The 72,089-nt window shown below is 44.5% G+C and overlaps 2 long non-coding RNA genes and 1 pseudogene across 5 annotated transcripts in view; 1 reads left to right on the top strand and 2 right to left on the bottom strand.

Annotated features, from left to right (window-relative positions):
• The window catches only part of LOC129047912 (uncharacterized), an 8,035-nt gene extending 674 nt beyond the window's left edge, over positions 1-7,361 (bottom strand). Inside the window, exons 1-5 of one of the 3 annotated variants that reach the window (XR_008509792.2) lie at positions 6,538-7,350; positions 2,594-3,350; positions 2,164-2,452; positions 1,275-1,426; positions 1-718 (exon numbers count right to left, since the gene is read on the bottom strand). The exon at positions 1-718 is cut by the window's left edge and continues 674 nt beyond it. This is a non-coding gene — a long non-coding RNA (uncharacterized LOC129047912). Of the gene's footprint in view, positions 719-1,274; positions 1,427-2,021; positions 2,453-2,593; positions 3,351-6,537 lie in introns of those variants that run through there. The other 2 variants (XR_008509791.2, XR_008509790.2) reach the window with 2 other exon arrangements.
• Positions 7,362-31,491: 24,130 nt separating this feature from the next.
• LOC134759757 (histone-lysine N-methyltransferase SETMAR-like) lies at positions 31,492-40,610 on the bottom strand (annotated as a pseudogene).
• A 31,390-nt stretch (positions 40,611-72,000) lies between these two features.
• LOC129047737 (uncharacterized) overlaps positions 72,001-72,089 on the top strand; it is a 5,068-nt gene continuing 4,979 nt past the window's right edge. For both annotated transcript variants that reach the window (XR_008509501.2, XR_008509500.2), the window contains exon 1: positions 72,001-72,089. This exon is cut by the window's right edge and continues 208 nt beyond it. This is a non-coding gene — a long non-coding RNA (uncharacterized LOC129047737).

Here is a 72,089-nt window from a genome sequence, read left to right as displayed (position 1 = left end):
CTTCAGGTCTTTGATCTCTCTGATCTCATAAACTCTGCTCTCCTTGTCCTTTTGAATACCTTCTAGAAGAATCTCTGGATCCTCCTCTTCAAAAGTCCACATGCTCTTGGGGGTTCCCATTGTTCTGGATAATCCGGAGTCTTCATGTTGAAAACAACCACCACCACAACAACATGTTTTTCTGTTGTCCTCTTGAGAGCTTCAGAGCCCTGACACCGTAGGGAAAGCACTTAGGGATCCCATCACAGTTCGAGAGCTAGGGCCGGTGGCCTCTGCCAAGTGCCAGGCCCTCCTATCTCTGAGTGAAGTACTCACATTCCCTAGGAAGGGGCATAGGGGTCAGAGCACAGGGCAGTGAGGGAAGTCCTGTGGGCCAAGGGCGGTGGTGTCTGAAGACCGCTCTGCCTTTACAAGGCCCACTGGAGCTTTATGTCTGCATGCCCCACAGCAGAACTGTCCTTGCTCTTTTTCACATTTAAATTTATGGTGAGATAGGAAGATTGCTTGAGCCCAGGAGGTCAAGGCTGCAGTGAGATATGATCATGCCACTATACTCCAGCCTGGGCAACAAAACAAGAGCCCACCTCAAAAAGAATTTAAAGGCCGGGTGCAGTGGCTCATGCCAATAATCCTAGCACTTTGGGAGGCCGTGGTGGGTGGATCATTGAAGTCAGGTGTTTGAGACCAGCCTGGCCAACACAGTGAAACTCCATCTCTACTAAAAAAAAAAATACAAAAATTAGTCAGGGGTGGTGGCATGTGCCTGTAATCCCAGCTACTCAGGAGGCTGAGGCAGGAGAATTGCTTGAGCCTGGGAGACAGAGGTTGCAGTGAGCCGAGATAGTGCCACTGCACTCCAGCCTGGGTGACAGAGCAAGACTCCGTCAAAAAAAAAAAAAAAAAAAAATTAAGGTATATAGACACACATTTAAGGTATATAAACACACATACACACACATAAATGCAGCACCTTTCCTAAGTGTACAGTTTATTGAATTTTCACAAACTGAGCGTGTCCATGTATCCAGCCTCTGAAGAAGAACAGTGGGTCACCTGCACTACACATAGAAGCACACCACATACCCCTTCCCGGTCACAACTGGGCCCAGGATTATCCTGAGTTCTGACAGTATAGCCTAGTTCTACTGGATTTTATACCTTGTATAAATGGAATAGTACAGTTTTACAATTCTGTCCTGCTTCTTCGGCTCAATTTACTTTGCGAGATTCTCACACACATTATCTCAGATCATTGTAGATCATCAGCTTCTTACCACCATCTTGTAGTCATTCCTTGGTGGGAACAGACCATGACTCAGTTATACATTCCACTGCTGAGGGGCAGTCACATGGTTTCCTGTACTTATTCCTACTAGCTGGTGTGAGGCACGATGCTTCCGAGGGTATTTTCAGGCCAAAGAAGCTGCTATTGTCCACATAATTTAAGGAACAAATGAGGAAGACAAGATGGAGAAAAGGAGATGTTGGTCAGAGAGTGCAAAGTTTCAGTTAGGAGGAATCGTTTTCGTGATCTATTGGACAGCATGGTGATTCTGGTTATAATAATGTATTATATATTTCAAAATTGCTTTTAAAGAGTAGATATTGAATGTTCTCACCAAGGAAAAATGACAAGTATGTGAGATGATGGATATCCTAATGTGCTTGATCTAATCATTCTACAATGCGCACATGTACTAAACCATCAGGGTGGGTGTGCTGGCTCATGCTTATAATCCCAGCACTTTGGGAAACCAAGGAAGGTGGATAGCTTGAGCCCAGGAGTTCAAGAGCAACCTGGGCAACAAGGTGAAACCCCATTTCTGTGAAAAATATGAAAATTAGCTATACATGATGGCATGCACCTATAGTCCCAGCTATTCAGGAGGCTGAGGTGGGAGGATGACCTGAGCCTGGGAAGTAGCGGCTGCAGTGAACCATGATCGTGCCACTGCACTCCAGCCTAGGCAACAGAGTGAGACCCCTTCTCAAAAAAAAAAAAATTACATTGTACCCCATAAGTATATACAGTTATTATGTGTCAATAATAAAAAAGTATAAAAGTAAGTCAGAACAAAAACCACACCAAACTTCTTCAACAAAAAAAAAGAAAGAAATGAAGCAAACCTATCCTCAGAAAATGTGCTGTTTGATCAGTTTTACCCAGATAGCACAGGAGCAGAGGAAAAGATTGTTTCTAGATTCCTTGGGTACTGCCCAGCTTCTCTTCCTTTCAGGGCAGGCAGTGTGGATGGAGACCTTAAAATACAGAGAGCTGGTGATGCTTGGGAAGTTACTCGCCAAGTCCTAGCCTTGATTTGCTGAAAGATCTCATCGGAAGAGGAAAGACTGGGTAGGCAGGATTGGGATGGTGGAGGCAGTCAAATGCCTTCATTCACGGGAGCAATTTCAGAAACACCTGGATGCTGGACTCCACAGGCATTTCTCCCATCTAGAAGACAGTGAAAAACACATTAGACTAACTTGTCCCACTACCAGGAAGATGCAACTAGGTTCCCCCATCCTCTCCTCCAAAACAGTCCCCTTGGATTCAAGGTGGTAGCTGTCGGCCCTAGGAACTGACGCCACAAACCTCAGAAAGACGTCAAACCATTCAAGGAAGTTCAGGAATGTGCTGCACAGAAACTTCTGACAGGAAATCCAATTTCCCTATCTAGATTGAACCCTAAAAGACAGTAAATCACAGAGGTCTTGGAGGTTGGAGAATTGAAAAGTCTGGATGTTTGTATTCTTTGGTTGGTGCTAATGTAACCCTGACATTACTGCTTCTGTTGAATGCATATTAACTACGTGGTATTAGCTGGTATTTGCAAGCTCCAGGGAATGCTTCCCTCAAGACAGCAGCATTTTGTAAATTAATTCAATAAATACAAAAGCAAATGCATCTGTTTAATGGGGGAGGCAATTAATGTTTCCAGATTCCCCTGGCCTCCAGTTGGAAATCCGGTCGAATTTTGAAATGTGATTCAGTCCATCCCTCAATGGGCAATGACTTGAAGTCTCAGGTTCTGGAGGTATTGATTCATTGGGTTCAGGCACTGCAGTCCTCGCTGCCAGGTCCCATCTGTGTTCAGGGGGATGCTGATGCTATCTCCCAGGAATACTCCATTCTCATGCAGGAGGCTGGGTCTCCTCTTGAGGGGTGTTAGGTGGTACCAACTCACCCCTGGGCCAACAGTGACATCGATGACAACTCAAGCTGTGGTTTCCTCTGAGTCAGGAACTTGGGCAGCCTCACCCCTGAGGCTGGGCTTCATCTGGGGCAGCAGGTCCAGGCCTCGCAGGAACAAGACAAAGATGCTCACTTTCACTACGTCATTCAGGAAGTGCTAACCAATGCGATAAAACAGGATCATAGCATAAGAAACATAGGTTTTGGAAAAGAGAAGGCTCACTGTTATTCATTGTGGGCAATATACTTAGAGCCAAAAGAAAACCCTGAAAAACAATTAGAAACACTAAGAGATAATAATAATAAAAGGCGGCTCTTACAAAATTAATATAAAATAAATAGTTTTTTGATATACAAATAACAACTCTTTAGAAAATATAATGGAAGAAAAATGTCACTCTAAACATTTTTCTTACACTAAAAAACCAAAGTCCTAGGAATAAATTTAAGAAATATGAACATGTGATGAGAAGGAAATGTTAAGTCACCAGTGTGAACATAAAAGAAGATTATTTCAATATATAAAAATCTCTTTTTCTTGAATAAAAGGCATAATATTATAAAGTTGTCCATTCTTCCTATGTACTCTAAATCCTAAACACTAATAGAAGCTATTAATATGCCCCTGTAATGGAGCTGGAGAAAGTCTAAATAAGAAAAGAGATGAGAGGGCTCTTACCAAGTAGATACAAGTATTTGTTATAATGCAGGAGTTGGCCAAGCCAGCTCATGAGCTGTTTCTGTATGTCCCGTGAGCAAAGAATGTTTTTTGCAGTTTTAAAGCTTTTTTTTTTTTTTTTTTGAGACGGAGTCTTGCTCTGTCACCCAGGCTGGAGTGCAGTGGCACGACCTGGGCTCACTGCAAGCTTTGCCTCCCGGGTTCACGCCATTCTCCTGCCTCAGCCTCCCGAGTAGCTGGGACTACAGGCAACCACCATCGTGCCTGGCTAATTTCTTGTATTTTTAGTAGAGACAGCGTTTCACCATGTTAGCCAGGATGGTCTCAATCTCCTGACCTCGTGATTCGCCCGCCTCGGCCTCCCAAAGTGCTGGGATTACAGGAGTGAGCCACCGCGCCCGGCCCTAAAGCATTTTTTTAAAAAACTTGTGTGTGACCCTATGAGGCCCATAAAGTCTGATAGATTCACCATTTGGTCTTTTCCAGCAAGAGTTTGCCAATGTCTGTTCTAGAGCATCATTAGTTATAACAGTCTGATAATGGAACAGAACTAGACCACACATCAAGGAAATAATACGCAGTACAGAAATAAACAGAAACCAATGACAACTAAGTGTATAGACTAAGCTGCCATTTAAAAATCACCAGCCTGGCCAACATGGTGAAACCCCATCTCTACTAAAAAAATGAAAATTAGCCAGGTGTGGTGGTGCACACCTGTAGTCCCAGCTACTCGGGAGACTGAGGCAGGGAGAATTGCTTGAACCCAGGAGACGGAGATTGCAGTGAGCTGAGATAGCGCCACTGCACTGCAGCCTGGCCGACAGAGCAAGACTCTGTCTCAAAAAAGAAAACAAAAAACAAATCACTTAGAAAAGATGGCTTACCAGTGTCTCATCTTGGCTCACCTAGATAGCCATTTGGAAGAAAAAACAAAACTGGTTCCCTGTTCTACTACTAACTTTGGAGAAGTGGAGCCTTTTCTTAGTTCCACACAAAATCCAAAAACATTAAAAGAAAGCATTAACAACTCTGACTACATAAAAACCAGTACCTTTTGAGAAAAAAAAAATGCCTTAAGCAAATGTAAAAGTCAAATAACCAATTGGTATTTGAACTGAAAGATATATAGAAGAAATAGGACAAATGATTTCTTTAATATAAATAAGTCCCTGTGAATAAATAAAAAGGAACAACTCCATAAAAATGATCTAAAAGTACAAACGAGCTGTTTATGAGGAAACAAAAATGGGCAAGAAACATGTTCAACTCAAACACAAATAAATGTAGATAAAATTATTGTATGTAGTTTTTCTTTTATCAAAATGACAGAAAAATTTTGGTAATGCCAGTATATGCCATGAAAGGCATTCTGAAGAAACAGTGTTCAGGCTGGGATCTGAAGGGCGTGTGGGAGTTATTTGGGTAGAGGGCGGAAGCATCCCAGACCAAGAGAACACTGTGTCCAAAGGCCTGTGCTGTGGTGGCGTGGAGCCTTCTTGTTCAAAGAACTGAGGGGCCATGTGCCCATATTGGATGAGACAAGCTGGACATATGGCAAAAACCTGGCACAGAGGCAGGAATTTTTTCTTTGTGCTAAGAGCCATAAGAAGTACTTGAAAGGAGCCAACAACATACCCAGAGGCATCTTTGACTCAGTCTCTCTTTCACTATATAAAAATCTCTATCTTTTTCTTGAATAAAAGGCATAATATGATAAAATTGTCCATTCTTCCTATGCACTCTATATCCTAAGCACTAATAGAATCTATTAATATGTCCCTGTAATGGAGCTGGAGAAAGTTTAAACAAGAAAAGAGATGAGAGGGCACTTACCAAGTAGATATGAGTATTTATTATAAAGCAGGAGTTGGCTTTATAACAGGGAGTTAGAGTGTGAGGAAGAGGGGCCAGGTGGGTTTACATGCATAACCTCCTCCAAGAGCAGGATTGATTTAGAAAGTGCCGACTTCCTATCTGCTGTGTAGATCAAAGGTATCAATCCACTTAAAGGGCTTAATTTAACACACAGCACATGAGAAATGCTCAATATATCCTTGCTATTCTGATGGCTTTCCATCATCTGTCCTGCTAAACAAAGAAGTCCAAGATGTACTAAAAGTTACAGAAGTGCTAAAAGTTACAGAATAGTAAGCTTTCTAAAGTCCCACTTGTGTAAAGATAAAGTAAAACAAAAGAATATGCCTGTGTATAATTGTATATGCAAAAATATTTCCTTCTTGGGAAGCAGGCGGTGAATAGAGATTATGTTAAACTTTTACACTTAAAACCTAAAAATAGCACGTTTATTGTAGCAACCTTGGAGAACAAAGAAAATCACTTGTTGTTTAAAGTAGATAGGCTGAATGTCAAACTTGTTTAGGACTTAAAGTAAATCCCTTTAATGAAAGGAAACATGGTTCCAAGTAATTAAATCCATGGGCTGCCTTTGTGCTGTAGTTAGAAAATAATCTAATATGGAGGAGGGAAAGGAGAAAGAAAGGCTGAATTTCAGAGACAGGATAGCAAATCTGATTCCACCTAATACTCACCTTCCAGGAGTTTTTTTTAAAGGCCAATGAAGAAATTCCTATCATTAATAATAAAGAACATCCCAACACTAGCATTTCCAATTTATTGTGACCTGTTGTGCATAGAGACTTACCGACTCATGAGAAATGCACCTCTTTTGAAGAGTCTTCCAGATGGATGCCTCATTTATGCACTCAAGATTGTGTTCCATTGTGCAAAGAGCTACTCTAGGCAGCCTAGTGGACATGTCGGACGACACCACCCATGGTGCTTCCAGCAAGAAGTTAGACAATGGAGTGGGGAGAAAGAATGCTGGGCTTCCTCTGGCTCTCAGATCACCCACCTTTATTATGATTAGGAAATTGGAAAACCAGCCACAACCAAATGCTTCAGGAATACCTCGCCTTAGAAGCTAGGGACCAAAAAGAGGCCCAGAACTATGAGTGTCTGCTACTAGCTCATGAGCAAAATGGCTGCTCCAAGCCCTGCTCTTGACACTCACAGAGTCACTGCCCAGAAATCAGGACCTCTTGCTGAAACTGCTGCAGAAAACCAGGATCTCTCCACTGTGCTTCACGATGGAAACTGCAGACACGGCAAAGCGCAGCCCCCACTCCCTTCTGTCCTGTAAATGGCAAGCAAGTGCACCTAGTCAAAATGAAGAAAAATCAGGCCCAGAATCTAGCTGCAAGGGAGTTTGGAGAATGTCATTTTTAGTATTACAACTTCCGCACACAGGCTGGAGAGTAGAAAGCGTGCAGAGCTCTGGTCCGCCAGGATCCAATGCAACTCAGAGTGCAGATGCATTGATTTCCAAACCAGAATTGGTGTTGATTGACTGCGGGGTAGACCATAAGCATTCCAGATCTCATGGGACTGCACTTGTCTCTCTTCTTTGCCTGCAAGATCCCCCCCAGGCTCCTGTACTCAGCAGTAGTTGCCCCAGCAGTAGGTACTGTGAAGGAGGATGCTGAGGTCAAGGAAGAATCTTCAGCCTCAGAAATGTCTTTGTGAAGTCACAGAAGCTGCCTGGGTGGCAGACTGCTTGTGCACTCCTGTGCAGATCAGGGGCTGGAACCCAATTCTTGCCCCACAGCAGGTCAGTGAGAAGGCAGACCTACAAATCAGCATGTGCTTGCTTCATATGATTTGTCTCATTTAACTGGCCAGACAGCTGAGGCTTAAGTGGTGTTATCAAAATACCAAGGCTGAAATAAATCAACATAACAGAGTTTTAGAACAAATAATCAATATAAAGATAATTAAAAGTAAATACGTAATCTGAAATCATTTGGGGGAAATAATTCAGGAAGAGAATGAAGAGGGAAGCCCTCAAGTTCTCCTCGAAATATTGTAAGTGAGTCAGAAAACAGGACCAGTAATGGCAGAGGCAGAAGAGCGGCAAGAGAGGGCGGTTACCCCACAGCAGGACGCTGATCTGTGAGAATCCCCCAGCGGGTGCCCCATTCCAGCTGTGGTTCCCCTACAGGCAGTCAGCCTCCCTGAGCCTCTGCAGAGGGCAGGGATAGTAAATCTGCCCTTTGAGACCCATGCAGAGGTGCTGAAATGACAGTATTGGTACTCTGGATACAATGGAAAGTTCATTAGGGCTGATATTAATGGTAGTCATTGTCATATTTTCAGTTGCTTTCAGCAGTATTTGGGCCCCAGGATACTGATGTTTGCTCAATACATGAGCCTGCAGAAGTAACTGGAAGCAAACACCTGATATCAATTTAAGCATATGGTGCCAAGAACAATATGTTACAGAATACTGCAGACCCACTTAAATCATTCTTTTGTCTAAGAATGTGGGGTGTTCAGTGGATGAGTGAGAGTCCAGGGATTTTGCTCTATGGCTGATGAAAGGAACATGATGTGTGACATTTAGCACCAGTGTCAGGAATGGCTCTCCTGTTGGCAAACTTACATCGCACGTGCCTATTCATCATCTATCCTGGGCACCTCACTCAGGTCCTCATGAGCCCCCTGTCCTCTCAGCAAGCATTACCTCTCTACTCAGACCAAGGCCTTGTGAGGGATGGAGGGTCACTAAGATGCACTTCCTGTCCTGAAGACATTGTCAGTCTCCTGGGGAAGACGGACTTCAAGAGAACAAAGATGAACACTGGATCCCTACTGGATTCAGAGGTCTACAGAGAGGGCTGCATTTTGTCCAGAACTTGGAAGGTAAAAATGGCCAGAAAAATGCAGGGAGGGAGGTTCTAACCCAAAGGAGCTTTATCAATCAGATGTTCAGTATGGTGCTGCTGTAACCAACAGTTTGCTTGGAATTGACACATGTCATATGTGTCCCCAGCTTATCAGACACAGGGGCCAGGAACAGAAGCCTCCCGCAAGCCCAGAAGGACATACTTAATGCACAGCACTGATTGCTACAGGGACCAAGATGGGGACCTACAGGTGCATTTGGGGAAGAGGGCACTGGCCAGAAAGCCAAATCCACGCAAGGTGTGGGTTTGGGGAGGAGGGATGTGTCATAACAGAGTTCCCAGGAACAGCCCTGACTTGTGCATAGGCAGTAGACTGGGGGTGCCCCCAGGGTCAGTGCCCATAGGGAGTAAGGGGGCAGGACTGGGCAGCAGGAGAATTTGAGCTGTGGAGGCCCAAGGAAAGGCTCAGCTGGGGGCACTTCAGGCTTGTCCTAATGCACCAGGCTAGACCTTCGTGCACCTCCTAAACAGCCATTGGATGGGGGCAGCTCAAAGATGGGGTAGAACCTGGCTGAGGGCATGCCCTGGGGAGGGCTCAGATAGAGACTTCGGCAGCATTGCTCCAGCAGGAGGGGGATGTGGGTGCCAGCCACAAAGGAGTGTCCTGTGGAGCACTATTGTCTCCAGCACAGAGAAAAGCCAGGGGCCTGGAGATGCCAGGCTAGAGATTCTCAAGCAGTCATTCTTGTATTGCTAGAACCACAGGGGCAGAAGATTTCAGAAGTGTCAATGGGTAATGCCTTTCCTATGGGCTTGACTGGGATGTGCACTTTCCATAAAGTATATATTGTGAGGGTTTAACAACACACAAAGGACACCTGCACCTTGGCAAGAGAAAACATAACAGTATGTGTAATATACCATCTGCTTTTCAGGTGTAGGACAACTGTATGCAAAAACAAAACCCAAAAAGGGCCTGAATTTCTGCCCCAGTTATAGTGTGATGTAGCAGACAGACCTGGCATAGTTGACACCCTGAGCAGATCACTGCCAACACTCCTCTCTTCCATAAGGCAAAATTATTGTCAGTAATAATCACGACATGAAATAAATATGCATGAGCTAAAATCTGAACTTACCTAATAATAATGGTGCACCTCACAGTTCTAACCCTATGTCGCTGTCTGGAATTTTAAACACAAATGCAGATTCCAAGTGGTCACACTGAAGGAACTCCGATGTGTTTCTTCATCTTTACCTTCACTGTGCAGTGGCTGCGTAGGTCATATCTGCTGCCTCCATGCAGGAACAGGAATGTGTAGCTCCGTAGGGCTGAGGATCCCAGCAGTGCCTGAAGCAAGCTTGAATGGTCCAGGGCCCTGACAAACGTCTCTCACAATGCGCCTGTGGAAGCTCGGTCCGTGTGTGTCAGAGGTGACCGCATTGCTGGGAGTTCTCTGAACTGACACGGTGTTTATTAAGTTATCAGTAATGACTACATGCTCACCTGAAGCTCATGTACCTATCACTAAAGCTTTGGTAACTGCAGCAATTGTTCAGAACTCTCACAGAAAAGATTTTGTGGGAAAAGAGCATGTCATGATTGACATTATGGGGAATTCCTAGTGTTCAGTGACAATAAAGAGCAGGCTCATTGGTGCTTGGTTTTATTATTGTTTTAAAATCTCCCACAGATGATGAACCCCCTTCTAGCCTGCACCAGGGCAGACCCCTTGCTCACCCTGTTCTTGGTGCTCTGCTGGGATGGCACTTCTCACTGCCCTTACGTTATTTTCTTGCCCCCAAGTTCCACTGAATTCTGGTATAACATCTCCAAAATCGAGCAGCATGTCTCAAGAATGAAAGCTGGAATAATTCAGAACATAACCGTTGTGAGCCAAAGTCTCTCTTCTTGGTTTCTAAAAGGATGAGAGAGAAAGTGAGGATGTGTATGTGTGTGCAAATGCGACTGTGTGTTAGACAGCAATGGGAACTAAAGGCTGTGGGGACAGAACCAGGAGAAAGAGGTTTTGTTGGAAACTTGAATTCAGTAAGCAATGTATTTGGCTTCCCTATGCCTTGCTTTCCTCTTCTACTAAATGCCAGGGAGGCATTGTGAGAATTAAGAGATAATCTTCATGAAGGCCTTCAGCACTTTAGCTGCCTGAGAAGCAAGTACTCAATAAAAGCTAGCTCTGCAATAACAAGGCTATAAGCATCTCTATGTACCTCTCCTGGGAACAAAACCACAGAAAGACATCGTGGCCACTAACTGGGGAGCCCACCATGCTGACCGTGAGTCTGGCATTGTTCCACCTTGAAGGCTTTTCCACTGAGCATGACCGAGATGTGCTGTTCTCATGGTGCCACAACATTAACCTCATCCCACACAAGCCGTGGGGCAGTGACTCATAGCGACAGGTGGCCAGGTGGTTTACACAAGGAGGGTGAGGTCTCTCAGATCTTGGAGAATTGAGCATTAGACAGGTACAAACACAGTTTAAGTATAAAATCCATCCAGGAATCAGGTCCTTACATTTATTTGGAATTTTCTACAACTGGGTTATGAAACTAACCATGTTATGATATAAGGCATTTCCAGAATGCAGTGATGGTAATAATTGCTAACACTTATTGGACCCTGACTACATGTCTTCTCCAGAGCCCCAGACCAAGCTTTCATCTTTGTTTAGGTGTCCCCCAAAGCAGATGCTGCAACAAGGACTCAAGAGCAGGTGGTTTACTTGAGCGGTGATCTGGGAAGCCCAAGCAGGGAGAGGAAATGCAAGACAGGGATGGAAAGGATGCCACAAAGGGTGCACTCAGGAACAGGTCGCTGCTGGGGCAACTGGGCTCAGTCCCCAGGGGACCTTCCAAGTTGTGACCTGGACTTTGCCTTAAATCATCCTACCATAAGATGGGATTCTGGGATTATCTACTCCCTCTTGTCACTCCTTGGCTGAGGATGCCTTTGGTGAGTTACACAACTGGTACTTCTGGGTCACCTGCACACATGCACAAGCTCCCGAGGCACCCAGGAAAAACCTCGGGCAATGATGCAGAGCAGGCTTTAGGTACCAGCCTGGGGGACTAGGAGTCACGGCCTGGTTTGCAGGGAATCAGTAGAGGGTTTTGGTTATCCTCAGGTTCCTCCCACTTGGATCAAACCCTGCTGCAATGTGGATGGGAAAGACTAAGACACCACCCACCCCCAGGGGAAGTGGGAAGCTCAAAGACGTCAGCATTTGTGTTGCTCCGTGGTTCTCGGCATGTGGTCCTGATGCCAAGAACCACAGAGCAACACAGACTGAGCTGCCTGTGCCGTCCTCTGATAAATAACTTCCCCCAACATGCTGGACTGGACGTTCAGCCCCTACTGGGGATGGCTTGGACAGAACTGTCTGGCTTACAATGTTCTCTCTTCTAGAGTCAGGGTCATCCATGGGAAGGATGGAAGAATCTCAGGCAAGTGACTGGGACACTTCTGTGAGCGGAGCCATCACTTAGCAGGGTCTCTAAGGGGAGCCTAGGGAAGTAGTGATGGGAAGGGCTGCCTAGGGGACTCTGCCCTCTCACTGCAGTTGGTGAGGAAGGCCTGGGCCAATTCTGGAAAAGGGAAGCCTGTGACACTGGTGAGTAAGGGGTCAGTAGTGTCACAGTGGGGAGTGGAGCCCCATGTCACTGATGCCACTGGTGGGGAAGGTGGACCTGGTGTCACTGGTGGGGAAGGTGGACCTAGTGTCACTGGTGGGAAAGGTGGACCTGGTGTCACTGGAGGGGAAGGTGAGCCTGCTGTCACTGGTGGGGAAGTTGAGCCTGGTGTCTCCAGTGGGGAAGGTAAGCCTAGAGTCACCAGTGGGGAAGTTGAACCTGGAGTAAGGTGAACCTGGTGTCCCAGGTGAGGAAGGTAAACCTGGATGGGGAAGGTGAGCCTGGAGTCACCAGTGGGGAAGGTGGACCTGGTGTCTCCAGTTGGGGAGGTAGACCTGGTGTCTCCAGTGGGGGAGGTGGACCTGGTGTCTCCAGTGGGGGAGGTAGACCTGGTGTCTCTGGTAGGGGAGGTAGACCTGGTGTCTCCAGTTGGGGAGGTGGACCTGGTGTCTCCAGTGGGGAAGGTGGACCTGGATGGGGAAGGTGAGCCTGGAGTCACTGGTGGGGAAGGTGGACCTGGTGTCACCAGTCAGGAAGATGAGCCTGGTTTCTCTGGTGGGGAAGATGAACCTGGTGCCTCTGGTGCGGAATGTGAACCTGGAGTCACCAGTGGGGGAGGTGAACGTGGAGTCACTGGGTTGTCTCCTTGCCTTGGTGATAAGGGTCCACGGATAACAGAGCACCTTGTTTTACAGATTTACAATGTTCTAGTCAGATTACACAGAAAGGGCACTAATCATTTCTCTTCCTAACTCACCCTTCAATTCTAGAAAACAGTAGACAATTTTTAATACTGTTGTCTCTCTGCTATCCACATTTGCGTGAAAAAAAAACTGCATATTAGTGGACCCTCAAAGTTCAAACCCATGTTGTTAAAGGGTCAGCTGTAATTCCATTAGTAATATTAGCTGCACCTGGAGATAAACACTCGGGGACCCTTGAGTTCAGCGGTGGGGGAGATTTTCCCAAACTCTTACCTTCAAGCAAATGTGGAGCAGAGCAGACCTCTGAGGGAAAGTCCTGGGTGGGGTTTGCTCCATGTTCCTTCCACTGTCAGGGTGTGGAGCCCCCACAATCTCCCAAACCTGGAGAGAGTAAACTGAAGCTTACCGTCCGCCAAGACTGAAGGATATTCCACCTTGTAAGTAACTGACAGTCCGATGACTCTGTAGTTGTCATGGCAGGTGCTGAAGGGCCAGTGCTAAACTCCGCTCGGTGCCTAGCATCTACTAGAACTCCCTCATGTTGTCCCCCTTTCCTAACAATTGTTACAAAGCGTTCAGCTATAAAGTCAGTGCCTGAGGAGGAGAAAGCCACTTGCTTTCCCTTGTTTAAGACCCTCTTGCCCCTGGCTACTTCTGCTGGGGTGTTGCCTGGTTCTTTGGCGTGCATTACCTCAGTATTGCTCAGGGTAGTGGCCCCACATCACAGCATCTGAGAACTCACTAGAAATGCATATTTTAGAATCCTTCCCTAGAGCTTCTGAAGCAGCAACCATAGGGGTGGCCCAGGAGTCTGTGCTTTCACATGTTTCCCAATTATTTGTATGAATGCCGAGGTTGGACACACATAGACTTTAGCGCAGGTGCAGCCTGCCTATTCAGGTATCCCTTTCTCTGGGATCTTGCCAGAATTCATCTCTTTCTAACCCCGGGACAAGCCAATTACAGGACCCATCAGAGACCAAATCATATGGAGGCAATAGCCTTACTACGTGTTTAAATAATAGATTCTAAAAGTTTTTCTGCATGGTTGAAACATAGTGCTGGGACGGATTAAGCAGAGTGCTATGGGCTGAACTGTGTTCCCCTGAGAGTTCAAACATTGAAGTCCTAACTCCCAGAACCTCAAAATGTGACAGTATTTGGAGACAGGGCCTTTAAAGAGTGGGGTACGTTAAAATGAAGTCCGTAGGATGGCCTTGTGTCCTTATAAGAAGAGGAGATTAGGACACACACAGAGAGGAAAGGCAATATAAGGAGACATGGAGACAAGACACCATCTGTAAACCAAGGAGAGAGGCCTGAGGAGAACCAGCCCTGCCAACATCTTGATCTCAGACTTCCAGCCTCTGGAACTGTAGGAAATCATTCCTGTTGTTTAAGCCCCCGGCGTGTGGTACTTTGTTATGGCAGCAGAGCCAACTACAACACAGCAATTCAATTAACTTCAAGTATTCTACTGAGAGGTAGCTTTTGAGTTAAATATTTAAGGAAAAGAGGGAGCATGACACTGACCATTTCATAAGATGAAGACACCTGCCTGTTGTAACCAGACTCTGTAGACTCCAAACTTGCAGCACAGAACCACTTATTACCCAACTCACGAGTGATGTGAATCACTCCATGGCAGCCTTCACATCACTGCACCCATGTCTGACAATGAGTTCAACCATATAATTAAGTAAATTAAGATGGCCAAGGCCACTGGATCAGATAGCTTATCTTTAGATCCATGAGTATATTTGGCAGGAACATCAAGGCTTCATACAGATGGCTTCAGAATGTTTAATCTGAATTTTTATTGGCAGCCGTATCTAGCACAACCAATTCACTGTGAAAACCAAAGTGCCAATTAGATCTTTTTTGTCCCCCGTTGCAGCTTTATGAGGCTGTTGAAATGAGAGTAGCCAGGGCCCAAGGGTAGGGCGGCGGACAGAGTGTGGCTGACTTTTATTTAAGCTTAGTTGGCCACCCAGGAGTTGCATTTCATTGAAATGGACCCATTCTGGCATTGTAGACTGGGGGGATATAATGTTATTCCCCATCTCACCCACACAAGCCAAACCAAGTTGTCTAAAAACATCCTCTCATGTGGAGGAGATACTAATGACATTGCTCTAAAGAAACTTACCTAATGCCCACCTGAGACAAAGAGGTTTTGAATCACTGTTTACCCTGACCTACAAACTAATTTGTAGAACACGTTAAGACCAACAGCATCGGTGGCTTCCAGCTTCTACAGCATAAAGCTGATTGAAAATAATTTAAACCAAATTGTATAACTGACATCTAATCTGTACACATATCTGAAAGTTGGCAAAAATCAGAGCTAGCCTGTATTGAATCTGCAGCCACGCACGTGCCCACGTGTGCCTATGTGTAGATCTGAGCGATGTTCTCTCCAGTGCCTATCATTCCAGAGGTGTCAGGCAAAGCCAAGAAAAGAATCCACCCATTCAATCTCCACATAGACAAGGTGCAAAGGTTACTAAACGGTCTATAGTAATCAAAGTACTCATTTCAAAGACTTGTGCTCAAGTCTGTGCTGCACAGCAAACAGTAGTTGGCTAAGAGGAGGAAGTGAAGAACACTTATCAGGCACCGGCTTGTGTCAGCAATTGACCCAAATCTCACATCACACCACAAGGCAGGAGTCAGAGCCCATTTCACAGACTAGGACGCTGAGAGGCTAAATGCCTCTCCCAAGTGGGAAGAGCTAGCACTGGACACAGGTGGTCTGACTCAAATCCAGCCCTGTGGGTGACCAGGGGATAAATCACACCACAGACAAGTCACTTGAGTGCCCTTCCAGCCAGTAGTGACAATGTTATTTGCCTTTTAGGCAAATCAGAGTATGCTGTGGTCACTTTGCCTCTTGGTATTTGCTCCTGCACTGAATTGAGGCTGGCCTACTGTGACAAATCACATGTGGCAGGATCATGTTGTGTGACCTCTAAGGCTGGGTCATAAAAGGTCTTGTAGCCCCCACCTTGGTCTCTTGGATCACTTACTCTGGGGAGGCTAGCCGCCATATCATAAGGACATTCAAGTAGCTCTGTGGAGAGGTTCACAAGGAGAGGAGGGGGCCCTCATGCAGCAGCCAGCATCAACGTGCCAGCCACGTGAGCAAGTCACATTGGAAGTGGATCCTCAGCCCCAGATGAGTCTTCAGATGAGCCACATCCCCAACTGACATCCAACTGCAATTGCATGAGCCAGATCCTGAGACAGAAGCACCCAGCCAAGCTGATCCCAAATTCCTAACCCATAGACACTGTTTACAGGTGACTTTTTGCATGGCAATAGATCATCAACGCCCATATAAATCTCTTCACCCAATTTCCATGTATTAAAGGCAGTGATGTTAGTAGGACGTGGTACCATCTCTGGCAGTAAAAAATAAGTAAGTAAGTAACACTACCTGCTCCACCAGTCGATGACAGAGTAGCAGGACCCCAAGGAGCTCAGCAGCTCCCAACTTTTGGTGTTACCATCCTCCAGGTGTTAAAGAGCCCATGGTTAGGAACCACAAAAGCCCTGTGTATTCTGATAGCCTTATGTATACATCACGAAAAGAGGTACCATCCTCAATTCCTCTCTTCCTCTTATATCCCAAAATACACCTCAACAGAACCTGCTGCAGCCACCTTCAAACCTATCCCAAATTGACCTGCTTTTCTCCATCTTAAAACCACACCTATATATCTCCCATGGACAACCGCAGCAGCCTCCTAAAGGGCACCCAGGCTTCCTCTCTGGCTCCATACCACAGCCAGAAGGGCCTAACATAAATTCCATCCTAGCACTCCTCCCTCAGGCGCTCCTGTGGGCTCCTGTTACCTGGAGAATAAAATCCACTGCTTTCCCTGGCCCTCAGAGTGCACCCCAGCTGGACCTGCCACCAGGCCTTTGCCCTGGCAGTCCTTCTTTCCGGAGCATTCTTCCTGTGGATTTTATTTGGCTTCTTTCCTTCATTTCTCCTCACCTCATGGTCACCTGACCACCTTTCCTAAAGAAGCTACCCGATGACTCCTTTGCCTCTCCCTGTACTGATTGTCTCAGTCGGCTCAGGCTGCCACAACAAAACCCTGGAGGCCGGAAGTCCAAGACCAAGGTTCTGGCAGGGTTGGTTCTGGTGAGGGCTCTCTTCCTGGCTTGCAGATGGCTGCCTTCTTACTGTGTACTCACACAGGGGAAAGGGAGAAAGGGGGTGAGTGCAGGTGTCTCTTCCTCTTTCTATAAGGGCACCAGTCCTGTGGGATCAGGTCCCACCCTTACAACCTCATTCCACCACTGTCACCTCCTCACAAGTCGTGTCTCCAAATGCAATCACACTGGGGATTACGGCTTTGACATATGAGTGAGGGGGGTAGCAAGCATTCTGCCCATAGCACTTGTCTTCTGCATCGCCTTTTACATCACTACTTTTCACTGTTTTAGTCATTTATGGATTTGCCTCTCTACCCCACCTACCTTAACATCCCCAGTGTCAAAAGCTGTTCCTGGCATGCTGTAGGTGGCCAGTAAACATGGGGTGGGTGCACGAGTGATGAGTATGTGAAGCTGGAGAGAATCGCACATGGCTGAGATATCAGGAAGACAGAAGCGAGTTCCTGAATGTATTGAGCCGCAGGGTGAAGGGACTGTTTATATTGATTTGCATCCTCCTCTTGGTCTCAATACTGATAGAAATTTATGCAATCGATGGGCAGCTTATATTTGTGTACTGCTTAGGATTCACAAAGCTTCTAACACACATGGCCTCGTTCGCTCCCCGCAACATTCTGAGATACAGTGAGAGTCAGCACCCCTGTATCAGCTATTGTTGCAAAGAAGACCATCCCCAAATTTGCTAGCTTCAAACAACCACTTATTTAGCTCATGATTCAGCTGATCAGCAATTTCGACTGAAAGCAGCCAGGTGGTTACTGTGGTTTGGGTTGTGCTCCCTCATGTCGCACCTGTCTGGGAAGCTGGGGGTCAGCAAGAGGGTGTGCTTTGGTGACGTGGCTCACAGTCAGCTGGGACGCCTCTGCTCTTCTCCACATACCGTCTCCTCTCCCAGCAGGCCAGCCCAGACTTGTTCGCAGGCAGAGACCAAGGAGTGAGAGCCGGCAAAGGGCACCAGGTTCAGGAGGCCCAGCTCAGAACTATGCATCCTGTTAGACAAAGTGAGCCACGAAGCATCCCATCTCAAAGGGTGGGAAGTTAGACTCTGCCTCTTAACAGGAGGAGCTGAAGAGTCACACGGGAAAGGACACAAGGAAGGGATGGAAAGTGGGGACATTTTTGTAATCAATCCATCATATTCACATTTTACAAAAAGAGAGACTCAGAGAAAATGTAATGACTTGCCCAAGGTCACAGTGCTCGAAGACCTGAACTTGGGTTGCCTGCCCCTGAACTCACTGCTCAGTTCTCAGTGAGCAGTTCTGAGGGTGCAGCAAGCTCTCTCTAATGTTAGTTGCTGACTTTCTTCACCAACCTGCTGATGTTAAGAACCTTCCCCCATACCACTTCATTCAAGGTTTATGGCAATGATTTTGTACCCCCATGCAAATGCTGTACACTGTACACTGTACACTGCACTGACCACATCCCAACAATAGAGGCTGTCTCTTCTTTCTCTGAAAACGCTCAGCTTAGATTTAAGTATCGATGCCAAATGAGGAGTGTCATGCTTTGGGCTTAAACACAACTGTCCTCATGAAGGTTCAGGCAGGCTTTTTGCTCTTCTTTGGTGACATTTGATTGGCACCCTGAGCATACCTTCGAACTGTGTAGGTGGCAACGGTGAAAAGTGCAGGGCTGGTGGATATAGAGTGGGTGACAAGCCCGAAAGTCCACACTCTCTTAGAGTGCAAACAAAAATAGAAAGAATGATTAGAGGCTGACTCACCCACTGCGTGGCTCCATTAGAAATTTCCAGTGCAGTTACTTAGGCAGCAAATCAGACTCAAAAGACTAGATGCTGAAAGGATAGATTTTTTAACATTCTCTCCAGAAAAAAATATATATATAAAAGTTGGTGAGATGATGGATATGTTAATCAGCTTGATTTGACCTTTCTACAGTGTATACATGGATGAAAACATTACATTGTGCCACATAAATATGCACAATTATTATTTGTGAATTAAAAATGTATTGATTTTTAAAAACCCAAATGCCTTACCTGGTAGGAAGGATTTGAGACTGCCTTTTCCTGTTTTTAGCCAATTAGAAAAAGATTAAAATGTAATGCATTACATTTACTAAAAATGGCAGTTAAAAACCATCATTAGCAAGTGTTTAAATCAAATAGTGCATGATGATGAAAGAACAATTAGTGCACAGTTCTGTCAAGTTCTTTCTCTCATAGAAAATAGGATTGCTGAGTAATTTAGATCAGGGGTTGGCAAACCGTATCTTGGGGCCAAATCCAACCTGCTGCCTATTTTTGTAAATAAAGTTTTATGTGAACACAGCCTCACTCATTCATTCATGATTTGTCTATTTCTGCCTTCATTCTACACCAACAGAATTGGGTAGTTGGAATGCAGGCCCTATGGCCTTCAAAGCCTAAATTATTTACTCTCTCGCCCTGTACAGACAAAGTTTGCTGGGAACTGTTCTACTTCCTGGAATACTAAGTTCTGTAAAGGTCCTGGGATGTGGAGAATGGGGAGAGGGTGGCCAGTCCATCGGTCTGCATGGTACATGAGGCAAGTGTGACATGCTATCCTCCAGGTGCATGGAGCAGTGTGTGCTCCCAGGGAGAGTTTGCTGAATTGAACAGCATAGAATCAAGATCCAGCTGATCCCCAGGTTGGGGAACACGCAGAATGTGCCTCTTCTCAATCTAATTAGCTAGAATCTCAGAGAACCAGTTCAACTCAAGCCCCGACGGTCTGCCTCCAAGCCCAAATTAAAGCAATGGTGCAGTTTGATGCTCCTGTTTTTGCTAGGGCACCTCTGAACCAGAATTACTCCTTGAGTCACGAACTGCCCCAGATGAGACTCTGTTATGCTCGGGGAGGACCTGAACTGCTAGAAGGTGAAAGAACCAGGCAGGTTGACCCTTTGGAAACTCAGTTTGCCCCCAAGGCTACACCCAAAATGGTCGCAACCTAAGTTCAGGCACAAAAGGTTCCTTGGTTCCAGACATGCCCATGCTGTTGGGGTTGCTGCTGTCCCTGATGTATGGTTGTGTCTGAAAAGGCCAGAGAGGAACCACGGGCCCTTCTCAGGCTTGATTTATACAAGGGCTCACATCAATCTGGATGATCTTGGTGAGACAGGAGAATAGGGAATTAGGGCAACCAAGTGTTAAGTCATAAGCAAAGGAAAGGCGGGTGCAGCCAGTTCTGGGCAGGATTGGGCAGTGTGTGGGCCACATCTTCACTCCTGTATTGAAAGAACTTTCCACTTCAGCCTCTGACCATGGGCAGAGTCTCCACTTCAGCCTCTGATTGGTCGCAGGCGAATCCTTCATGGGGTGCAACCAATTGGAGGCGTTAAAGGGCACCTAGGGATGTTGCCAGATTTTTTTGGCTTAATAAAAACCCTAATTGGGGGATACTCTTGAGCTGCTTGCTGGAGCCTGCTCCCAGTCTGTGAACTGTACTTTCACTGCACTAAATCTGTGCTTTTGTCACTTCTTTCTTTTGTTGTTTTGTTTTTCATTGCTTCGTTCTTTTGTTGCTCTGCTTGTGCATTTTGCTGAATTCTTTGTTCAACACGCCAAGAACCTGGACAACTCACAGTCAAGACCTTCCCATCCAGTAACACTAGGGCTGTCACTATGGCCAGTGCAGCTTAAGAGTCACCCCCTGCTTTTGTTCAACATGAGCTAATCTGATCACCTCCCAAGCCTCTGGGTCTGCAAGCTGGGAGTAGAACTGGATTGCCTGCACAAAAGTGTTAGAAGCTCAGGGCCAGAACGCTTTAGACTGTCCCCATGGAGCTGCCCAGGTGATGAAAACAGAACTGGGAGGTAAGGCTAAGAATACTTTACCTAGAAGTGAAGCAACTCTGCAGTCAGGTCTCTCTACATCTTGCTTGGTGGCCGTCAGGCTGTTTTCCCTTCTGTTATCCTCCTTCCATCCCTCCACCCAATCTCCCTTTCTCTCCACAATCTCAGGGCCCTCACTTCTGGCCTGGACTGTATTAACAAGGCTTTGTGTGTCCAGGAGCCTCTCATTCCTCTCCTTGCCTATCCATGCATTCTTCAAACATAAGGACCGTCCCGCCACCACCTAAAGAAGCTCATAGCAGCTCTTTGGGAGACATTGGTGGGCACATCCCAGTCTCAAAGGATGAATAATAGGAGTTGGAGTCAAGCATGGGACCTCTTCCCTTTGCCAGTGATTGAATTAGGTGTGACAGGAAAGATAATTCTGATCCAGGAGACATGAGGGAACATCTGCAGAAAGGACCTCTGAGGAAGGTTGTCCTTCCCATTGAGAAGAGGACAGGGGAAGGGACGGCGCTGGCCACTTCACTTTCCACCACTGTGGCTGGACATGGTGCCTGGACAGTGGCAGTTGGTGTGTAGGAAGGCAGCCCATCACAGACCAACACCAGCATGAGAGAGAGAACTGGATTCTTGATGATATTGGCAGGCTGATGAATTAATTGACTTTGGAATCACACCAACTCCAGAATTTGCAATATGTGGGAAAATGTACTTTTTTGTTCATTTAAGCTATTTTAAATTAATCTGCATGTTATTTTCTTAAACAAGCTTTGAAGTACCTGCCACCATTGAAACACCCTCCCTGGACCCAGGGGCCTTCTTTCTGCTAGGCACAGCTGCTCTGACTCTTAGAGGTTCCCTCTCAGTCTTAAACATCCTGGATTCCTTCCCATATTCATGCTAACCTAGGCTTAATTTCAAAGTCTTCCCATTGGCCTGTATTGTCTCACAATCTCTCCTATCATGTCCAAAGATATTGAAAATTTTATTTAAAACTGAATCACTGTTGCTGGAGGCCAGGAGTTCAAGACCAGCCTGGAAAACATAGCGATACCCTATCTCCACAAAAAAAAATTAAAAAATTATCCAGGCATGGTGGGATGCACCTGTATTTCCAGCTACTCAGGAGGCTGAAATGGGAGGATCCCAGGAGTTCCAGGCTGCAGTGAGCTATGATCACACCACTGCATTCCAGTCTGGGTGACAGAGACCTTGTTTCTAAAAAAAAATAAAAATAAAAAATAAAAACTGACTCACCATACTTCTGCTTCTGGTAATGATGATTTAGGTCATTTGAAGCAAAATTCTTGCTGAGGACACTATGAAAGCAGAATAAAATATCAAATCATCAGTCTAAGGGCATCAGAAAACTAAAAATAGAGAATAAAGTAGAGCCAGGATTGTGTGAAGATGGAGATCCCAACAGGTGAGCTCAGCATTGGGGCTGCTTTTCCCTGGGGGCATTTTACAGTTTGAAGAGGGCATTTAAGAAGCAGGGCAACAGGTTCAACAGGCTCAGAGAACAGTCTCCAAAGTCAAGGAGGGAACAGAGCATGAAGCCAAGGAGAAGTGTGGTAGAGAGGGATGCTTTATGTCCAAGGCAGATGGCCATGCAGTCATGAAAGAAAAGTCTTCTCAATAAGTGGTAGTGGCTTTGCTTCAGATCCATATGGAAATAAGAGAAAATTACTACTTTATACTACACACACACATTTGCAGGTCTAAATGTGAAAGTCAGAACACATCTTTTGAATAAAAATGTAAAAGAATGTGTTATTGAACATTGGCTAGAGAAAGACAAATTAAACAAGCAGTAAAATGCATGACCCATACAAGGAAAAACTTCATAAATTGTTTTGCAATAATTATAAGACCCCCTAGTCATTGAAGACACCAGGAAGAAAGGACAAGGTAAGCAGCAAAGCGGGAGGAGATATTTGTAGTGTGTTTAACTTGAAGAAGATTTCTGCAAATTATTAAGATAATGACAACCATGTAGAAAAAGAAACAAGAGACTTCAAATGACCAATAAAGATATGACTAGATAATCAAGGAAAATTAAATGAAAATCACCATGCCCCATGCATCAGAATGGCCAACACAAAAAAAGCCTGGCAGCACCCCGGCTTTGGTTGAGGTGTAAAGTGATAGAGCCCTACCACCCTGGAAAGGGTTTAAGTCAGTACAACCGCTTGGGAAGACTGCTTCGTGTAAATTATTAAAGCCAAAGTCATGAAGAATGGAGGACCCAGCACATTTACCTCTAGGTATGTCGGTTCCCAACAGCATTGCATGGACAAGTACACCAAGAGGTAAATACAATTCTCGTGGCAGCAGCATTTTTTACAGCCCCTAACTGAAAATGACCCAAATGTAAATCAATAATAGAGATGTATTCCTAGGTATGGAACTACACAAGAATGATCTACAGCTAAACATTATAGCAAGCCAGATACACCAGAACGCTTGCTGCACAATTTCATTAAGATAAAGATCAAAACCTAGCAAAACTAAGTCAACTATTCAGTTGCTAAAGGACAGCAAGGAAATGATTTCTATAAAAGTTGGGATAATTGTTACCTTTCGGGGCAGGTCCTCCGGGAGTGGCAATGTTATCCTTTTGATCTGAGTACTGGTTATGCAGGTTTACTTTGTGGATAAATTATCTTGGTTCTGTGTACTTTTCTGGTTGTATTTTATATTTCACCATAAATAGAAGATAAAAGGAAAATTGACACTCAACCCTCATTCAGTGAAGCCTTTGGGAATAGGCTCTGCCTGGTTTTTTACACTCCATGCCAACATCGACACGAGTATCTACATATAGAAGCATAGTCCAAGAAGCTGCTGCATTTCCTTCTAGGTGCTGGATCTCATGGCTGATCATGTCTCTGGGTTTGATTTCGGCACACAAAGCTAAGCACCACCTGGATGCAACTGCAACCATTCAGGATACAACTGCAACCATTCAGGATGCAACTGCAAGCTCTTCTGTGAGACAAACTTACTTTGGGCTTTATTATTTCTTCTACTCCTCATTTTTCTATAAAACTTCCTCAATGATTCATTTGATTCTTTCTTGTTATATATATGTATACTGTGATAAGTAATGTTGCTGCGGTTTGTATAAGTAGCACTGTCTTTGCTATCTATTGTTATTGCAAACAACGGCCCTACAATTTAATGAATTGAAACAATGACAACTGATTATTCCCCATGACTTGGCAATCTGGGCTGAGCTCAGCTGGGCTGGGTAATAGTGTCTGATGTGGTTGGAACATCCAGGATGGCTTCTTCACTTGTCTGGGAGCTGCCTAGACATCCTTTCTCTCCATGTGGCCATTTTCCCAGATGGGTAACTGAATTTCCTTACCTGAGGCTCAGCACTGTAAGAGAGGGTGTCCCAGGAATATAAGCCCAACCTGCATGCTCTTATCAAGCCTGGGTCATGCTTTCTGACATCCACTGGCCAAATCAAGTCAAAAGCCAAGGTCACTGGGAGGGACAGCACAAGGCGGTGAATATCAGGGCTCATCGGGGCCACGAAAATAAGCCCATCACGGATACATGGGAATAATCAAATGCATATATTCAGGAATGCATATAGCAATAAAAAAACTTGGAAAATATTTCTGTATCTCTGTAAAGGTTTCCCTTCTTTGTCAATTTGGCCAACAGCTTACTAGTGATCAAACCTCTACCAGTTTTAGCACATATTCTCCATTTGTAGCATGACTGCTTAGAAAGTTTTCCCTAAGATTAGGCATTTTTATGAACACTGTGATGCTCATAAACCTTAGAGGTGGGAGATCCAAAATAAGTCTCAGGTCCCAGGGACCTAACATTAAAGGACACAGCTCCTCCAAAAAATGTGCAATGGGCAGAGAATTGAGGTGCCATGGGCTTGCCCAGGGTCTGGGCACTCCAGTCACCTTCCCGGAAGGCTAACTCTGACCTCAACACCTTTCCTGAACTTCTCAGAGCAACCTCCTTTCCGCGTCCTCCCCTCAGCCTGCCCCACTACTAGAAATCCCTGTCTTGGTATTTTGATATTTTCAGATGAAAACCACAGAAGACAGTAGGAACTGCTGGGAAATTCACCTGAACAAACAGGACGTGAGAAAGCCCAGAAATAAAGCATCATCCTTAGACGAGGGCACCATGCAGTCTGGGGAGGAAAGTGTCTGGACCATTCAAAATCTGGATTGCAAATCTTCCATCACCCCGCAGCTATTTCCTTTGTAACCCTCTGGAGCATGCTTCCTTCTCCATTTTCCCTCATAAGCATTTCTACATTCAGTGCCTGTAGATGGGGTGGCTGGCCAGGGTTCCAGACTGTTTGCTACTGCTGCTTCCAAACAGCTACAAGCTGCTGAGTTATTCCTCTTGTTGGTTGTTCATGGAGCCACCATGAGATACCCACCACAGTCTCTGATCCCTGCCTGCCTGGTTGAGCTGTTATGCCGCATCATTTCCCTGAGTTGGTCTCCGTGCAGGGAAAATCATGGCGTCTTATTTATCCTGTGCCTCAGGACTGATGCTGGCAGAACTGTTTAAACAACAAATAAATGTGCTTAAAAAGTCCTTTCATTTTGTCAAAAGAAGGGAACTAACACTTTATGAGAGCTTACTCTATGACAGATGCTTTATTTATTCCCTGACTTAGTTCTCACAAAAAGCACTTGAAAAACATATCATTATACCTATTTTCACAGTCCTGCAAACTGAAGTGCAGAAAGGCCAAGTCTGTGGTATGCAAAGGCTCCACAGTCCTGATAGCGCCATAAGAACACACTTGAAAATGTGTTTCTGACAAATGTTCTGATCTGCCTAAAATACTTGAGTTTTTTTGAAAGAAAGAAACCATTGTTGACCTGATATCTAAGGAAGAAAGTGTTCTGTTTTGTTTTTAAATACTGGGAGCTGATTTTAGGTAAGAGAGTCCATGTGATATTTGCTAAGGATTACTAATCCTTAGAAAGAGACACAATTGGTGTCAATAAATAAGGCCAATAAGAATAACAAAAATAAATGTTGATGCCTATTAGGAAAAAATAGTCTCGTGACAATGGTTAGGATGAAGCATCCTGCTGTGTTTACTTAAGGGAATTTCTTCAATTATCTGTGAGGCAAGAAGGCAGAAAACATTGAGTGAAAACACGAAGCCACTGTTAGTCAAGAATTCTACAGTCTCTCAACAATCAGAAACAAAATTCCCTGGGGAAGCCCTTCCCCATATTAATTAGAAAAGTCAGGGAGATGAACTTGAGGCTAGAATAAGCATGAAGGCATAGGTGGCCCCAGTGTCTTTACAAACACTCCAGAAAATTGTACCCTATGGAACTGTGCAGAGGTAGGTTTGCAAATCAAACACATGAAATGATGAAATGCTACTAGATATAAGTCAGATTATATGTATTCTTATATTTATGCCCTTAATAAGCATTTATTGAGCACCTATTATGTGCCAGGTTCTATGTACTTTGAATACAATGATGCTATGCTCTAAGAATGTAAAATAAACTTATAAGTGCTGCAATCGTAATTATTTAAAATATTGACATATATTGAATGTCTATTTAATTATATTTCAGGTTATAATTATAACCATTCTTTTTTTTTATTTTTTTTTTAGACAGAGTCTCCCTCTGTCAGCCAGGCTGGAGTGGAGTGGCGTGATCTTGGCTAATTGCAAGGTCCACCTTCTGGGTTCACACTGTTCTCCTCCCTCAGCCTCCGGAGTAGCTGGAACTACAGGTGCCTGCCACCACGCCCAGCTAATTTTTTGTATTTTTAGTAGAGACGGGGTTTCTCCACATTAGCCAGGATGGTCTCGATCTCCTGAACTCGTGATCCGCCCACCTCTGCCTCCCAAAGTGCTGGGATTACAGGCGTGAGGCACCACACCCGGCGAATTATAACCATTCTTATACTTTTTAATTATAAATGGGAGTTTCATAGAAAAAGTGCCATTTGGCCTTATTCACCTCAATTCATCACTTCTTGATTAAATTTATCCATCGGGTTTATGTAGCCTTAGCAAGTACAATAATTCTCCTAATGGGAACTGCTTCAAGTGAAGAAGGAGGAAGCGCTATGTAGGAGGAAGCACTCAGTCTCTGTGATGTATTTGCAAATCCATTCCTACTAACAAATAGTGGCTGTAAGAAAGACATCAATGAATACATCTAATCTGTCTTCAGGTTGTTTGTGAAGGACTAGGATAGACATGGGGGTCCAATAAAGTAGAGGGGATCAACTGTACACTAAAACAAGTTATTCCAAATGTAGTCTAAACTTCACAATACCTGGTTTTAACATGATAGCACAAAATCTTTGTTTTCTTCCTTTCCTTAATTTCTTGGCTATTTTGCCCAATGATATTTCTTTCTGACAAATCACCCAATGGCAACAAGGAATATAGGGAACAGAAATGAAAACTGCATCTCTGATGAGCCTAAAGATGGTTAAACCCGCAAACTCTGACATAAGAGGGAGAATGGCCAAAAGCAAGGTCAAAAGGGATGTCAGAAGACATAGGGAGGGAAGGCATCAGAAACCTGGGAGAAGGCCTCTCAGGTGAAGTGGTGTGTCTGAGCTTCCAGCCCACCCATCCCTATGCAACTGGGCAGGAAACAGAATGTGAGATGTGCTTTACTATATAACACAGTTTGCTCAGGTACTTAAAAAACCGGTGTGATTTTGGCATCAGAAAAACAAGCCATATTGGAAAACTGCCAAAGCAAACACACAAACAAGCAAACAATCCCTATGATCTGGACATTCTTTTTTTTTTTTTTCTTGAGACAGAGTCTCACTCTGTGGCCCAGGCTGGAGTGCAGTGGTGCAATCTCGGCTCACTACAAGCTCCGCCTCCCAGGTTCACGCCATTCTCCTGCCTCAGCCTCCCAAGTAGCTGGGACTACAGGCACCCGCCACCATGCTCGGCCAATATTTTGTATTTTCAGTAGAGACGGGGTTTCACCGTGTTAGCCAGGATGGTCTCGATCTCCCAACCTCGTGATCAGCCCGCCTCAGCCTCCCAAAGTGCTGGGATTACAGGCGTGAGCCACCGTGCCTGGCCGATCTGGACTTTCTTAACCCGTCTCTTAATCAACTCCTAACTCAAAAAGAAAACTAAAACCAAATAGCAGAATGTAGACTATGACCATGATAAAAGCTTGACAAACCAGAACCTATGGGTTATCCCTAAAGAAGTGCTCAGAAGAAATTTTAGGGCCTTGAATAACATGCTATATTCATGCATTTGATCAATGAACAAATACATTGCATATCTATTCTATGTCAGGCATTATTCTAGCAGTACATAAAACAGGTTGAAACGCCTGTCTCTGTAGAGTGTGCATCCTAATGAAGGAAATAAATAAGTACTGTATTTACGTAGTAGGTCATTCAATGTTAGTGTTACAGGAGAAAATAAATTAGGAAAGGAACTAAAATGTGCATAGTGGGTTTGAATAAGGTGGTTAGGAAGGCCTAATTGAGAAGAATACATCTGAGTAAAGATGTAAATGGGCGAAAAGTGTGTCTCTCTGGGGGAGAAAATGCTCCCTGCCGAGGAAAGAAAACTTGCAAAGGCCCAGAGGCTTGCAAAGGTCTGAGGATCCGCAACTACTTGCTTCTAAAAAAACACTCCATGTTCCTCTTCCTTCCATGTACCTTGAGAGTGCCTCTAACTGGTGGCATCTAAACCAGAGCTGTCTGGCAGAGATTTGGGGAAAAGTAGCTCCTAGGCATCCATGTCCTGGAATACAGGGGAAAACATAGAAAATACACACCCAGCATGGGCTGTAGCTGGAGATGGCTGTGAAGTCAAAAATTTGCTGTTGCTGTTGTTGTTTTTATTTTAAATGATAAACATTATAGTGCACTGTTATGCTGATGTTAATGTCTCCCTGCTGTGGGAAATTTTTATTATGCAGGAGAAGGGAGAATTTTCTAGAGCAAAATGCTAGAAAGCATAGGATCTAGCAAACAAGAGGAAAGGTTTTTCTAGATAAGAATGGACAGGGAGCATGTTGATTTCTGTGGTGGAAGTTTGCTGTGATTACTCCTTTTGTTTCTTTCCCCCAGTGAAATAGGAAGCAAGGTGATTGGCTCAGAGAGAAGACAGAGAGGAATTTTTGGAGGTGTGAAGACAGGAGTCATGAAATGATCATGTGGGACGTGAGATTAATTTGGCCAGGAAACGTGATGTGATGGCAGGAAACAGTGAGAACCCATTTGATACTATGAAATTAAAGTGAGGCCAGTAGCATACTGGAGGGTATTTTTCCTGCCACCAGCAGGTGCATGAATGCAGTGCAGAGTGGTGGAAAGTTCCCTGGTGAACTTCAGAGCATCCAGCAACGCTGGCTGTGACAGCACAGGCATTGGCCAGCCAGGACGGACTGTGGCTGCACTACCAAGAACCAGCCAAAATGCCAGTCCTGGGAAAACGGGGTTCATCCAGCTCAGGGCTCTTTCCAGAGACAGGCATGCAACAAAACAGGTGAGTTGTGTGAGTTAACGATGCATGTAAAGGTGTGATCATAATGGGTTATTCAACTGAGGCAAGAAGGAGGCAGTGAATAGGAGAGTCCATTGAGGCTGGAGAATCATAACAGCAGGCACACAGGTGCAAGTGAGCTGGGAAGATGAGAGGGGGGCGCTAGGAGAGCAGGGTGCTGGAAATGGCAACTGTGGCAGGATTTCTGGACAATTCCTAGTAACAACATGAGTAATCATGATCATGGTATTACCCTGGCAGAGAGTGCTGAGGTGGAGTGGAGAATAGGAACATTGAAAGGAAGGAGGCCCAGAACTGGTGGGGAGGAAGCCGTGTAATCTGAAAGCTCTGCTCTATGGCACTGAAATCAGCAAACATTAAGAGAGTAGTGGTGTTGTAAAGAATGACAGTGGGCCAGGAGATGCATCTTTACAGATTGATGAGACTATTCTGAAGGGGAAGGGGAGAGGAGTCTTCAGAAAGAAGAGGTGTTGTGTGGTGGGACCTGATCTCAAGAGATTCTAATCTGCTGGGAGGTGTTCAGAAAACATCCCATAAGCGAAAGTGCAGAGCACAACCTTGGATCCTATCGCCATACTGACCAGATCTCCACAGAATCACTTCGATACGTGATTGTCCTTAATTCTCAGCAGATATACAATAATTTCTGTTACGTCAAGCCTGGGATTAATGGGGTATTAAAATGGAACTGTCTTGGCGAAATCTGTCTTCATTCCAAACATACACAGTGATGGCAGATCCAGCTGCCCCATCAGGGTGGGGATTGCCTACAGGTCAAGCCTGTAGAATATCACTCTCAGGGCAGCTCCTCTTACAGAGTAATGAATTGTACTTAAAGGTCGATTCTACAGTTCCAGAGGTTTTTTCTTACTCTTGATCGTGGGCTTTTTTTTTTTTTTTTTTTTTTTTTTTTTTTTTTTTTTTTTTTTAAACCAAGGGCAGATACTGCGGACAGTATGAACAACGAAATCTGAAATGTCTCATTTTTGACATTTCATAGACTTTGATTAATCAACAGAATTGACTACAGTGTCCTTATTGGTACTAGAATGTGCCATTCATTCATACAAAATATATTTATCAATTCATTTATTTGTTCATTCAAAATATACTTACAGAGTCCCTACTCTGCTAGCCATACTTTCAGGGGCTAGAGTTACAGAAGTAAACAAGATGATATGCCTGGTTTTCTGGGGCTTCTGTTACAGTGGGGAAGAAATGACAACAGACAATCAGTCATGTAGCTTCAGAGAATAATCATGGAGACAAAGAAAGTAAAGCAGGTAGGAAGAGAGGAGCAATGGTGATGCTTTTTCTGATGACTGGTTGCAGAAGGCCTCCCCTTGCAAAGAGCTTGGGGAAGAGAAGTCCAGACAGGGGCATGAGGATTCTGGACCTGTCGCCACACGGCCAGTGAGGGCAGAGCTGAGCACAGGACGGACAACCAGGCAGCAATGAGATCTCACCACACGGGACAAATCATAGAGGGTCTATCTCACAACAAGGAATTTGGAGTTTAACTGTGATATGAGAAACCATTGGTGTGTCTGGAGTATAAATCATATATTTGGAAGCTCACTCTGCCTGCTGCACAGAGAAACACCAAAGGGGACCAAAAGGAGACTTGAGGAGACAGCTCATAGGCTGGGTGGCTGAGACCTGAGTGTGGCCCAGATCAACAAGAGGTAGCTGTATTCTGGAACTGTTTCCAAGGCAGAGGAGAATCAGGAGTGATTTCTATTTTGGAGGCAAGCAACCTTGTGAAGGATGATGCCATTCCTGGACTGGGAGGGCAGGGTGCAGACCATGAATGCTGAGTCTGGTTGGGGCTTGTGCGGTTTCTGATGTTCTCGAATTACCCGAGTGGAGCTGAGGGTGGCCAGAGGATATGAGTTTGAGGCCTGAACTCAGAAGCCATCAGCTTCAGAGGGAACACAAGCCATGGTCCTGGGTGAGCTTTCCCAGGAGTAAGTGCTTATACAGTGCAAGAGACCAGTGAGTGCTGGACCCTGGGGATACAGACATTCCAATGTCATTACCACCAACCCAAGAAGCAGCAGTGAAGAGGTCTGGCCCTGCCCTTTGCCATGAGAACAACATGCCCAGAGCCAGGTTTTTGCCAGGTTAGTGGAATAGTAATTGCAGTTTCAGGCCATGAATTTTAAATCATTATAACTAGGCTCAAACAAATTCTTATTAATCAGAACAGGACCCACTACAATCAACACATTTTTGCCAACAAGAAATAAGTTTGTTTATTCCTGTATCATACAAATCCGTGCTTTGGAATTCAAAGAACTCTTGGAAAGCATTTTCTGCATCCTACTGATTGTGGAAGCATTTTCCCTGCAAAAAGTTGTTAAGATGCTTGAAGAAGTGGTAATTCAGTTGGCAAGAGGTCAGCTAAATATGGTGGATGAGGCAAAACTTCGTGGCCCTACTTGTTCAACTTTTGAAGGGTTGGTTGTGCAATGTGCGGTCAGGCATTGTCATGGAGAATTGGGACCTTTCTGTTGACCAATGCCAGCTGCAGATGTTGCAGTTTTTGGTGCATCTCATCGATTTGCTGAGCAGACTTCCCAGATTTAATGGTTTCACCAGGATTCAGAAAGCTGTAGTGGATCAGACTGGCAGCTGACCACCAAACCATGACCATGACCTTTTTTGGTGCAGGTTTGGCTTTGGGAAGTGCCTTGGAGCTTCTTCTCAGTCCAACCACAGAGCTGGTCATTGCTGGTCATTGTGTAAAATCCATTTTTCATTGCACGTCACAATCCAATCAAAAAATGGTTCATTGTTGCATAGAATAATAGGAGACAACACTTTAAAACAATGATTTTTTAAATTTTTGCTTATCAAGCTTTGTCACTTCCAATTTGCTGCTAATGCTGAACAACCATAGAATGGTTGATGTTGAGTTCTTCGGCAACTTCTCATGTAGCTGTAGGAGGATCAGCTTTGATGGTTGTTCTCAATTGGCCTTTGTCAACTGCCAATGGCCAGCCACTATGCTCCTCATCTTCAAGGCTCTCATCTCCCTTGCAAAACTTTTTGAACCACCACTGCACTGTACATTCATTAGTAGTTCCTGAGCCAAATGCGTTGTTGATGTTGCGAGTTGTCTCTGCTGCTTTATGATCCATTTTGAACTCAAAAAAGAAAATCACTCGAATTTGCTTTTTGTCTAACATCATTTCCATAGTCTAGAATAAACATAAAATAAACAGCAAGGAATAAGTCATTAGCAAAAAAAAAAGCGAGAAATGCACATTAAAATGATGTATAACATAACCACATGTATTTAAGAATGTATTCCAGTATCAAATGGCAAATTCCAACAACGCAGAAACCACAATTACTTTTGCACCAACCTAATATTGCTAAAGTTCCATTCTGCAGGGCTCCTAGTCCTCCTTACAATTACTCCAAACCAACTTGTCTGCAAATAACTTCCATTAACCTTTATATCATTTCCCACAAGGGTTTGCCAAAGTGGAGGTAAAAGTTTTTGTTTTTTAATTTAAGCAAAGTAAAACAGGGATTTGAGGAATGGCAAATTATAATCTTTTCAAGTCTGGAACTCCAAAAGGGAAAATCCAAGATGTTTTGAGAGATGAAGTAAGAAGTTCTGGGACCCAACAAACTTCAGGCTAAAACTGTGTGTTGGGTGAAATTGTGTCTCAGCAGACTAGCCAGTATATTTTTACTAGCATTTTACTGACTACACACCAAGGAAGCCCTGTTCTCCGTTTCACACATTTGATATTGACAAAATGTCCTGTGCTAAGCTAGCTACCTTACCTCTCCCACTTTACAGACAAGGAAACAGGCACAGAGAGCTCCCGCAGCTTGTCCCCGTTGACCTGACTAAATGGAGGGGTGGAGGGGTGGACAGTTGGCTGTGTGCAGAGCCCCCACCCCTGCTTAGCTGACCAGGTGTTTGTGCCTCCTGAAGGAAGGGAGATGTGGCCTGAGCGCTCCTTCCACACTAAAACACTACACGTACACAATGCCCACTTAGCAGGACCACAAGTCATTCCAACTTACAACAATTTAGAAGACAGAGAAAATACATTCAACCCTGACACGTTTGGGAGGTAGGGTGGGGCTCACCTAGGCCACAAACACAGTGACATTCTCAGCTCAAAAAAGAAAGTGGGTGGTGTCCCAGAACCTTGACCTGGTTGGCATTTTTGCCTTCTAAACAAAACAGTATGAATTCTTAAGAGGACTGAGGCACCTAGAGAGGGTTTGTGTTTGCTGTCAGCACAGTCATTGCTCAAACCTACAGTGGCCTCCTCTCCTCCTTGGAGGCATTCAGCTAATGCCCTTGGGCCCAGTTCTTATTGTCCACATGGACACCCTGCCAGCCCCACCAGGCAGGAACTGCACCACCCCCAGCACCTGTGAGCAGCCTCAGGGCGACCTGAGGTTGGACATGCCAAGCGGGTGTCCTATTAGACAAGGGAGGAGGCAGTCCCCACACCAGCCTGGGGGAAGGCAAGGGCTCACAGTGACAGAGGCAAGTCAGGGGGTCAAGGGCTGGGAATGTATTAAACAGCACAAAGGACCTAGATCTTCAATCAGCAATGAAACTCCCAATCACCTGCATGATAGCTCAGTGTGTAAAAGGCCCATTTCCTCAACAACAGAGACAGCCTTTACATCAGGAACATCAGTGGGCCTCAAGTGCAACATCTCTTGTCAGTTTCACAGTATGGGTCTCTTGAAAATACTTAGTTCCAATTCTGCTCGGCAATGAAGGAAATGCTAGGAACTGGGAAGGAACCCAAGGTCAGTATGACCTTATTCTTCCACGAGAATAACTTTCACTGGAATACTTTCTAAACAAATACCCTAGATATAGCAAAGGAAATACAACTATATTGGTTTTTCCTAGTGAAATTTGCTGAAACCAATCTATTCTTCATATTAAAGTAGGGTTTCCCAAAATGTTTCAGATGTTACACTGACAAATATTATACCCTAAGAACTGTATATCTATTTTAGAGCATATTATAAACAATAGAACTGGTATAGCAAACCTACGCCTTCAGTAGGGATATAAAATTTTCTTTATAAGATTACAGAGGAAAAATCTATTTCAGGTAAAATGTTAGACTGAGGATAAAGTTGGTATGCTGGCATGGCAAATGTTGGACTCCGTAGCTGCCATGAAGTCCAAAAGCAGAATCTTTCTATGTCAGCTCCAGAGCACTCCCTTTTAAAAGAGAGACATCTAGGCCGGGTGTGGTGGTTCACGCCTGTAATCCCAGCACTTTGGGAAGCCGAGGTGGGTGGATCTCAAGGTCAGGAGATCGAGACCAGCCTGGCCAATATGGTGAAACTCCATCTCTACTAAAAATACAAAAACTTAGCCAGGCATGGTGGCATGTGCTTGTAGTCCCAGCTACTCAGGAGGCTGAGGCAGGAGAATTGCTTGAACTCGGCAGGTGGAAGTTGCAGTGAACCAAGATCACACCACTGTACTCCAGACTGGGCGACAGAGTGAGACTCCTTCTCAAAAAAAAAAAAGACATCTGATTCTACGTATAGTTTATTGAATTGGAACAAAGTATAGTTAATCAATACAGTGTTTATTAAGTGTTCTTCAGAGGCTGGAGAAAAACTCATGGCTAAGGACTAGTTGGAAACATTAAATCCTCATAATGTCCTTTCTTCCTATCTTTCTTTCTTTCTTTCTTTCTTTTATTAGACAGGATTTCTCTCTGTCGCCCAGGCAGGAGTGCAGTGGTGCTATCACAGCTCACTGCAGCCTCGACCTTCTGGTCTCAAGTGATCCTCCTGCCTCACCCTCCCAAGTAGTGGGGACTACAGGTGTGCAGCACCACACCCAGCTAATTTTTTCCTGTTTTTTTGTAGAGATGGTGTCTCACCATATTGCCCGGGCTGGTCTCAAACCCCTAGGCTCAAATGATCCTCACGTCAGCCTTCCAAAGTGCTGGTGTTACAGGCATGAGGCACCATGCCTGGCCTCCCATAACGTCTTTAAACCCGTGTGGGGCAGGCTTTTCTCCCTACTCCGTCGCTGAGCAATGAGACTGTGGGTCAATCCACACTTACCCTTGCAGAAACAGTGGGGACCTCTGGGGCCCAAGGAGGGTCCCAGGAGGGAACTCTGGGTCTGTTCAGTCCACACCCTGCTGTGAGGAGGAGCAGGACCATGAGTCAGTTCGGCCGGCAACTGACACAGGGGCTCAGAGCTTTCTAGAATGTGACAGAGCAAAGCCCCACATAAACAGAGAGCCAGGTGATGTGCAGAAATTTGAAATGTTTTCTGAGCATAAAAGATCTCCAATTTGTCCACATTCCATAAAACTCAAAAATGTGAAAACAGTGATTTGATGTTTGGAGGGGCAAACAGCTGAACCCAGGTATACTGGATAAAAAGATATAACAGTGCCATCATACCTGAGGGAATGATGGCTGAAACCCTGTTCCTGCATCAGATCCCATTGGCACCTGTGGTAGGCAGGATTCTAAGGTGGCCCCCAAGGCCCTCAACCCTGGTGTGCTTGCCTGTGAAATCTCTTCCCCTAAGCACAGGTCCTCTGGGGACATGACAGCACATCATTCCTGTGACCATGGTGGGCCACAGGGAGAGGGTCCCGGCTGGGTTTGATCCCGTTATGTGAGGTCTTTAAATGCACAGAATTTTCCCCAGCTGACTGCACAGGAGAAAGCCAGACAGAGGCATTCCTGCTGGGCTGGGTAAAGGAGCAAGAAGCATGTTGTAAATTACCCATGGGGTGGCCCTAGGAGCGGAGAGTGCCCCCAGGCCACAGCTATCAAGGGAGCAGAGATCTGCCACCTCACAATTTCAGCCTGTGAAACACTAAGCAAAGGGCCCATGTGACCTGGATTCTCGGTGGAGTTGTGAAATGATGCATTTGTGTTGTTTTATGCCACTGAGCTTGTGGCATTTCGCAACCACAGTAACCATGTCCTTTCCTCAGATGTCCTTTCTTCCATGTTCACCCCTGAAATGGGGCCCATGTGTGCGCCTGAGTTCCACCTAAAACGCACAAGAGGAGAGGTGGCAGACATTACCCTAAGGAAGTTTTAAGGAGAGGGACTCCACTCTTTGCCTTTAAGGCATGTCTATAATCATGAGAAGATCCGCTGGTCATTTTCATGGACTCACCAAATTGACTTTGGCAAACACCTCTGTGCCTTGCCCATCTACAAGTAGGGCAAAGATGACTTTCTCTGTCTGGATCCTGCTGAGTCACATAGTTTTTCTAAGAGCCAAATTTTGAAACAAGAGCACATTTGGCCCTGGAGTGTTTCTGCCGACAGCATGACCGTGCGGCCCCAAGCACCCGCTTTGCAGGTTCTGGGCATGATGGTCCCAGCAGGAGAGCTGGTAGCTGCCCCACATAGACAGCTGGCTGGAAGCCAGGTCGTCTGGGTTGTTGTCGCTGACACAGCACAATACAAAGCAGGTCATGTGTTTGTTTAAAGGGGCTGCTTTCTCTCCTTTCACACGGACCCCGTGAACATGGGCACTTTCTCAGGACACACCCTTCCTTGGCCTTGGGTGTCTGGGTGGGCCATCCCCTAGACTGCACACTCCCAGAGGGCTTGAGCTTGCACACTGTTCTTCCTTTCCATCCTTGCTGCTACTTCATGGACTTCTTAAACTACTATCCCTTGCCCATCATCTTACAGATATGGGGATTTGCTTTACCTTGGATGAAATTGTTATTTAAATTTTTCTCTACAACCTCTGCCACAAGCCACTCATGACTGATTCAAGTGTGAAAAAGCCAGGGAGAAAACAGATTTTGTACCTCACTCTATCCATGCACATCACACAATGGGGTGCTGCCTCTCTGGAACCCCGTTTCAGAAAGCAAATCCCCTATCTGTCCCCGACTCTCTCAGTGAGGCTGCTGTCTCTCCTGCTCCTCACAGTCCCAGAATAGACCCACTACCACTTTCCCCAGTTGGTGCTTCATTACTACAGAATCACCAGGGGAGGGTAGAAAAGGTGACCAGAAGGAGGTGAAGAGGAGCCTGGGGTCCCAGCAGCCACGCTTTTCCCACATGGAACTCCTGGCATGCCTTCTGCATACACAGCCTTATCCAGACCCAATGCACAAGAACCAGCCTGCATTCTCCACCTGCGTCAGCTGTTGTCTCTGTCAATTCAGGCTGCTGTGACAAAATGCCATAACCTGGGTGGGTGGTTATAACCTGGGTGGGTGGTTATAAACAACAGAAGTTTATTTCTCACAGTTTTGGAGGCTGAAAGTTCACGATCAAAATGCCAGCAGATCCAGTGTCTGGGAAGGGCCCACTTCCTGGTTCATAGACAGACATCTTCTTGTTGTGTCCCCTCATAGCAGAAAAGGTGAGCAGTCTCTCTTGGGCCTCTTGTATAGGGGCACAAATCCCATTCATGAGAGTTCTACCCTGGTGACCTAATCACCTTCCAAAGGCCCCACCTTCTCATACCCTCACCTTAGGGGTTAGGATTTCAACCTGTGAATTTTGGATTGACACAAACATTTAGATTATAGCAGCTATCATTTCTTTCTCAGAGCAGCTGCCCCAAGCAGCCCTGAGAGCAGGGCCCGGCTGCTGATGCTGGAAGGTGCTCTCCATCTTGCCCTCTGACTCAAAGATGTCTTGTCTCCCCTTCACTGGTTAGTGTCCCTGGGTATTAACCATTTGTTTTCTTCTATCCTCAGAGGCGCTGGTACTTGCATCATAGAGAGAAACAGGCCCTCTGTTCTAGAATGGCACAGCCACGTGGTGAAACCCTCCTTTCCTCGGTGATATGGTTTGGCTGTGTCCCCACCCAAATCTCATCTTAAATTGTAGCTCCCATAACCCCCACTTGTCATGGGAGGGATGTGGTGGGAGATAATTGAATCATGGGGGTGGTTTTTCCCATGCTGTTCTCATGATAGTGAATAAGTCTCATGTGATCTGATGGTTTTATAAAGGGCAGTTCCCCTGCACATGCTCTCTTGCCTGCCTCCATGTAAGACATGCCTTTCTCCTCCTTTGCCTTCCGCCATGATTGTGAGGCCTGCCCAGCCATGTGAACTGTGGCTCCATTAAACCTCTTTTTCTTTATACATTACCTAGTCTTGGATATGTCTTTGTTAGCAGTTTGAAAACAAATCAATATACTGGGCTTGCCCCTTCCCAATATTGCCTCTGTAGGGAAAGCTGGGGTATCTGTGTCTTTTTAAGGTTCTTTCAAAGAGGCCACTGAGGGTGTTTCTCCAATCCCATTTAGGAAACCATTGCACTCATTTTAGTTGATCACAGCTATTCAGGTTTTCATATATCTATAAATATTTACACATCTCTTTTACCTATTTTCATGAGTCACCAGAATGAGCACAGAAGAGGAGGGACCACACAAGTACGGCAACCAAGAGGGAACTGACTTTCTTTGGAGAAAGACACCAATTTTCCAATTCAAGCTGGTCCAAGCAGCCAAATAGCAAATAAAGGAGATAGCAAAAAAAAAAAAAAAAATCTATAACTAGGAGCAGTTGCAGACAAAAGTTTGATGTCTTATCATTTCTCTCAGCTACATTCACACTCAGAGACAACTGCTTTGTCCAACATAGTCATTGCAGAAAAAAAAAAAAAAAGCAATAAAGGTTTTCCATATTGGCTACAATGGCTACAATCTGTAGACTCTGGTTAGCAAATTCATGACCAGAGTTCCATCTCATTTTTTTTTTGTCATTTAGAAATTGGTATTTTGTTAAACGAAATCTCCATATTTTACTTAAACCTTGCTCGTCTAATTTTCACAAGTATCTAAAAATGCATATTGCTGTTTCTTGGCAGAGCCCAATTCCATCTTTATTTATCTTAAGAGTAACAATTCTCCAGACACAAAATGCTTTGTTCTTTAAAAAAACAACCCAGATAACATTGACTGGGTGCTTGGGAGTGGGGCGGGTTTTCTACTGAGGGCTTCAAAATCATGACTCATAATAATCCTAGGATAGGCAAAAGTGTCATTACCACATTACAGATAAGGAAACCGAGGCTCAGGAAGGGGAAGTGGTGTGCTTAAGGCTGTCATGGCAGGACTGCTGGCTTTAGAGGAGAGCCGCTGCGCAAAGGTGGCAACACACCGCCGCTGTCAGCTTACCGCCTGACTCCCAGACTGAGGCCGTCACCAGGAGCCACCTCCTTCACACACCACTGCCCCTGGTGGTGTGTAAACGGCCGGCCACTTTCACACGCTCATGCACACACTCAGCAAAGATTGCTCTTCAAACTTAGGCTCTCCCTTCCTGTTTTGTGCGCCTGCTTCTAATTACACAGTTGTCTCCGTAGTGAGCTAGCTCTGCAGGAAGGGATGAAAAGATTGGTGTTCGGACCCTCCAGAAAAGACCAGACATAAGATGCAGCTGGAAGTACTGGGCGGACAGGAGCCTGGCACAAGCCATCATCTCCCAGGGGACGGAACGACCCCCTCATCTCCCTTTCCCAGACACATGCGGTCTCCCGTCCCCACGGCCCCCGCCCCCCCAACCCGCCTTCTGTAGGCTGCGTGGAGGGTGAGTCAGTCGGGGGAAGGGAAGAAGATACAGGTTTAGAAAACACTGGCGGAGGCTGGATTGACAGAGGTCCCGAGCCTGACTTTCTTGAGCTGGGTGTGACCCTGGTCTAAGAGAGAGCAACAAAATCCAGCCCGCCCCCTTTCTGCTCACACTCCCCCAAGGGGTCCTCCTGGCAGGGCCCCGGTGCCTGGGAAAAAAGAACCCCACCGGCTGCATCCTCAGCACCAGCAGGCCTGGGGCTTTCCTAGAACGCTACTTTCCTTTTCACCCCAGCCTGCTCTTGATGCTGCGGTGCTCAGGACGGGACCCACGGACTGCCTGGGAGACCCATGGACTGTGCTGGCCCCTTTCCCCGCATGCAAGACCCTAAGTAGAAATGCAGGTGGGGAAGTGATGCCTCCGTTCTTGTTGTGAAAATGTTTTCACACGCTGAAAAGTTGGAAGACAACAAACACTGCGACATATCACCTGGATCCAGCGCTTCGTAGCATGTTGTGATTTCTCTGCCTCCGCTCGCTTTCTCTCGTGGAACCGGTTGGAAGCTAGTTACAGACATCAAAACAACTCACTCTTGCATTCCTCAGCAGGCGCCTCCTAAGAATAAAGATGTAACGGCTGCATGAGGGCTCTCCAGAGAAACAGACCAATAGGATGCATGTGTATGTCTATACTTAGAGAGAGAGAGATTTCCTTTTAAGGAATGAGTTCCTGTGATTGTGGGGCCTGGCAGGAGGGCCTGCCAGGGGGCCTAGTTGGTTCCAGCAGGCTGGAAATGTAAGTGTGTTGATTTTGCCATCTTAAATTTGATCTCTGCAGGGAAAGCTGGCAGACTGAAAACTCAGGCAGGGTTCCTGTGTTACATCCTTAAGGCAGAATTCCTTCTCCTTTAGGAAACCTCAGTCTTTGCTTAGAAGGCCTTCAACTGATTGGATAAGGCCCACCCTCATTAGGAAAGGTCATCTTCTTTACTCACAGTCTCTGCTTTAAATGTTAATCACATCTAGAAAACACCTTCACTGCAACACGTAGGCTGGTGCTGATCAAACAGCTGAGCACCATAGCCTAGCCAAGGTGACACACACATTAACCATCACAATCACATTACCATTAAGAGTGGTTTTATTTTAATAATAGCCTGAAGTTTATGGTTGAATACATCCTCAGAAACAGAGGCAGGGAATGTCACCCTTTGTGTACAAAAGGGAAAATAAAGGAAATGGTACTACGTTTGCTTGCATTTGCATATGGAAAATCAGGAAGGAGTCACACAGAGTTCATGGAAGTGGAAACCTGACAGAGGAGGTCACCAGACAGGCAGCTCCAAGGGAAGGAAGCCACTCACTCAGAGCTTGCTTTGACTTACGAGCCACATGAGTGGTTCCTGTTGAATAAAAAGCAAAATGTCAAAAGGGGTTGAATTCTAAGTAAATCCCTAGTTAAAACAACAGAACAAATTTTGTTGTGAACTGCTGCCCCAGGGAACCCAGCACACCCTATTTCTACTTTCTCCATGGGAAGATTTGCCCACCTAACAATTCAAATCTATCCTAAGGAAAACAAAACAGAGCCAAAATTAAAAAGCAGACAAAATATTGGGAGTTGAGATTTTCATCAATCCTTAGGGAGTGACGGCAGCATCCAGGAATCACCAAGTGGCTACACTCACCCTTTGGGCTCTGGAGGGTCCCAAGGCCCAACCAGGCCTGTGAGAGGAGCCGCAGCAGCAGCCGCAGCCTAGGGGATCTGCATCCGTTTTCACGCCCTGGTCTCTGGCCTGTGACGGAACTGTAGTTGTTTTAAGAACTGGGATAGTGAGCACAGAACAAGCATGCCACCCAACTCCACGGTGCTGAGTGTCTGCATTTATCCAAAGGGGCCCTTTTGATCTTACTGTTTGATGACTTTTCTTTCACCCACCAAACATCTATGTGTGGGCTGATCTTTCCACACCAATATTATAATGAGGAACTTTCCGGATGACTAATAACTCAAGACATGTTTTTCAAGGTGTGCTTTACATTTCACTCTAAGTGTGCACCGCGGGAAGGATATTCAATTCTGTTCCAGTTATTACCGCGGAATAACAGGCACAAACTTAGTGGTACAAAATAGCCCATGCTCACAGATTCTGTGGGGTAGAGATGGCATTAGGAGTGGTTATAGAGGACGTGACCTCTTCTCCATGATGCTTGGGCCTCAGCTGGTAAGACTCCAATGCCTGGGGCTGGAATCTTCTAGAAGCTGCTCTCCTGCATGAGGCTGGGTTCCTTGGGACCATGCACCAGAGAACCTGCATGCAGCCTTTCCCATGCCTCCAGCTTCTCACAGCATGACCCAGACAGAAAGCTTCCAAAGACTATGATTTCCAGGTCCCTACGTAAAAGCTACATGGCCTCCTTTGACTTGGGGAGCCATGTGTCACCACAGCTAAGCCAGATCTAAGGGAAGGGCTTTAGTCTCCCTTACTCTTGTGGGAAGGGAAGGGAAGGCCCATATTGTAGAAGAGCTCGTGAGATGGGAGATGTTGACATCAGCTTTGGAAAATGCGAGCTTCCCCAGAATCTGACCATGGTGACGTGGGAAGGGACTTAGGACCCTCCCTTTCTCCTTTTACACATTCTGAGGCTCTGAGTAGGAGTTGGAACCTGGGTTTCCAGACCCCCCACCCCTGCCCAGAGCTGCTTCTACCAGACCACACACAATTCCATTTACATTTCAAAGAAAAGTTGCTTTGTGTTTCTCTTCACGTGTTTTTTTTTTCTTTCTGCCTTCTGTGTTCTCTAGATCAAATGAAGAAAGCCCATTTATTATTTATTCCAGGTATGTCCTAGATGCATACAATTTCTTCCCAGTGATTATTTAAGATAAAAATGAAGATTGGGTTTTATCTTTTAAATGAGAGTCAAACAAGCACCCTGGCTTGTTGACAGAGAGGTCAGTGCCATACCGTGCATTGCTTCTGCAATCTCCTTAATCTCTTCTTTCGTGGGTGCATTTAGTGAATCCACCTGGCCCTGATTAACTGGGCTATGTAAAGACAGGCCCTTCATATGGAGTCAGACATTGAAAGATATTCAGTGTTTTAACATTGAGTGGGGAGGCAGGGAAACAATGGGGGAATTCTCTTATAGTAATGATCCATTTTAGGTCACCTTTCACCATTGGACTACATGAGTTGGGATATAGGCTGCATGGCTATAGCAAAGGCCTAAAAATACAGTGGCAGAAATACATTTATTTCCTTCAAATACAAGACGACAAACGCAAACAGCCTGGGCCAGTGTGACCACTCTGCCACTTTCAACACATGGCTTCTATTTCTGGGTTCCAGGCAACTACTCCAATTTCCTAGGTTGAGGGGTGAGGGGGAAGAAGTAGTGGACATTTCCCTTTTTTCCTAAGGCACACATCACTTCCTTCCTCATCTCATTGGCCCAAACTTGGTCACATGGACATATCTAGCAGCAAAGGAGTCTGGGAAATGCAGTCTCTAGATGAAAGTCTAGGCATGCAATTAAAATTCTGAGGGTTTCTATTCCTAAAAGGAAGAAAAGATGAATGGATGTTGGGAACAGTTGGCTATCTCTGTCCTGCACTAATACATTGATCTTCTTGGTTTCCCATGCAGAAGCAGAGATCATGGGAATTGCTATGGGGTAGCACTTGTTATGGACCAGGGATACGGGTTGCCATAGCAACCACACTAACTGGTTGGTGCCACCCACAATGTTATCTTTTCTTCTCTACCCTTTGCATAAGTGATGTCTCTAAATGAGCAAGACTGTAAGAAACAAATGCTGTGGACTGAATGTCCACTGTTTCTTGGTCATTGGTTCTTCATAATAGTCTGTTAGTCTTTAGAGCCAGATACAACTGGGTTCAAATCCCATCTCTGCCAATAGCTATGTGGGGGCCTCAGTTTCTTCACCTAAAAATTAGATACCCTATTACTTGCTGCCTAGGGTTAACATGTGGGTTGAGTGAAAGAATGTAGGTGAAGCACAGTGCCTGGCACTTAATAGAAACTCAGAAAAGGGTCCTAACCATTACCATTACCAGGAAGGACATACTCTATAAGAGCCTGGTTTGCCAGTCTAATCAAGAGATTTGTGTCAATTGTGGCAAAGGAGACCCTGGGGACCTCCAGAAGCCTCCTGTGCTGACTCTCCAGTGCTTACTGGGTCCGCCTCTAGGGCCAGCCTCACCCACCACATTGGCTTGAAGTGGAACTGGAAAGTCTGAGTCAATTCATTCTTCCAATGCTGCCCCAAAGAGGGTACAGACTTTCCACCAAGCCCTACCTCACTTGACTTTGGCCTTCCTAGCTTAGGCTGAGCCTCTTGGGAACACAGCAGCCAGCACCTGGCTTCCGCTTGCAGTTAGACACCCAGAGATGAGCCGGGGGAGTTCAGAACACCTTCTCCCTGTGAGCCATGTGGTGGCATGCTTGACTATTGCGATGTTGGCTAGACACTCTGGCTTTGTAGGAGTCTGGGATTTGGGGGTTATCTTCTTCAGGTCCACATGGCCCTGGTTTAGAATCTGGGGTCCCCCAGCCGGGATTCCCATCTTTCAGAAACACCTCAGCCAGCTTAAGGCATCTGCTCCAATGGTCTCCATGACAACCCTGAAGAGCCTGCAGTGAGCAGCCAGCAGAGCTTGCCAGCCAGGAGGCTCATCCCGCTAATTGGATAATGTATATGAAAGAGCTGATCACACCTGGCACCTGAATCAAAGGGTGAACTCACCAGACATGAATCATGCCAGCCTGTTAAGTAGGTACAAGCGTTTTTATTCCTGGCCATAGGAGCAGCCTTGCTTGTAATTAACCATCATCCCTAATATCTGTCTAATGCCCATAACACCCCCGAGAGGAGTTTTGTCATTCTTATTTTGTAAATGAGTAAGAGACAGAACTTAATCAGAACTCAAGGATTCTTATTTCTTGGGCTGTTTAAGCTGGAGTAAATGTTTGTTTTTTACTAACCATCATGATGTCAACATTGCCTTTAAAAAACAGGGAATAGAAGAAGAAAAGGAAAAAAGGAGGGAGGGAGAAAGGGAGAAGGAAAAAAGGAAAGAGAAAATGGTGATTAGATGGTGTGGTGTGGAATCAACATAAGGTTACCAAGTGTGTATGATTTCACAGATGTTAAATACCATGACTACTACTATTAACTACTCCTGCCACATCACCACATCTGCAGAATCTAAGACAAGAATGTGAGAAAAAACAATGACAGTCCTAAAGGACAATTGGCAACTTGGATCACCATCCCCCCAGGGTCCCCATTTTCCTAATTTCCACTTAGACTAGTTACAACTTGAGCATTCTCACACATAGAAATCAAAGGGCCAGGCCTCAGCACCAGGCTGCACCCAGCATAGCCAGCCTCCCTTCTTGCTTCATTACAGTGGGCTTGCATTTGCCTCCAAGGATGTCCAGGGCTCTGGAAACCAAACCTTCCAGCCTTTGGACTTTTTCAGCTACAAAATATGGATCAAGTATGAACTAGTAACAACCCATTAAAATATATGTATATGGTTTGGAAAAGATAATGTATTTTAAAGTGAAAGCAAAGACTTAGCACTGAGTAAAAGTTAAATATTTTTGTTCGATTCAGTCTGAAAATAGAAAAACAGAAAGTGGTGTCTAAGAGTTTATGGGCATGAAGGAAATCAAGCTTGGGCAAAACAATCTTCAGTGAAATTTTATAGCTGACTCACAAATCCTTACAAGGCAGAGGGTGTTAGTATTCGGGACACGAGGCAGCGCTATTAATTGTGCTATTATGCACCTGGTGAAATTTTAGGAAGGTAAATATGTGAAAGAGGACTACTGAGCCTGAGCTTTGCATTAAGGGATAACACTGCTCTTCATTCCGGGAGGGCAGATGTCTTGATCCTGGCTTTATGATGGCATGACACACACATCCCTCAACACCTGACTCACTTCGTTGGCCCTGCTGATGTCCACAGGCAGCCACATGTGATGGCCTCAGTGCTGAGTGGAGAAACGCCTGCGGCTTTGGGAAGGACTTGCTGCAGCCTGCTCCCACCCCAGCCAGCCTCCTTCTAGCCCCATTGTTCTCGACACATAAGAGGCCCGGCAAGTCTCAACCCGGGTGTAAAGCGGCATCCCTTACCCTACAAATACAGAAGTCATTTTTTTCTAGTAGCTAAGAAAGGCCTGGTGCTGCATTACAAGAGTTCATTCACATAAACAGTGAATGCTAGAAATCGAATTACACTTGGATGTTTTCTTGGGGGATTCTGTTATTTGTTTGATTGTCCGCATATATTTTGATGGGAAAGATGGTCCTATGTTCACTCAGACCTACACAAAATAACAATAGCTGCCATGTATTAAGTACCTGCTATGGGACAGGTGGCTTATATGCATTTTTTATTCATGGTTACTTTAGTCAGTAAAGAATGAAAGCCAGGTGTGGTGGCTCATGCATATAATCCTAGTATGTTGGGAGGCCAAGGTAGGAAGATCACCTGAGGTTGGGAGTTTGAGACCAGCCTGACCAACATGGAAAGGTGAGGAAACTGAGGCACAGCCAGACAACCTGCCACAGGGATGGCAGAGCAGGTGGGCGACAGCCCAGGCTACCTCCATCTTATGACAATTCTTCAAGAAGACGGGCATGGAAAATGCAAAATTATCTGCAGAAATATTGCAGTCTTGCTCAGAAGAGGAGGAGGAAGATAAGCAGCGGAGTCCCTTCAAATGCTCTGGTGCCCATGGCCAATCTAAACCACTCTGGGCCTGCTTCAAAGGCCTCCAGAGAGGCTGACGGCCAGCAGGCCCCACTGTGGGTCAGCTCCAGCCCAGCTCCTTCCAGCACTTTCCTCATCAGGAGGGTGAAGAGCTGGCTGAGAAGGGTGGCCAAAGAAACAATCACACAATGGCTGCCCCACAGTGTGGACATATGTGCCCTCTAACTGAGCTGATCAAATCAACTCTGAGAATGCAGCTAGTTTTTTAAAAGTGGTTGAATCTAGTTAATGGGTGATTAAATATTGGCTTTCAAAGTAATCAATATTTATGGTTTAGTCCCATATCCAGATTTACGTAGGCAGGCTCGGGATTCAAAGTGCTCAGAAGGCGCTGACATCGGATGTTGTAAAGGGGAATAGAGTGGGAATAGGATTCCGCATCCTCTGAGGTGTGATGGAAGAAATGATACACCAAGCAGCTGTCCTCGCCTTTGGCTGTGCTGCAGTCACCGTGAGGCTGTGAGATTCCACACACCTGGCTGCACCCAGACCCATTCAGCCCGCAGATCCAAGACAGATGGCACCCCGGCACCCGTGTTCTTAATCCCCAAGGGTGGCACTCCTTCACAAGGCTGGGGATCCTGGTGTACTGTCTTACAGGTGCAAGCATAGCTGAGAGTCCTGGCCACGCCTGTCATTCAGGCAGAAAGGCTCTGCTACCAAGAATCAGAAATCAAGTTCTTTCGTAGTTAAAAAAGAAAAAAGAAAAGCAGAAGTAGCATCACCAACAAGGCTAGTTTCTACCCCCCACCTACAGCAACTGTGAAACTGTCTCACCAGAAAAATATGAAAAACTGACAGCCAGAAACCTTTTTACCCCTTTTGTTTCATGAACAGTAGAAAGCTTATGACCCATAGGAAAAAAGAAACTGGAACCAGTAGCAGAAAGGGAGCTGGGGTGTGGTCTCCAAGCTCTGGAGGGGCCGAGCAGGACACAAAGCTGCATTACTCATGAGCCCACCCGGGAACTGTGGCTCCCACTGTTCGGAGGGCTTGTCTCTGGGCAACCAGGTCCTCCTTTAACTGAACACATGTAGGCCACTTGTCTGAGCACAGGGGTAGCTAGACCTCAAAAAGTCTCATAAGCAAATGAAAATTATAGGGGTAAGAAATGAGAAAGGAAGAATCACATTTCACACAACTGCTATAGAAATGCCAAGCCAGGAGAACGGCGTGAACCCGGGAGGTGGAGCTTGCCGTGAGCCAAGATCATGCTACTGCACTCCAGCATGGGCAACAGAGGAAGATTCCGTCTCAAAAAAAATAAAAAGAAAGAAAGAAATGCCAAGCAAGTTGTCTGCCTAAGCACGTGGCACATTTTTCAGTAAATGGACAGACACAACCTTACACCCCCAGCCCCCGCCCTGTTCCAGGGAAGTGCTTGACTCTGTCCCCACTTCAATAAACAGATCATTCTACGTCTTCAGATGGGCATGGAAAAATCCCTTTAGGAAGTCAGCTATCAAATGAAAGTAGCAGTGTGCATTCTCCTTTCATTTCTTATCTTTTCTTTTCTTTTTTTTTTTTTAGATAGTCTTGCTCTGTCGCCAACGCTGGAGTGCGTGACACAATCTTGGCTCACTGCAACCTCTGCCTCCAGGGCTCAAGTGACCCTCCCACCTCAACCTCTCGAGTAGCTAGGACTATGGGCACATGCCACCACCCTCAGCTACTTTTCAGTTTTTTTGTTTGTTTTTTGTTTTTTTAAGAGATGGAGTCTCTCTCTGTCACCCAGGCTAGTGTGCAGTGAGACCATCTCAGCTCAATGCAACCTCTGCCTCCCGGGTTCTAGCAATTCTCCGGCCTCAGCCTCCCAAGTAGCTGGGATTACAGGTGCATGCCACCACACCTGGCTAATTTTTTGTATTTTAGTAGAGACGGGGTTTCACCATATTGCCCAGGCTGGTCTCAAACTCCTGAGCTCAGGAAATCCATCCACCTCTGCCTCCCAAAGTGCTAGGATTGCAGGCATGAGCCACCGCACCTGGCCTAATTTTCATATTTTTAGTAGAGACAAGGTTTCACCATGTTGGCCAGGCTGGTCTCAAACTCTTGACCTCAGGTGATCCGCCCACCTCTGCTCCCAAAGTGATGGGATTATAGGCTTGAGCCACCACTCCCAGCCCTCCTTTTATTTTTAGAAGTAAGCCTGCACTTACTCTTATAGCTAGAGGCGTTTTCTCTGCAAATAATTTAAAAACAAAACCAAAAATATCTCTGGTAAAAACATAAAACTTTTATCTCATTTTACTCCTTAGTATTTGAACTAGTTAATGGCCAGATCAGTTGATCCTTCTAGTCTTTTCCTTATCTATACCTATAAAGAAATAATGCATCTAATTCTAACATTCCTAACCTGGGGTCCATGGATCTCCCAAAAGTCCATAGATGGAATTTGGGGGAGGACTATATGAGCATAGATGGGGAAAAATAAACTTTTCTTTTCATCATCTCTAACAGAAATTTAGTATTAACTTTGACTAGGAATGTAGGCAAGAAACAACAGTGGGGTTAGCAGTGCTTGCAATGTTGTTGCCATAGAACTCCAGTCATCTTCATGGTACACTGCAGTTGTTGCAAACACAGATATGGTTGGGTTTCTTCCGACATACCATGTGTGTCATACACATTTTTTAATATTGTTGTGAGTTTTTTCTAGGCTTTACACCACCAAAGGTTCCCATTGCTCAAAAAGGTAGGAATCAGTCAAGCTACAAGAGATCAGAAACACGGCTGAATTAGGCAGCAAATATGTTTGCATTTCTGGAAACACCAGTTATGATGGAGCTTGTAGGGTGCAGTATATTTTTCAAAGTATTTTAGACTTCATTCTCATCACAAATCTTCCAGGGAGCAAGGTAAACACAGGGCAGGTTTTATTCCTTCTCAGTGCTCTAAAGCACAGAGAGGTTTGGTGATCTGACCAAGGTCACACAGCTGCTGATCAGCGAAGGTTTGTCACCTTTACCCATGTTCTCTCAGCTGACATTTATCCCTCTCCTAGGTGAAGGTGAGAGGGGCTGTGTCCTTCTGTCTTTCTGTCTTTCATCTGCTCCCTTAATGGGAATCCAATCTTCTATTAAGTGCCTTGGATTGACAGATCCATCATTTATTCAGTCCTCTAACCTGCACACCTGCCAGCCTGTCTTGCACCATCACAGCCTTGTGGCTTTTCTGGGAGAACCACAGCAGCTCATTTCACAAATGTAGCTGTGGAGTGGGCACCACTAAAAAGGGTGAGTGTGCCAATGAGGCAATGCCCAAAGGGGAAAGACTCAGCTGCTCGGGAAACAGGCTGGCCAAATGGGAGCGAAGAGAGATGAGAGACAGGGACCGGCAGCCACAGCCAGGAGACAGAGAGCAGAGTGAGAAGAGGAAGACGCAGACAGGCCGTGGGGAGCAGGAATGAGAGAATGCGGGAGGGGGGAAAAGAATGCAGGAGAGGCAGCAGACAGTGAACTGAGGCCCTGAGAGCAGGGCCTGGCCTGGGGATTGCCTCAACTTGATGTATCTCTGGAGTAAACATCTTGCATCACAATCACAAATCCCACACATTTGTCAATGGTTCTTTCTATTTTCAGAGCAATTGTCTTCCTGCGTCTTCTTGCAACAGGCTCCAGGACCGGGGAGACCTAGGCTCAAATCCTGCCCACAGTCTCTAAGCCGCAGGGCCTGAGCCCCTCCACCTGGCTTCCCCATCTGCAAAGCCTCAGTCCCTCATACAACTAAGGGCTGTGTGAGGGATGGAAGGAGCATCAGTCCCTCAAGAGCACCCAGCTGCTTCGCTCCCTTATTCTGCACAGGTGCGACCTTCTCAGCCTTCTCTGAGCAACATGCTGAATTTGCGCCTTCTCTTACCATGACTCCCTCTCCCTTCACTGTTTTTCAGAGCATGTGACACCATCTGATGTCCTACATAGTAAACTCACTTATCTGTGTATTGAGAGGTGCCCATTCCCTACCCCTGAAGTTTGAGCTCCCAAGAGCAGAGATCTCGTCTTGCACTCCCCACTGCGTCCCTGCCCTGGGACCCGCCTGGCTCATGGCCCCTGCTAACCAGCATGTGTTAAAGGAACTGATTAATGAATGCAGAGCATGGGGTGTACAGTGAACAGTTGCTGGTGCATTTGAAGGTTACAGACTCCAATGTCATCTGCGATTCCTGCTCTCAACATCAAACTTGGCTCCAGACAGACGAGGGAGCTTCCGGCCGCAGCTTGCTTTCTTCATTTTGGTGGCCGGAACCCGCAGGGAATCTGAAAATCGGCCCCATCAGACAGGCCAGGGCCAGCCTGGATGAAGTGATGTTCTTGGGGGTGAACTCAGAGATCTGCCTGCACCTCTCCAGGCTCCGAGCTGTGTGCTATCATCCTGTTGCTGGCAGGTCACACTGGGCAGACATTTTTTTACGCAACCATTTTTGTGGTGGGCTCTCCTGCCTGGTATCTGGGACATCTGCCGGAAATCAGGCTCTGTCTGTGGGATTCCGCAGCCATCTCAGCTGGCGTCCTGCTGCCGTTGACTGAAGCCACAGCCTGGGCCTGCATCTCAGGCGAAGGGATAAAAAAGGCAGCGTGGCATGGGCCATCAATCAACCCTGGGGTTTCCATCCAAGGTGAATCTCATGCAAAAATAAAATCAAAACCCCAGATCTAAAATATCCTCAGGGGGAGGCGCACAGGAACTCTGCCTGTGGTGGGCCAGGCCGGGACCGCAGCATCTGGGATTCCTAATTATAGGAGAACCCGGGCTCAAATGCGTCCCATGTGAGCTGAGACATGCCTGCCTGCCAGGGTCTAACTGTCGCCTGCCGCGGGCTTCCCCGCAGCAACCAGACAGAAACAGACTTCCCTGCGCCCCAACGAGCTCTCACTCACACCTGTAACGTGGTTTCTACCTTTCTCTTACAGATCAATTTCAGATTTCAAGTCAATTAGCACCCTACCTCTATTCTTTGATAAAGCCCATTTGACCTAAATAACATTTCTTTTTTAAGTTCTCAGGGCTGGTAAAAAAACATTTTCACTAATATCCTTGAGGAAAAAAAAAATTTATTGGCAAATGTGTTGGGAAAGTCACATTTCTTTTCCACCTCTTCTGCCCAAGGAGCCTCCTTTGTCTCTTCCTTTCACATTTTCTAGACCAAGGATGTGACCAGTGGACAGTGGGAGCCACTGGAGGTGTCAAAACAGAGCAGTGAAGCCCCCAAGAGGGCTTCTAAAGGAGCAAGGATGCTGCGGGCCTGCTGGAGTGCCACAGAGGGAGGAAGAGCTCTCATTTATTTTGGGGACTCCTGAAGATTGAGACGATGGTGGGAACATTGATCTGGAGGGTGAGAGTTGACACCAAAGTAGGATAAAAACTCTCTAAGGAAGTGGAGGTTGAAAAACATTGTATCAAAATGGCCAATTACACTCACTCACTTAATTGCGCGCATCCCCAGACTCTCTGAGATAACAAGAGTTACTTACAAAAAATAAATCCATAAAAAGCAGCAGAAAGTGAAAAACAGGACCATCAGGAAGCCAGGAAACAACAGCAATTCCTGTCGAATAGAAAGGAGAAAAGAACCACGTTGCTGAAGAAACAAGACACAAGAGCAGCCTAAACATCCAGGGGCGGGGGAGGAAGGGGAGGGCAGAGCAGCGACCCTAAGAGCAAGGCGATGGAGCAGGGAGTCGTAGCTGGGTGAACTAGCCAGGGTTCTCCAGAGGAACAGAACCAATAGGAGATACCTCCTGTTGGAGATGGGGGATAGGTTTTTATAAATCTCATATTATAAGAATTGGCTTGCATGATTATGGAGGCCAAGAAATCCCACAATCTCCCTCCTAGAGGCTGGAGAACCAGGAAAGCCAGCATTAGAGTTCAGTGGTGGGATTCAGTTCAAGTCCAAAGGCCTGAGAACCAGGGGAACCAATGGTGTCAGCTTCAGTCCAAGTCCAAGAGCACAAGAACCAGTAGCACCAGGGCCTGAGGGCAGGAGAAGATGGATGTTCCAGCTCAAGAAGCCCTTCCTCTGCCTTTTCGTCCTACTCAGGCTCTCTATGGATTGGATAAGGCTGGCCCACCTTGGTGAAGATATCCTCTTTACTTAATCTACCAATTCACATGTAAATCTCTTCCCAAAACACTTTCAGACACACCTATAAATAATGTTTACCAGGTATTTGAGCATCTGTTAGCCCAGTCAAGTTGACACATAACATTACTCATCACATCAGGGTGGCTGGTCCAAGCAGTGGTGCCTTCTGCCCCAGCCTGCTGGGCTGAGTGATAGGTGAAACAGAGATTCCCACCCCAGGCTCCAGAGGAGAACAGGGTCAGAGCACAGCAGAGCAGGAGGGCTCACCTAGGAGGGCTCCCCTAGAAGGTAAGCCCCCAGTTCACCTCACCCACCCAAACAGCATTTCCACAACCACCAGAGGCCCATTCCTGAGATCCCAACTCTCCTTGGGAGAAGAGCAGGGACTGTCAAACAAGCTGTTGAAAACTGAGGATAATTACTGCACATCGGAGAAAATGACATTAAGAAAAAGATGTATCAATCCAGTAGACAAGCAAAGAAAAAAATACCCAAGAATGGAATTGACGAAAAGCAAAATATTTTAAAATTAGCCTCATCAATATCCTCAGAGAAGATTCAAGAGGGTATTTTATGGTCATCCCTTGGTACCCAGGTGGGACTGGTTGGTTAACAGACCCCGCAGGTGCCAAAATCTTCAGATGCTCAAGTCTCTGATATAAAATGTTATTGCTCTTGCATATAGCCTAGGCACATCCTTCTGTGTACTTTAAATCCCCTCTAAAACACTAATAATACCTCATACAATGTAAATGCTATATGAAGTTGTCAGACTGTATTTTTAAAATTTTGTATTATTTTTTATTGTCGTGAGTTTATTTTTTATTTTTTTCAAACATTTCCAATCATGGTTGGTTGAATCCATAGATTTGGAACCCATGGATATGAAGGGCCAACTGTATACATAAAATTCTAACAGGTCTTAACCCCCATGGGTGAAGTACCTGTGCTCTGTTCAGCGGCCACCTCCCTCCACTTATAGAACCCCCAGGATACATACACCTACAAGTGTGAGGCCAAGCAGCCCTATCTCACCATAGGAGGAGCTGTGGGTCCAGCAGAGGGCTCCTTTCCCTGCTGTCCCCCTTAGATCTGGACCTTTCTCTAGATATTCAAACATACTGGACAAATAGGGCAAGCAAGATCTCCTGCTACCAAGATGTACATGGTCCAGCACGTAGTCCAGATTTATGTGGCCTGTCGATGCACACACTAACCCTTGCTACTGTTAGCAGCAGCAAGAGCACTGACTCTTCCTTAAGCATGATATTCTGGAAAAATCTATGTGATGCCTGCTCTGATCTGGCCATGTGACAGTCTGGCAGTGTCCCCTGCATCTGTCCTGCATTCCCGGCTTTACTCTTGTCAGTGGGACATCTCGATCAGCCTGCAAGATAGCACTCCCATCACCCTACAAGGAAACCTCACCCTTATTTACATCACCCTCATTGCCCTACTTCTCTGCACCCATTTATGGCGGGGCAGGGAGGAACACCCAAAAGTGAGTCCTGCTGTCCTCACCATCCATTTCCTGTTTTCTCTCGACCAGACTTCCACCACGTTCTCACCTCCATCACCCACTAAGATTGCTGTGGTAGGTAATGTTGATGGCACAGTGTCAAATCCAGTGCTGGGCATGGTGAGTCACTGTTCTTCCCTGAGTGCTCCTTCCCAGGCCCTTTCCTGGAGGCTCCCTCGCCTCCATACATGTGTAGCCTCCTTGGAGACTGGTCTCTCGGCTGTCTGTGTGCCGCAGCCCTACCCTTTCTGTCCTCCTTTGTGCTGGCTTGTTTCCTGTCCCTACCCCTAGCCCCACCTGATGTTGACACTGCGTCAGCTCCATGAGGTCAGGCTCCTGACTTCATTCATTCCTGCACCCTGGGGCCCATCAGTAAGGAACATCAGGAATGAGAAAGGAGTTCTGACTGCAGATTGGTTTTGTTCACCTCTTGTTGGCTCAATCACATGTGTTTCATTCTGTGTTTCTTTAAAGCTTTTGTTTTGAGATTGTTTATACTCACAGAAGAGCTGCTGAATACACAGAGTTCCCGTGTCCCCTTTGGCTGCCCTGCCCTTGTGTTAGCATTTTACATTTGCCATCCTACTTCAACCTCACAACAACCAGACGGAGGAAAAGCCGTTGATACTGCCACTTCACAGACAAGAAAACGAAACACCCCGAGGCTTAGCAGCAGGCCTCAGTTCACACAATTGGTAAATAAAAGAGCTTAAGATAGGCACCTGGGCCATCAAGGACAGGAGCCTGTGCTATCAACCACAGTTCTACACTTTGTGTCAATTAGACAAGAAAAAGAATGAGAAACCAATAGTGGAAAAGAATAGAAAAATACAGTCATCTTTTGAAGACCAAATGATTGCATACCTTGAAAATAAAGGATAATCCCTGACAACTCATTACGTCTAGTAAGAGAGTTCAATATTTTCACCAGATGAAAGATCCACAAATAAAAATCAAGCTCTTCTCTGCACAGCAATAATCAAGCAGAAAATGTAAGGAAAAAATTCTATTTACAGTAGAAACAAAACCATAAAACACCAAAAAGAAATGTGCAAAACCTACTAGAAAAAAAATTTTTAAGGCAGAAAAAGGTTTCCTGATTATATGGAGATACACAAACATCTATCCTAGTGAAGAATCCATATTATAAAGATGCCAGTTCTCCTCCAACTAAATCTGTAAATTACAATCAAAATCTCAACATGATTTTCTGCAATATTTTATGAAAAGTTTAAACACAAAAAAGTTGAATTTCAGTGAGTACACATATACTGCCACGTAGACTCTGCTATTACCATTTAACCATATTTACTTTATCACAAACTCTCTCTTTACCCATCTCTCTATCCACCCATCAATTCATCATTTTAGTGCATATTAAAGTTGCAGGCATCAGTACACTTTACCCCTAAATGCTTCATATACATCCCATTAACTAGAGTCAATATTTGTTTACAGTTTTTAAGGGAAAATTTACATGCAGTCAAATGCACAAGTCCTAAGTGAACATTTCCTAAGACCTGAGATGGATATGCCTGGGTGACACAAATCGGTGTCACGTAGGAAACATTAACGTCACCAGAAAGCGCTCTCATGTGCCTGCCAGTCAATTCCCAAGCCGGCTTTGAGGCTACCACTTTTCTGATGTTTTCCCACCATGGTTATCTTTGCCTCCTCTAGAAGTTCATACAAATGGGATCTTACAGTCTGTGCTCTTTTGTGTTGGATTTCTTTCCCCTAACATAATTATTTTAAGATTCAGCCAAGCAGTTGCATGTATCCATACTTCAATCCTTTTTAATTCCTGTGTAAGACTCCACTGTATAAATCAACCAGTCTCATTATCCATTCAACTGCTGATGGATACCTGAGATATTTATCATCCAGGTTTTAAATGGAATTTGGCAAGCTAATTCTAAAGCACATATGGGAAGAAAAAAGTACAATGGCCAAGCAGAAATTTCTCTGAAGGGGATCTTCACAGACATGAAGCATATGAAAGCTATGAAAGCATATTATACAGCCATGATAATTAAAAGAGGGGATTTTGACATAGAAAAGGAAAATAAGGCCGGGCGCGGTGGCTGACGCCTGTAATTCCAGCAATTTGGGAGGCCGAGGCGGGTGGATCACGAGGTAAGGAGATCGAGACCATCCTGGCTAACACAGTGAAACCCCGTCTCTACTAAAAACACAAAAAATTAGCCAGGCGTGGTGGCGGGCGCCTGTAGTCCCAGCTACTCGGGAGGCAGAGCTTGCAGTGAGCCGAGATCACACCACTGCACTCCAGCCTGGGCAACAGGGTGAGACTCTTGTCTCAAAAAAAAAAAAAAAAAAAAGAAAGAAAGAAAAAAGAAAAGGAAAATAAATCAACTGAATAGAGTTTAAAAGCCCAGAAACAAACTAATGTATATAAATGTGCTTAAATAAAAGTGGGCATTTTAACAGCCCTCACTATGAATTACATTAAAATTTGAAAAAAAAAGAAAAGAAGAAGAAGAAAATATATAGAACATGGGAAAGGCTTTCCTAAGGAAAGTGTAAAACCCAGAAGCCATAAATGGAAAAACTGACTAATTTAACCACATAAAGTTTGAAACCATCTGCACAATGAAAAACAGAAAAATTAAAAAGATAAATGTTGGTTTCAAAAGAAAGCATTTATATCCATAGATATTTTCTAAACTCTGACTAATCAGTAAATATAAGATAACTCCTAGAAAACTGCAAAGGAAATGAACAAGTGTCACTGAAAGGGAGAAATACCAGTGGCCAATGTGTGTCTTTCAACGTTCAATCTCACTTATCCTCAATGAATTGCAAATCAAAGACCATCAACTGACAAAGAAAAAAATTTTTTTTTTTTTTGAGACAGAGTCTCACTCTGTTGCCCAGGCTGGAGTGCAATGGCATAATCTTGGCTCACCTCAACCTCCGCCTCCTGGGTTCAAGTAATTCTCATGCCTCAGCCTCCCGAGTAGCTGGGATTATAGGTGTGTACCACCACATCTGGCTAATTTTTGTATTTTTAGTAGAATTGGGGTTTCACCATGTTGGCCAGGCTGTTCTTGAACCTCTGACCTCATGTGATCCACCTGCCTTGGCCTACCAAAGTGTTGGGATTGCAGGCGTGAGCCACCCACACCCGACCAACAAAGAAAGTTTTTAAAGTTGAAAATAAACACTGTCGGCAAGAGTTTGAAGCACTGTCACATATTTTGTCTGTGGGAGTATAGATAAGTAAAGCCTGCACTGTCAATATGCATATCAGTGACCCACTGATACTTCTAGCTTTGTATATCTACAAAAATACTGAAACACAAACATTGTGGTATTGAAAACTTGAAAATAACTCAAATGTTCATCAAGAAGAAAATGGTTACGTAAAATATGATATACTCATATGATCTAATATTATTCAGCTCTTTAAAATAATAAGGAAGAGGCTACAGACTAACATGGAAAACAATCTCCAAGCTATATTTTTAAAAAGATAAGTATAAAACATTATGTACTATGTGATCTAATACATGTAAAAAATGATCCATATATATGCACATGTACAGGTTTATCAAGGCAGAAGAAAATACTTGAAGGCTTCATAGCCAGAACCATTTCCAAAAAGTGAATTTTTATTCTGTTTCCTTGTTTGTGGCTTGGATCTTTACAATAAGACTGTATTGCTTCTCTGTGGCTTCTTTGTTTTTTCATTTTTTAAGAGTAGGGGAAAGTTGAGGAAGGCCCATGATTTATCTTTCCTATGACTCTTTAATTTAATAATTTAAAATTATTCATACCATTTTTAAATACAGTCTTAGTCATCTCCATCGTCGTTGTCATCATTACCCAGGTTTGCAGTCATGGAGCACCCTCCGTGCATGGGACATGTTACATATGTCATGTCTGATGCCCATCACCATTCTGCAAAGGGGATATTGTTATCTCTTTTTTTTTTTTTTTAGATGAAGTCTTACTCTGTTGCCCAGGCTGGAGTGCAGTGGTGCAATCTTGGCTCACTGAAACCTCCACCTCCCGAGTTCAAGAGATTCTTCTGCCTCAGCCTCCTGAGTAGCTGGGATTACAGGTATGCACCACCACATCTGGCTAATTTTTGTATTTTTAGTAGAGATGGGGTTTCACCATGTTGGCCAGGCTGGTCTCAAACTCCTGGCCTCAAATGATCTGCCCACCTCGGCCTCCCAAAGTGCTGGGATTACAGGCATGAGCCACCTCATTTGTCCTTTTGATAGACAAATAATCTGGGACTCAGGGATGTTATACAACCACCAAAAGCAGAGCAGGGATGGAGCCATTGTTGGGCTCCTGCTTCTCTCTCCACCCCCTGGTGGCTTTCAGGAGACATATCATGAGTAGGACCATTTCAGAGGCCCTGCCCTCCCACGGGACACATTCAGGATGCTCCCACACCCCTGGCTGTCATTGCACCATGTCCACACTGGAGCTGACATCTGCAAGGGCATCCGGCTGGCCAGGCCTTCCCTTGATATACTCTGAAGTCAAGTTGGCCATAGGATGCCAGCAGGAACACCACCATCTTCATATACTTACATATACATGTATACACACACATATACATACATGTACAAACACACAGATACACTCACCTATATATACATGTTTTTACTAGAAACTCAACTTCTCTGGGCACCAAAAGCAATCATGCTGAATGGAATTGGACATAGGCAAAATTGTGAAGAATAATAAGGCCTCCTCATATTTTCCTCTCATTTCCCATTCAGCACATGGTGTTATTTGATGTAGGTTGAGCATCAAATCGCATCATGGGCAGGGAATGCAGGTATGGGAGGACCCCTGGATGGACTGGACCAGGTATTCCTCCAGCCCTCCCACCCCATTCTTCTGTGCAGGGTGCTTGCCAATGCACCACCCCTGGCATTTATAAAAGCAAACAGTGTGTTCTGGCTAGAATCCTCCCCTTCTCTGTTTAGCCACATGCTTCTCCCCTCCCTTGCTTTGCCTTCAGGAGTCAGTGCAGGCTGACCGCCTGTGCCCAGCTGCAGCATTCAGTCTGTCTAAGGTTCTAAGGCTGCCCGCACTTCCTCCCTCCTCCCAGCCTGTTGCTCTTCATGCCTTTTCCTGGGCTACCTCCCACCTCCACCCTCCCGAGGAAAACTACCTCCCTCCTTACACACTGATGACAGGTAGTGGCTTCAAGTTGTCCTCATCTTATAATATATATGTAATATATACTTGAAACTTTCTATAGCCAAACCCAGGAAATTCTGGTACGAATGGGTACCCATGAAATCCAGAAGAAAGGACTATTTGTGGGGAAGTGAGCCTTTTGGTCCCCAGTGCTATCCATTCTCTCTTTTGATATGTGTAATTGCTGTTTTAATGTCGTACAGTTAAAATGAGCATGCACAAAGTAAAATGTCATCAAAATCCTCCCATGAAGGGGCTCCCTGCATCTCACGGACTTAAAGGTGAAAATACACACTTACTCGTCTCCAAAGCCAGTTGTTAGGAATCTTTCTTAGAGATCCCATTTTCATAGGAATTCCAGAATCTCATTTATTTATAGCTGTCCTGCATCAGCAGTGAATACATTGAATACAACTGGAAGTGCAAATTCCTTCCTGGGTTTAAAATTTATACAGGTGTCTAGTAAATGGCTGTCAGAGAACTTCCTTGGGTTCCAATCATTAAGGGGTGCCAATGAATCATCCAAGATCAAGAAAGAGAGAAAACGCTACTGCTACACCTCCTTTTAGAAACACCAGGCACGGTGGCTTACGCCTGTAATCCCAGCACTTTGGGAGGCCGAGGACAGTGGGTCACCTGAGGTCAGGAGCTCCAGACGAGCCAGGGCAACATGATGAAACCCCATTTCTACTAAAAATACAAAACTTAGCCAGGCATGGTGGTGCATGCCTGTAATCCCAGCTACTTGGGAAGCTGAGGCAGGATAATTGCTTCAACCCGGGAGGCAGAGATTGCAGTGAGCTGAGATCATGCCACTGCACTCCAGGCTGGGTGACAGAGCAAGACACCATCTCAAAAAAAAAAAAAGAACATGGGGCTTCATTTCGAAGGATGGTTCTTGTCAGCCATGTGAGTGTAGAGAGGAATGGAGAGTGAGGATGTAGAGCTCGTAGGTGCTCCGCACCTACCAGTGTGAGGCCAAGCAGCCCTGCTCTAGACCTCACAGTAGGAGGAGCTGTGGGTCCAGCAGAGGGCTCCTTTCCCTGCCGTCCCCGGGGATCTGAACCTTTCTCTAGATATTCATACATACTGGACAAATAGGGCAAGATCTTCTACTACCAAGATGTATGGGGTCCAACACATAGCCCAGATTTACATGGCCTGTTGATGCATACACTAACCCTTGCTGCTGTTAGCTCTCCTCCTTAATAGGTAAGAGCACTGATTTTTCCTTAAGTGTGCTATTCTGGAAAAATCTACGTGATGCCTGCTCTGGTCTGGCCATGTGACAGTCCTTCCAGAGGGACTTATATGTTCCTGTGGGTTCTGGGACTGGAAACACCTTATCTTGGGAGATGTCTCACACTTAAGTTGAGCAAATGATTTCCCTTCTCGGCTTTTTCACAGTGGATTCACAGGCACATGGTTTCTGTCTGAATGTGTAGAAAACAATTATCTCATCCCATCCACTCACTGTCCTGACTGTCAGAACCTGCCCTTACAAGTCCCAAATCCAGCTGTGTTTCTTGTTCAGTTACAAAAGGACGTAGAAGATGATCTATTTTAAACTGCCATGGGGAAAAGACAATGGGAATCAACAATTCAATTTTTCTTTAACTTTGTTAAGAGAAACTCATTTTTATCAAGCCATATTGGGAATATAAAAGTAGAAGCTAGAAGGGAAGCAGTATTGCCTATAATTTGTGTCTGGTCCTGAACCTATGCTTTCTTATTTCTTGCACCCATTTAACCCAGCACAAATCTTATGTATTTCCTACATCATTCATTGTTTTGTACTTGAAAAAATATTTTTCTCTACATTCATCTTTCTCTGTGGGCTTCCTATTCCTTGACACTCTTTTTGACATCAGAGTCAACTTTCTCCTCAACCTGTCCAAATATTCTCTGACTTATTATTGAATGAATGCATTGGCACTCACCAAATTAGAGTAATTTCCAAGCTAATAATTACACTGGGCAGAGCCACAGACACACACAATCTCACACACACACACACACACACACACACACACGCAAGTGTCTCCAGGCATCCCCTGCAGCCTTTGGCTTCACACATACCACATAATAATGCTGTTGGGAATGGGGAGGTTCCTCCGCTAGGTCCATCGAAGCACCAGATTAAAATATGGTGACCATTTTATTATTTTATCAGACCAGAAAGGAGAAGCCATGGCCCTTAAAATATAGGTGCACTTAAAGGAAAATTGAATGAATAATTTTAAGCTGAATACGAGTGTGGAAATCCAAGTTACGTAATAACTGCTGGCCTGATGTTCTCATGGCACAGTCTTGATTAATACTTTTTAGCCTACTGCTATATGTTTACTGAACCCCTCAGGACAACTTTAATTGGTTCTGAAACAGCCTGAATATGCCACATTATTCTAGAAGATGACAGTAACAGGTTGGGTGACCTGTGAAGCAGATTCGCAATCAAAATGAATGATTGTTTGTATTTTAAGCCTCTGAGTCTGGGTGTTTGTTATGCAGAAGTACTGAGGTCTGGGACATCCCTGTGACCTCCCCATCTTCCTATTCCAGCAGGGTATTTTCTGTCAGCCCAATCCTGTTTCTTCCTTAGGCCATCAGCCTCCACAAGATCACAGAGCACAGTGAGAGATGATCTATGTTATACACCCAAGAGGTCCAACAATTTGGTTCCAGAACTTCCTACTAATGTAGAAAAGCATAAGGAATCTTGGCTCCATATAACCATCAATTTAATGCACACTTCAAAATAATTTCAAATGGCAATTTCAAAATAATATATACCAATATTTTTAATATATTACTATGATATATTATGTACTAATATATTAATAATTAATATAAATGATAACAACATTTAATATGGAAACTTCCCCTGAAGCTCATGATAGAAAATCATACTAGTCCTTGTCTCCTGGCAGGAAATAAGGAAATAAATGTAGAGTATCTAGATTGAATCTGAACCAAGTATAATATATCACGCAGCTGCTGGCATCTGATGCATATGTTAGCATAACATGAAGACATGATAGTCTTTCTCAAATGAATAATTATCTCTGGTTTAACAGGGCCTATTTCATCCAGTTAGCAGTCCTTATATGCAAAAGGATGAAGATACTGGACAGGACAAGCCCCCTGTGATGAGGGCTGCAGGAATGTCACAAAATCTTCTCCCTTACATGTGTGTGGACTTGCTGTGGGTGGCATGAATAACCATGGCGTGATAGTGATAAGTATATAAAATAAAGGGAAAATTCAATTGTCATTACTTGTTTTCTTCCCTCCTCTACCTGCAGAAACAGCACCACAGTTGCTTGGGAACATTTCCAGCAACTCTCCAGAACTGATGGAAGGAAGATCAAATACGAGGTAGTTGGCAGGCAATGACTAACTAGCTGTTGCAGTTAAGAAGAGGTATAAAACCCTTCTGGTTGGTAGGCCCACACTCTCCATAATGACCTGATCCTCTATGTGTTTATATAATGGGAAACCCAGGAAGAAAATGCTCTGTTCTCAACAACGTGTGTCTGAATTGTTACTCTTCAGTTTATTTCCATTATTTCCTAACTCTCAGAACGGGAGTATATCCCTGCTGCCAAAGAAATAACATTTCTCAAGGAACACTATAGTGGCCTGTATTTTCCAAAGATGACACCAACAATATGTTCCCAATCCACAGATTCTCCTGCAATGTGACGGTCAGACCCTTTGACCACTTTGTCCAATAGAACACAGCAGAGGGAATGCTGTTCCACTCGTGGTTGTCCTTAACAGGTCTGGGAACTTTCACTTCCTGCTTTGTGAAAGCCAAGCGCCATGAAAGGTATGGCGATCTGAAGACCACCAACCTGTGAGTAGTCCAGGTTCCACTGACAGGCCCTGAAGGATGAGGGTGTCACGTGGAGAGGGAAAAGCAAGGAGCAGCACCAAGTGACAGTCCTAGCCAGGTGGAGCAGAGAAGAACCATCCCAGACAAGCCCCTGAAATATTCCAGACACACAAAATCATGAGTTTTAAGCCATTACTGGCTTGTTGAGGTTCCTGTGACTCAGCAATAGATAACTAAAACAGGTTCCAGTGTTTATCCCAGTTTTGCCCAATCCCAATCTTCATTGAAGGATGCCATTGGACCATCAATTGGCCGCTGTGTCCTCTAAGGGAGCATGAAGACAGCAAGTTTGTGGTGTTTACTAAAGAAATACTCTATGTTTGACCCATTGCACTGGACACAGATGGCTGCCTTGAGAGTCAGGGCTCGTATGGTACATATGTCTTTATTTTATATGCAGGATGACCATATTTTCTGAACCACAGACCCAGGAATGTGGTTTGACAATTATAAATGCAATTAGGTGGCAAAAAGACTGAATATTTTAAATCAGCACTACCCTAGAAAATACGGAAATTATACTGGTTGTGCTTACTGTCTGTTGTGTTTTATAAATAAACCTTAGACAATTTATGTACCCTTCATGTTTCTACTCTTTTGCTAGTAATAAACTACTACATCCTTCACAGATTGTGGAAATTAAATGAGATAATTCACACGTAATCAGAAGACTATATGGCACATTGTAGAAGTGCTCCATAAATATTATCTAATTACATTTTTATAGTTGCTATCTCTTTATGTCCCTTTCATATACCTTAAGTACAGTAAGTGTTCAATAAATAGTTGTTTATGGAAGTTAAGGTTGTTTGTTGGGATTATGGAGTCTATTAGTTGGCTATTGTTGTGTGACAAAGTACCATAAACTTAATGGCTTCAAACAACATCCATTCATTATCTCACAGTTCTGTAGGTCAGAAGTCCAAGTGGGCTCAACTGGGGTCTCTACTTAGGATCTTTCAGGGCTGAAATTTTGGCTGGGCTGGTCTCTAACCAAGGTTCTGAGGAAGAGTCTGCTTCCAAGCTTGTTCAAGTTGATGGGAGAATTCCATTTTTTGCTGTTGCTTGACTGACTTCTCCATTTCCTTGTTAGCTGTCAGTCAAGGGCCATTCTCAGCTCCTAAGGCCATTTGCATTCTTTGCTCCATGGCCTCCCCTATCTTCAAAGCCAGTAATCGTTCATCAAATACTTCTCATACTTGGAATCTCTGTGACTTCCTCTTCTTCTACCAATCAGATAAAACTCCACTTTAAAAAAATAGATTTAGAAGGTACAAGTGCAGTATTGTTATATGTATGTGGATATATTGCATCATGGTGAAATCTGGACTTTTGTGTACACGTCACTCAAATAGTGAACATTGTAGCAAATAGGTAGTTTTTTAACCTTCACCCCATTCCCATCTCCTCATCTTTTGGAGTCTCTAACATCTACTATTCCACTTTATATGTCCATGCATACCCAGTGTGTAGCTCCCACTTACAAGTGAGAACATGCAGTATTTAACTTTCTGTTTCTGAGTTATTTCACTTATGATAATGATTCCAGGTCCATCTATGTAAAACTCTACATTTAAAGGGCTCATATGATTAGGTTAGGCCCACGCAGATTATGTTTTTATTTTAACATCAACTCATTAGTGACCTTAACCACACAGGCAAGATTTCTTTGCTACATCACTTAACCTAATCATAGATGCAGCACTGGGGGCAGAGATTATTAGGACCACCTAGAGTTCTGTCCACCAGAGTACAAACTCTGGCCCCATAATTCACTCTCACTTGCAGAAAACATTTACCTGCTCCCCAAGGTTTCCAACAGTCTCATCCCATTATCACACTAGATAAAGTCCAGAGTCTCACCAGCTCAAAAGCCCAAAACTCAATACCTACTTATCTGAATCAGGTGTAGATAAATCTTCTGAGTGTCACCCATTAAGTACAGCTCCAGGGGCACAATTTGTCTCCACCTACACACCTGTGAAATAAAAGACACAAGGTGTCTTTCTCCAATACTCCCAACACACAATGGTGGAAAGAATAACAGTTATAGAACTCAAGTCCAAAATTGGGGAAATGGAAGGTAAAAAGGAGTCATTTGTTTCAATCTGTTTTAAAACCCAGTTGGGCAAAATCCACCAGATCTCAAAGCCAGGTAACCTGTGTCTCTCAACTGCTCTGGGCTTTCATCTTCAACTTCTGGGGTCCTGCTTTAGCTCTTAGAGTCATGCTCCATTTTTCACAAAAGGTGACAGGTGTTTGCAGCTGGGGAATTTTATCAATCTGCTTTTGCCATTTTGTAATATTTATATTCCATTTAGTCCAGTTGGCATCTTTATTTTCTGCTAATGTGTTCTGCTAAAATATTTCCACTAATACAATGTTTTTTTCTAAAGTGTGTGGGCCTTGTGTGTATTTTCACTGTGTTTCTCTGCACTAGACAAAAGCTATACACACAAATCTTTCTCTAATAATCTCTTCTCTATCTTTGGCTTCTGCTTGGAGTGCTGAACAGCAGTGTTTTTAAGCTTCCCAGAGGCTCTCTGGTTTGATTAGAAGATCTACATGGAACACTCTTAATCCCTTGGGAGAGTCATTATGTGGCTGAATACACTAGACCTCTGAGCTTTCCAGGGTTTCAGCAAAGAGCTGCACAAACACATATTCAGCCTTTGCTCTATGTCATAATTTTGGCATCCATCTCTGACTTCTAGGGGTATTTTTTGCCACCTGGAGAGGCTAAACTTTTGAAATTATCAAGTCGTTGTCCCTTCAATAAGTCTTCCTTCAATTTATCTCTCTTCTATTACATGTTAACATAAAAAGCAAGAAAAAACCAAGCAGCACCTTCAACACTTTGCCTGGAAATTTCCTTAGCTATATATTCCAGTTTATTACTTAAGAGTTCTGCTTTTTATGTAACAACTGGACACAATTTCACTAAACTTTCTGCAATTATATAATAAGGATCTCTTTTCTTCAGGTTTCCAATAGTGTGTTTCTCACTTCCTTCTTGGCCCACATCAGTAGTATCCTTAAAGTCCAGATTTCTACTAGCAATCTGTTTAAAGTGATTCAGCTTTTTCTATAATGCTCCTCACTTTTTTCTGAGACTTCACTGGCAGAGTCTTTAACACCCATATCTCAGTCAACCAATCAAACCATTAGAGTCCTTTCTAACCCATCATGTTAAAACACTGAGTCCATACTCTCAGTGAGCCTGTATCGGTAAATTCAGACTGATACAACTTTATATTCCTTCCACTTTGATGCCACACCCTTAAGATCCATTCCCACATATATTCCCCAGGTTTCTGTCACTATAAGCTAGAAACATCACATAGTTCTTTTGGTGTCCATCACACCTCTCTGTGGGTCACAACTTGTACTTCACCTTAGGGTCTACTGGGACTTGAGCCTCATGATAGGTCTCTAGGTCCTGAGGAGGATCAGCAGTGCCTACAGGGTCACTAGGTCAGAAAAGCTCATCATAAGTCTTCAGCAAAGGGGGGATAACCTCAGGCAGGGGGAACAAACTGCTTCTACGGTTGTACTGGTGGTCCCCAAGACCACTCCCCACTTCAGTGATTAGCTAGGAGGACTCAGCATACAGTTGTACTCACTGTTATAATGTATTACCCCAAAAGGATAAAAAAGCAAAATCAGCAAAGAAAAAAGGTCAATAGGACAAAGTCTGGAGGAAACTAGGCACAGCTTCCTAGAGTCCTCTCCCTGCAGAGTCACACAGCCTGGACTAATTTCTCCAGCGTCTAGTTGTGACAACACCTGTGAAATGTCATCTACCAGAGAGGCAGACCAGGGTTTTTATTGAGGGCTGTTCACACAACCACTCTCTGCTTAGCACATACCAAAATTCCAGAGTTCCAGAAGGAAAATCAGTCTCAGCCTAGATCAAATTGTTTGCACAAACAGGTTAAACAGTGTGAGCAACCTTTGCCATTTAGGGAATAGGGAAACTCTCCCAAAATCCAAGTTCCCAGAAATCAGCCAAGGCTCAACCTTATAGGCAGACCTTTCTAAGGAGAGCATTCTCAGGCCTTGCTCTGTTAAAACTCTTTCCTACACAGCTGTCAATGAAGACATGGTAGAATTTAGGGGTTTGAGGCCCCCAGTTTCCTTGCATCTGTTCCTATGTCCCTACTCCAGTTTTCAAAATCCCACTTCTTCCCAGTCAGTGCTCTAAATTTCGCAAAAGACAAATTGTGAGTTAAGGAATTCAATTTGCTTTGTAATTCAGCCATGACAGAATCAGACTCTGGGTTTAATCATTTGCTACAACAATTGGGGGTGCTTCTGGCATTTGGTAGGAAGAAAATAGGGATGCTAGACATCCCACAAAATAACAAACTTCGCCTCATCTCATATGAATTTTGAATGCCCACTTAGATTTTCACATAGATGGAGCAACCTGCTTATAATCATCTGAGCCAATAATCTAACTCTTTACATGTAAATAGAAGGGATATTTTTACACGGGTTTAAAATTCATTGACTTTTCCAAGAATATATCCATTGTGTAAATTAAGAGAGATTGTTCTCTGTTTTGCTTGGAACTTTACCAAGAGTGGCTCATCACTTTAGAAAATCACGTTCCTGATGACAAAACTACTTGTGATGCTTGAGTCACAAAAACAACACTTGTATCATCAGTCTGCATTCATGACTTGGGCATTCAAAATGATTATCTGTGTGTGTGTGTGTGTTTGTGTGTGGGTGTGTGTGTATTTATTTCAAAATGTCAAATATAGAAACAAATTTTTAGTTGAATATTGGTTTCCTTTTTTCAAATTAAACCTTTTTATTTTAAGTAGGTACAATAATCTATTAATAGTTATCTCTTTGTCTCTTAGTGATATACTGTCTCTTCTCTTTTTTTTGTTATACTGTAAGTTCTGGGGTACATGTGCAGAACGTGCAGGTTTGTTATATAGGTATACATGTGCCATGGTGGTTTGCTGCATCCATCAACCCGTCATCTACATTAGGTATTTCTCCTAATGCTATCCTTCCCCCAGCCCCCCATTCCCTGACAGGCCCCGTTGTGTGATGCCCACACCCCACCCCACCATATCCATGTGTTCTCATTGTTCAACTCTCACTTATGAGTGAGAACATGCAGTGTTTGGTTTTCTGTTCTTGCGTTAGTTTGCTGAGAATGATGGTTTCCAGTTTCATCCATGTCCCTACAAAGTATATGAACTAATCCTTTTTTATGGATACATAGTATTCCAGGGTGTATATGTGCCACATTTTCTTTATCCAGTCTATCACTGACGGGCATTTGGGTTGGTTCCAAGTCTTTGCTATTGTGAACAGTGCCGCAATAAACATACATGTGCATGTGTCTTTATAGTACAATGATTTATAATCCTTTGGGTATATACCCAGTAATGGGATTGCTAGGTCAACTGGTATTTCTAGTTCTAGATCCTTGAGGAATCGCCACACTGTGTTCCACAATGGTTGAACTAATTTACACTCCCACCAACAGTGTAAAAGCATTCCTATTTCTCCACATCCTCTCCAGCATCCGTTGTTTCCTGACTTTTTAGTAATTGCCATTCTAACCGGCATGAGATGGTATCTCATTGTGGTTTTGATTTGCATTTCTCTAATGACCAGCGATGATGAGCTTTTTGTCATGTTTGTTGGCCGCATAAATGTCTTCTTTTGAGAAGTGTCTGTGTATATCCTTTGCCCACTTTTTGATGGGGTTGTTTGTTTTTTTCTTGTCAATTTGTTTAAGTTCTTTGTAGATTCTGGATATTAGCCCTTTGTCAGATGAGTAGATTGCAAAAATTTTCTCCCATTCTGTAGGTTGCCTATTCACTCTGATGACAGTTTCTTTTACTGTGCAGAAGCTCTGTAGTTTAATTAGATCCTATTTGTCAATTTTGGCTTTTGTTGCCATTGCTTTTGGTGTTTTAGTCATGAAGTCTTTGCCCATGCCTATGTCCTGAATGGTATTGCCTAGATTTTCTTCTAGGGTTTTTATGGTTTTAGGTCTAACATTTAAGTCTTTAATCCATCTTGAGTTAATTTTTGTATAAGATATAAGGAAGGGATCCAGTTTCAGCTTTCTGCATATGACTAGTCAATTTTCCTAACATCATTTATTAAATAGGGAATCCTTTCACCTTTGCTGGTTTTTCTCAGGTTTCTCAAAGATCAGATGGTTGTAGATGTGTGGTGTTATTTCTGAGATCTCTTTTCTGTTCCATTGGTCTATACATCTGTTTTGGTACCAGTACCATGCTGTTTTGGTTACTGTAGCCTTATAGTATAGTTTGAAGTCAGGTAGTGTGATGCCTCCAGCTTTGTTCCTTTTGCTTAGTATTGTCTTGGTTATGCTGGCTCTTTTTTGGTTCCATATAAAATTTAAAGTAGTTTTTCCAATTCTGTGAAAAAAGTCAATGGTAGCTTGATGAGGATAGCATTGAATCTATAAATTACTTTGGACAGTATGGCCATTTTCACAATATTGATTCTTCCTATCCATGAGCATGGAATGTTTTTACATTTGTTTGTGTCCTCTCTTATTTCGTTGAGCAGTGGTTTGTAGTTCTCCTTGAAGAGGTCCTTCACATCCTTTTAAGTTGGTTTCCTAGGTATTTTATTCTCTTTGTAGCAATTATGAATGGGAGTTTACTGATGATTTGGCTCTCTGTTTGTTTGTTATTGGTGTATAGGAATGCTTGTGATTTTTGTGCATTGATTTTGTATCCTGAGAATTTCCTGAAGTTGCTTATCAGCTTAAGGAGATTTGGGGTTGAGACGATGGGGTTTTCTAAATATACAATCATATCATCTGCAAACAGGGACAATTTGACTTCCTTTTTTCCTAACTGAATACCCTTTACTTCTTTCTCTTGCCTGATTGCCCTGCCCAGAACTTCCAGTACTATGTTGAATAGGAATGGTGAGAAAGGGCATCCTTGCCCTGTGCCAGTTTTCAAAAGGAATGCTTCCAGTTTTTGCCCATTCAGTATGATATTGGCTGTGGGTTTGTCATAAATAGCTCTTATTATTTTGAGATATGTTCCATCAATACCTAGTTTATCTAGAGTTTTTAGTGAAGGGCTGTTGAATTTTGTCAAAGGCCTTTTCTTCATCTATTGAGATAATCATGTGGGTTTTGTCATTGGTTCTGTTTATGTGATGGATTATGTTTATTGATTTGCATATGTTGAACCAGCCTTGCATCCCAGGGATGAAGCCAACTTGATCATGGTGGATTAACTTTTCAGTGTGCTGCTGGATTCTGTTTGCCAGTATTTTATTGAGGATTTTTGCATCGATGTTCATCAGGGATATTGGCCTGAAATTTTCTTCTATTACAACACATGTTGTGAAGAATTTGTTCATATGCTGCTTCATTTATGTATTTCCATGCACAAAGAACCCTGAAAATAGTAGCTCAAAAAGACAAAACTGTGCATTGTGCCTCATGGTTCTGTAAGTTGACTGGAATCAGCAGGATGGTTTTTCTGACCCACATAGTGTCACTTGCAGTCATCTGGAGGCTGGCTGGGCTGGGACATTTAAGATGGGGCACACAGCACTTGCCAACCACGTCAGCTAGTAGCTTCACTTTGCTCCAGACTGGAGTAGCTCAGTTTCCCTCCAAATGGCCTCTCCATGGTGCTTGGGCTTCTCCCCTCATTATGTGGGAGTTCAAAGAGACAACATTCCCAGTGTGGAATAGCTTAGCCTCAGAAGTTACAGAGCGTCACTTCCACTGCATTCTATGGCTCAAAGCAAATCCCAGGTCCAGCCCAGATCCAACGGGAAGGGAAAGAGGCTCCATTTTTCGAAGTGGGCGTGGCAAGGAATTTACAGCCATCTTTAACCATCACAATACATAACACATAAACTGGAGAATCTAATCACCAAATGAAAAACAAAACAAACCAACAAAAACAGAAAAACAGAAAAGCCCAGCCATTTTCCATGAGGTGGGTTAGTTTCGTGCTGCTGCAACAGCAGGTGGTGTGCATGAGAAATGCCACTGGCTCAAAGCAGTCTCCTGCTGAGGTGCACCCGCCTGCTACCAAGCTGGCCCATGGTGAGCCCTGCAAGTGCACAGAGCTGGTCTCCTGAGTGTTAGACGTTCTTGATAGAAGTATCCACTACAGAGTCTCAAACATAAGCAATCATTTGGGTTATAAGAATCCGAGTATGCATGTCAAAGAAAAGCCTTGAATATTGAGGAGTAGCTTGATATAATAAAATATTTGAAAAGACAAAGATCATGTGATATTGCAAAAGCATCGCACCTGTAGGAATCCACATTGCGCAACATCAGGGAAGTGGCTTTGAGAGCAACAACGAAATGAAATAGTAGAGTTATCAGCTGTCTGAAATATGGCCAAAAATTACTTGCAGTGGGTTGAAGATGAAAACTACCACTGAATGCAGCAGAATTTTTATTTTAAACCAGTGAGAAGACACCAAAATAGGCCAATGCCCATTCTGGTATGGAAATATTTCATTCCATAAATGACAGGCCTTTCCATCCACCCCTATATGGTTTGGCTGTGTCCCCACCCAAATATCATCTTGAACTGTAGCTCCCATAATTCTCATGTGT

The sequence above is a fragment of the Pongo abelii genome, chromosome 13, assembly GCF_028885655.2.
Source record: "Pongo abelii isolate AG06213 chromosome 13, NHGRI_mPonAbe1-v2.0_pri, whole genome shotgun sequence".
NCBI lineage: Eukaryota > Metazoa > Chordata > Mammalia > Primates > Hominidae > Pongo > Pongo abelii.
Note: the sequence above shows the minus strand (reverse complement) of the source record. Positions and strands in the feature narration are given on the sequence as shown.